We start from the raw sequence: 71713 nt of genomic DNA, 5'->3' as shown, positions 1-71713 counted from the left end.
TGTAGGTGTGGCACTGAAGGACATGAGTCTGTTCCCAGCACTGGTGATAGGTGGGTGGTTAGACTAGCTGATCGGAGAGGTCTTTTCCAACCTTAATGATTCTGTGTTGCTGTGATTAATTTGCTTGTTTTAGCGTGACAGAATCAACTTCATCAAGGAGATGAAACACAGCATCGCCGAAAACATCATAGAATCACAGAATTACTCAGGTTGGAAAAGACCTCAAAGATCATCAAGTCCAACCGCAGCCTAACCATAGTACCCTAACTCTAACAACCCTCTACTAAATCATATCTCTGAGCACCACATCCACATGGCTCTTAAACACATCCAGGGACGATGACTCAACCACCCCCCTGGGAAGCCTATTCCAGTGTCCTCCTATGACAAGATGGGTGTCTCTGGGTGCAAATCTTATGACACCAGTGTAGATGTGCCAGTACTGGTCACCACCCTTTGCTGAATGTGCCCATAGAGCCTGGCAGGGCAGAACATGAGCCATCTGCGTGACTATCAGGAGGTGGCCAATCCACCATCTAAGGCTGTTTGGCAGCCAGGCGGCAAGGGCTGGGGGGAAAGAGCAGCACTGGCTCTGGATCGATGTGAATTTTAACAGCTGGTTCTGCTGAATGTCTCTCTCTGTGTGGCCACATCTCTGCTGCTTCACCGTTACGTGCAGCAAGATGAAGCTCCCAGGTGAGCGGAATGTAATGACTGCTCAGCATGCAGTGCTGTACTGCCTGGGGGCAATCACACAGTATCACAGCACTGTCCCGCTGGATGCACCAGGGAAACACAGTCATGCATGGAGCACAGGCTGAGTGTAAGGGCAGGAAAAAATGGGCAGAAGATAGAGAGTATTTGGCAGCTCCTCTGCTCAAGGCTGAAGACACCCAGGGAACTCAACTGTCCCTCATATATTTTGTCCCCCAGATCCTTCATCATCCTCATAGCCCTTCTTTGGACGCACTCTAATAGTTTTATGTGCTTCTGTTGTGGTGCCCAAAGCCACACACAGCACCGAAGGTGAAGCTGCAGAGCAGGTGCAGGAGCATGTCCACCAGGTACTGGGGGCTGCTGAGGGGCTGAGCAGGCAGCACAGGGATGATTGCAAGGCTCCGGGCAGCCTGCCAGGCTGGATATGCAGAAAAACAAAAGGCTCATTGCTGAAAGCATCAGTTACAGAGATTGCAGCTCAAAGCATTGCCTCCTCCTCTGGAATTATTGCTTTCAGGTGCTGTGGTCAGCCTCAGGTGGGGCGACTCCTCCAGCCACCTCCCAGCAATCAGGATTGGTGGTGTGGGAGGCTAAGGGTGCTGCTGGTGTCATGCCACTGCTGGGCTTCAGGACAGATGCACTGGGTGAATAAGGAGGCCCTTCATCATGCAGGTCCTCACGTATCCTTAGATGAGGCTGTGTTACTTGATAGTGCTGAAAAACTCTACCATGCAAGGGCACCGTGTCCCCTCTTGCTCCAGGCTGAGTCCCTCACCCTGGCACTGCATCACCACCTAAAGCACACTCGTAAATGCAGCTCTTCCACACGCCTGCCAGAATGATGTGATGGGCCCATTTCTTCCTTGGTGCTGGAATTACCATAGTCCCTCTCCAGCTGGTTAAACCTCAGACATGCTGTGGAAGAGGCACAGGAACCCCAGGCCCCTCAGCAGGAATTCGAGTCAGCCTTGCTCTTCCATCCCAGCAGCCCCTTTGGAGCCCCACATCAATGCAGACAGTGTTGTTTTCAATACTGCATTCAAACCCCTGGCTTTCTGCTTTTTCTTCCCCAATTAAGATTCTCAGCACTTTGGCTCCTTAAGACAAAGGTCAGTGCCCCTGGGGAAGGCAGGAGATGGGGGTACAGCCCTGAGTCTGAGGCACAGTCCCAAGACAGCCTCACTGCCAGTGGCTGCCTGATGGAACCACATATGTTGGCAGCAGCTTAATGAGCTGCCCTTAAGATGTGAGTACAAAGCACCAACCTCTACACAGTCCTCATCTCTGTTTTGTGCAGGTTAATGAGCAGAAGAGTCCCTAGCCATGAAAAACCCTACATGGGCTTTCCAGTTTATCAATACTCTTCATTTTTACCCTTCAAGGAAGAAATACAGCAGATAAACTATACTTTGGTGACATTTCAATATGCTGAATATTTCCTGTAACAAAGAAAATAAGTGTGTGGTGGTACACACGTCTGGGTATGCGTGTAAAAGGCAGTTATTATGCCATGTATCACAATAACAACAGCAATAATATCGTTGTATATAATCCCGTATACCTTGGCTGAACTTGAATACATTTTTTGCCTTATGGGAAAGCAGAGCCCTGTTGCAACCCCACCTTACACCTCCCACGCACCCCTGCACAAGATAGACAGATCTAATTTCAGGCCCACAAGCGCTGCCAGTGTCCCTTCAGTGCTCTTGCAATTGCACCTCTTACACCACTGCTCCTTATTCCCACTCAGTGAGTTGTAGCACACTCGCTGCTGTTGCAACGGCGGCTGACAGCTCCCTTTGCAGATCTGCTTCTGTCGGTTGCAGGTACTGCTAATCAGATAACACTGTTGTGCTCACACTGTTGTTTCGGTTGTGCTCACGTTTGCCTCTGCAAAATGACAAGCAGTAGCTTGTACTCTGCTTTCTGGTGCTTTGTTTTTGAGCCTCTCAGCTGCACTTGCTGTCTCACCTCTGGAAAGTATCAAAGTTGTTCTCTTTGCTTTGCAGTACAGTGGCTCTCAGTCGCAGGGAGGTGCCTGGCAGCGGGTGAACCTCATTAGCCCATCACTGAGGCAGCTCTGAAACTGATTGCAAGCGAAGGGCAGTCCCCTGAATCTGGTCCCAGTCTGGTTTCTGTTGGTTGATCTGCCAGATGGAAAACAAGTCATGCTGCATGCTGTGTATTCGTGGGCTCCCTCCCTTCATCCTAGGAGCACATTTATGAAGGAGCTGGGAAGATAAGCACAGGAGCAGTGACTGTTTTTGTAAATCTCGTTCTCACTAATGAGCCTTGAGGAGAAGCCTGCCTAATCGAAAGAGGGCAAAATTAATATATCACCCTCATGTCTGAGATCAGAGCAACTAATCTTGCTAATAACACAATCTCCCACTATGGCAATGATAAAAGATGCCTCGTTCAGTGCCGGTTGGAGGAGCCTGTGCGGTGCAAAGTTCAATCATCTCTACACACAGAAGTAATCTCCAATGGAGTGTTAAGCCCAGCAGTGAACCTAAAGCTCCTGTGCTTCCTAATTGGTTCTTGTTCAGCACCAAGCTTCCAGCTGACTTTCACAGTGCCTTGAACAGGGAGAAGTGGTTCCCAAATGGCGCTGAGCTAGGCTACAGTGCCACTGGAGGGCTACTTGGCAAGTTTCCCTTCTCATACTTCGGAAATGCATCCTACAGATCAAGCACCAGGCTTAAAAGATTAAACATAGGGAAGGTGGAAGGATACTTTGGAAAAAATCCAAATTAAACCTTGCCTATTGGCCTGAGGTAGAGTAGGAAAATGGGAAACAGTCTAGTGAATGGCACTTATCCTCTGTGGTGGTTTCAGCCACAAGGCTGAGTGATGGTAAGAAAGGTAAAACGCGACTTCAGAGACAACACATTCAAGTAAGTGCCCTACTAAAGAGCAGTGTCCTGCAAAAGAACTTAGAAAAAAGAACACACAGATTTTAAAGAGAGTCAAAAGAAATAATTAGCTTTAATTACCCTTACTAATCATAGAATTGTGGAATGGCCTGGGTTGAAAAGGACCACAGTGCCCATCTAGTTTCAACCCCCTGCCATATGCAGGGTCACCAACTACCAGACCAGGCTGCCCAGAGCCACATCCAGCCTGGCCTGGAATCCCTCCAGGGATGGGGCATCCACAGCCTCCTTGGGCAACCTGTTCCAGTGCGTCACCACCCTCTGTGTGAAAATCTTCCTCATAATCTCCAAACTAAACCTCCCCTGTCTTAGTTTAAAACCATTCCCCCTTGCCCTGTCAATATCCACTCTTGTAAACAGCCGTTCCCCCCCCGTTTGAATGCTCCCTTCAAGTACTGGAAGATGGCAATGAGGTCTCCCCGGAGCCTTCTCTTCTCTAAGCTAAACAAGCCCAGTCCCCTGAGGTGCTGAGGGTGCACTTGATGCTATTGTCTGTGTCACTGATGAAGATGCTGAAGAGCACTGTGCGCCTGTAGAAGCCATTCTTGTTATTTTTCACATCCCTCGCCAAGTTCAGCTCCATCTGCACCTTGGCTTCTTAATCTGACATATAAAGGAAACTCCACAACTCAGAGGTGATCAGCTCATGAGATATTTGCACATAGCACCCCATAAATGTGCAGAATATGTAGAATGTGAGTGATTGCTATGAGAATGATATGAACAATCAGCAACAAGAAGACACTGTGCTACTGCTTAAGGATCTGTTTAATAATGTTTAAGCCTTGTAAAAGACAGCAGGCAATCACACAGGGACACGAAGGTATGTCATGGAAAAGGTGAGGCTCGCTCTTACTACCACTGTATACTACTGTATGGTTTCCTAAACCTGAAATTAAGGGATTAAAAACAGTATTGCAAAACAGGAGAGCAGATAGCATAGTTTGTAGCACAGGGAACTTGCCAAAGAAAGCTTCACGCCAGTGAAGGAGAGGACATGGGACAGGAGAGGGACCTGGTTGTGCTGTGACCATTTGACAAGTACACTGAAAGCAGGAGGGGACCAGACTATTGGGTGATCAGCTGCTTTGGCAGGGTTTTATCACCTGCCAGAGGATGCAGGAAGGCTCCAAAGCAGAGCTGCAGCTGGATGTGAGGGCGCTGGCAGCCCTGGCAAGCTGGATGGGGACTTGAAACCTGGTACATCACTGCAGTGTGCTGCAGGCTCCAGCATGCAGATGAAGCTGACTTGAAATACTCTTCTGAAGTGCTCTGAGAGCCAGAAATACTTCCCAGCCTCATTCCAAGCACTAAGGAGTCTGGCAGGAGTGAAAGCATCCATTGATTGTGTGCCATGCGGAGGCAGCATGGGGATCGGAATCCCAAATGAGAGAGGGCATAGAGGCAGCCAAAAAGATGCCACCCAAACCTCAGCTGAGCCAAACGCCAACCCCAGACAGTTTAATTAAGTCTGGAGAAAACAGCCACGAGGGGAGTAAAGCCACTGTTATTAGCAACAGTGAACAAGCAGAGAGTGAGAGGGGTAAACAAGGAAGTGTAGAAATTGCAAAAGAGGTTGAAATAGGTGGATGCGTTCACACCCAGCAGTGCAACACAAGCCACTTACTAAAGAAATTGATTTACTTGGATACAAAATAACTTTGGTAGCTAGGGCAGAGAGCAGGGAACAGTTAGAGCCAGGATTTGAAGCGTCTGAGAGCATCACCATTCAGCATCTCCTCCTCCTTCCCCTTCAAGCACCACCATCAGACTTATGCTACAGGCCAAAATGCAGCTGTAAATAAATAACAGAATTTTGCCAAGCTACGGAAATAACTGTAGAATATTTCATGGTTTCTGGTCCCCACCATCACAAGTGTCTATTTCATTAGGATGGCCATATTTTTTATTATTCAACTGTAATCTATCAAAGAGTGTGACACTGGTTGATGGGCATTATGGGCTTAACATGCTTGGTGAAGCTGAGATGATGATCAAGTGTCTATGCTAAAATGTGGGGAAAAAAGTCATCAGAAGAGACCCAGTTTTCCATAGGGGGAACTGAAGGAAGAAGAGATTGGTGTCACCCCAGAAATGGTGAGTTCCTTTGGACATAGTCCGAACATTAAGGACAGTGTAATCAGCCCTCCAATACAGCTCCCCAGCATAATCATGCAGCCATTCCAGGAGCAGACACAAAAAGAGAGGACACAGTGGCATTTCCCACGGTGCCAGGAAGGAAGGCAAACAAGGGGAGGGTGGGAAAGTACTGTGCAGCCACTTCAATCGCTGATGTGAAAAAGGAGAGAAAATAGCCTGATGTCTAGGGGAGGGCAGTGCGAAGGACCCCTGTTTCCATCCTGAGAGGGTCAAGCACGTGCTGTTGACCTCGAGGAAGCTCATATCAGCTGCGTTACACCCGTGCTGCTCCTTGTCATCCCAAGAGCTCCAGCTGTGCCCTCGGCCAGACTCTCCGGTAATGCACCCAGCCCCTCTGGGAAATAACTCATGTTTCCAGCACAGGAGGGCTGCGGAGTCAGCTAAAGTATTTATGGACTTTTAATGTCAGGCTGTAACTCCTGGATACCCACTGCTCTTCTAGGTCCAAATCTGCTCTGGATGATTGGAAGCTGGGATTTTATCATTGCCCAGCCATCACTGTCCTCTTAAACTAGCGAAATCTGACTTCTCAAAGGGCATCAGTCTGTCCCCCATCTTACTTTAATTTACTAGATTGTGCCGTATCCCCATCTGGCAATTGGCTGGAGCTTTGTTTTTTGTTTTCCCCTTGAGTTACTCAAGGAGACGCAGAGCTGGCTGAGTACAGTGGGTCATTATATGCCTTTTAAAGTACTTGCTAGATTTATTTGAACGGGGACTAAAAAGACTAAGAACATTTTCTTTAAATGAATATAGTAGCCTGCAACTTTAAAATGGTGGTTTTGGCTCATTATATTGATTTGCAGTTAGAGGACGTTGATGTTTTTACTGCAGTGTTCAGAAAGCTGTTAAGTATTGGTGCTGGGGAAACCCAGAAATGCTCAAATTTTGTTCAACGCTGTGAAACAACAGGTGCACAAATGCCACTGAAATTCAATGAAAATTGGTCTCTTCCCCCTCCAAGTTATTTTGTAAAGCTCCTTTGTAGCACTTCCAGAAGTAGATGTACACCCAATTAGTATTTCCTACCAAACATATTCACATATTGTTATCTTGGGAAAAAGCAATTGGAAGGGCGTTCCTGACAGCATTACATGGAAACGTGTTTCAGCCCTCTCTTTATCTGTTTTCATCTCTGAAGTCCTACAGCTCAGTTTAGCTCTGTGTGGTGCTGACATCAACACAGTGCAGGAAGAAACCTTTCCACATGGAGCCACGGAGAGCTGAAGATGTGCTGCTCCTTTCCCCCCGCTAATGCTTGTATGGAGCTTATCCAAGTGTTGACCCTTACACCAGCCCATGACACTTTGCTGTTTATGCTTATCCTTAAGGCTTTAGTTGCAGTTGGCTTCGACCCTCCGTCAAAGATCAATTCAGTGACGAGTGCCAACTGTGTACAGCTCCTTTCCACACTTACTGGCATACCAGTAAGCTAACACAGCCTCCTTTCTGCAGCAGTATTATCTGCATGTTTACAGACAAGGCCTAAGCTGGGCTGTAGGAGAGGAATGCTTAATTATTTGGTGCCCGTATCCCGAACAAGGTTCTGCATGAAAACCACGGGATTTTATTTTTGTTGCTGGAGGGAAAAGGATGGGGAAAAACAAGGAGCATAGAAACCCTTTTCTTTCCTAATCACGCTACGTCTATCCAAACCATTCAGTCATTCTCTGTGCACGCTCGGTGGGAGAACAATAATAACAATAATAACACCCAAAATAATAACAGTATCTTAATGAAACACTGCAAAGAGGAGCTAATTAGTAAGTGTCACACAACCCTCTAAGTGTGTTTGCTAAATTGCAGAGGGATCACATCTGTGTGCAGATGGCAGGTGAGTAATGAGAGCTCAGCCTCTTCTCAATATCCAACCACCATCAAATGCAGCATCTGAATATATTAAACAACAGACAAAACTCAATTATTTTTCTTTCTCTGACTTTCTATATATATCCTCACACGTGTGACTCGATAGCTAATATTTCTGTAAGAAATTACATTATTAAATTAAATTAAATTTAAAAAGCCACGCTGTCCCAAAAGCTAAGCTAAACTGTATTTCAGAAGCACTACCTCTGCAGGGTTTTTGATGGCCATTTCTGTCTCTTTGAAGACGCCCTTGGCATCCAAGTCCTTGGAACAGTAGCATTTACCGGGTTGGTTTTCAGGCTGCATCTTCTACAACCTGTGCATTCACACAACACTGCACACCTCATGGAACCAGCTGCCATGGCGAGGCACTCACAGCACAACTCTGACCCTAACTCAGCTCCTTGTATGACAAGCCATTGGCTTTGGGGTGTATTAGCTACAATAATGCTCACTTTTTGCCTACTGTAGCCAAGAAAATGAGTAAGATGTGTACAACTTAGGTCTTGGCTTTCTTGCTTTGGTATTTAAAAAGTCCTGACTCCATCTGAGTGTGTTTGTCTTAGATTTGCTCTCACTCCACTTCCTTCCACTACTGATGTGCAGCGCATTGCCAGCCATGTGATTGCCTCTGCCCTATCCAAAGAGGGACCAGCCTTCCGAAATGCTGCAAAAAGGCAGGTCACGCATTTGGAGAAAATTGCTCTGAAAGTGGAAAAAAGAAGCTTGAAAAGCACTTTGGGATGTAAGCTATTACGTAAAAGGTCGGCTGTTATTGTCATTACTTTATTAGTCATTATTGTTGATAATAATGAAAATACTCGCCTGGCTTCAAAAAGGTCATTCTTCCTGCTGCTGTTTGATTCCATTTTGAAGTCTGAAGTTTTCGTCCCTCTATCTTAGTGCTGATTAGTTTTGAGTTTGCTACGGAAGCAAGGCTAATTCCATCACTTCAGTTGATTTTCAGTCCAGGTAACCTCAACAGTTCTTAAAGTCACCAGTCAATTTAAGCAACTGTGGCAGAGGGCCAAAGATGTCAAAGATAAAACTTTCTCTGAGTTATAAGAAGGTGGAAATCTGGGTAGAAAAGACTCTATTACCGTTCCCAGCTAGGGGAAAATGTACAATGTGAGCATAACTGCTGTTAGGCAGTACAAAGTCCTCTTAGGTGCTGAGCCTCAAGCCATAAATCCATAGAAAACCAAGTCTCTCTGGATCTGGTCTTCAAACACTTCTTTGTTGTTCTCTCTTGATAATGAACTCAATAAACTCCTAAGTAAAGATCTGAATTGCAGATGACAGTGTATCCTGTGCTAGCATGTAAAGTTGAACCTCGGTGTTATTCATAGCTCACCAAGCCTATGGGGTGTGGTATTGCTTTTCTTGAAAGTTGCCAAGTTTTCTGCCTGGTGGTTTGGCTGCTGCCTTGTTTTCCCATGGAAACAGGTGGTGGAGGTGTTCTGAATACAGCTCGTCATCCCCGGCTCAAATAAGTTTGTTTTACTTTGCCCCATCACCGTCTACTTTTCAACAGAATTAGCATGTGATTTTTGCACTCATCCCCTACCTAAATAATGCTGATGCTCATCTACAACGAGTTCCCGTGACTATGATGCTGTATATGCGGTTCCAACTGCAGAAGGAGATTTTATATACAGAAATCAGAGATGATTTCTAAATTGGTTTCTGGCACTTGCTTGCCAACACTGATATTTATTTATTTATATTTTTCTGTAAAGGAGATGACATTCAAAATCCAACCTGTTACTTTCTCCCTCACTGCCAGCTTCCACTCATGAATCAGGAGACTTCAGTTCTGCACACCCGGAGCTGGCTGTGGGGTGGGCAAAGTCACTTCTCTGCCCTCTCCATCTTGGATGTGACTAGGATGAGCTGGAATCAAAACTAAAAGCAAGACATTCACCAACAATTAATCTGTATTTAATATAAAAACTAGGCTGGACAATTTTCATATCTAATCATAACCTTAAAGATGTCATGGCACTGAGTTTGCAGACACAGCATACGCTACATGAGCAGGGAGAATGGGTTTTGGAAGCGAATCATAGATTTGTACATGAGTAACCCTTGTGTTTCTTGACCTGAGGACTTAGCACAGCACTACTCTACTTCCAGCCCACCAGCTAAAAGCCCATTGATTCTAGGGCTCCCCAGAAAACTCCTCACTCACACCTTACAGGCATCTCTACATTCACTGGAATTATTCACCAAATACATTCAGAAAAATGAATACATTTGAGGAAATCATGACCTACTCACGGACAATTACCAAAGGAGGGGGAGGTCACACAAAAACTGCCCCGGGTCATTATTCACTGTCACTGAAAATTATTCACCTGGCTCTGCTCCCAAGCTTCCATATGTAAATCACGTCGGGCACGACTAAGCCGCATTTGCCAAACAAGTTGAGTGCTCGGCTAATGGCTTCGCTCCCTCCGCAGCTTCAGCACTAAATCAGGCGATCCAGTGGTTCTGAATGACACTGGATATCTACTTTTAGGAGGTATCTAATCAGCTAAAGAAGTTTCCAAACGAGCCACAAATAGCGCGTGCGGCCGCTGGTAATTTATCCCTTTCCCGTTGCTATCGACAATGTGAAATAGAGTCTCTGTGCGCCAGGGTTATCCAGCCATTACGGCACATAAAATATTGATGTAAATGAATGGGAAAGGGCGGGGGGGAGGGGGGGGGGGGAGAAAAAAAGTTGGAGATCCCGCAATTCCAGCTGGCGAAGAAGCCCGATTCCTCCCTGCGAGGCAGGAGCGCGATGCGGGCTGTTGGCACTAGATGGCGAAGCAGCGCCGGCTATCGCAGCTCGCCCAACCCGGGCTGATGCTGCTCCCAGGGCTGCGTTCCCTGTTCTCGGAGCCCCCCCTGCCCCTCACCTTCACACGGCAGGGGTAGCCCTGCAGCCCAGGCAGGGTTGGATGTAGCTCTTAAACGACCAAAATGGACATGTGGCTGACTCTTCTCCCGATTGCTGTTGTTGGCACCGGCTGTCTGCTTTGCAGCTGCCCTCGAGAGCTCCAGACCCCGCGTGAGATGAGCAGCCTTCTCTCCGAAGGAGATTACCCAGCAAACGTGTTTAAAAACTTGTCTCGTCTGCTCATTGATCTAAAAGAAATTCGCATTTAATAGTCCCACGGGGAGACACCTCTCCTATCAATTTTATGTCAGTCTGCGCGCTGCTGTTTTACTGTGTGAGAGGAGCTACCAGCTATGCAGTTAAGCTGCAAGGTATTTTTATTAGGAGTCTGTTCTGCTCTTTCTACATGCAGATAAGAGCTGTTTATGTGAAGAGGAGTAATGGAGGAAAAGGTGCAATCTCCGGGATCCCATTCTGGATCAAATAACCAGAATATAAGCAGAAGAAGGTGCTGATATTTGGGCAGGCCAATAACTTCCCATCAGGTTTATACAGCTCCGGGTGCTGATGGAAAAGATGGGACTCCCTTGGAGATGCGCAGTCCTCTTCCTTAGATGCAGTTGAGCCCAAATGGCCACTCACTGGTGAAGCACGGCTTGCAAAGCAGAGATTTCCCTCAGAAAGTTTTACAGAAGCTTTGAGCTGTGTCCATCCCTTTGGTTTTTCTCTCCAACCTTGTAATACTCCGTTCTTCCCACTCCTCGCCATCCCTGGATGTATTTAAGAGCCGTCTGGATGTGGTGCTCAGGGATATGATTTAGCAGAGGGTTGTTAGAGTTAGGGTACTATGGTTAGGCTGTGGTTGGACTTGATGATCTTTGAGGTCTTTTCCAACCTGGGTAATTCTATGATTCTGTGATTCTCCCCTGCCTTTTGGGAGCTGTTGGTCGGGCACTCCCAGGTCACCCTCTCCCACAGGAAGCTCAACACATGAGGAGGCTGTACCGACTTCCAGACTTCAGGGATAAAAGCTGAAGATAACAGTAGCCTAAGGATATCTTCTCCTCGTATTGGAGGTTTGGCAGTTGCCAGGCCCGGACAGTTTCTGTATTTAGGACAGGAAGAGGCTGACTTGAAAAAATCCTGCTTTCTTCTGGTGTGGACTTGTAGCAAGCGAGAAGTATTGCACTCATCCTTGGCCATTTAAATAACACGGTCTCACTCCGTATAAACCAACTTAGAATATGAATGAAAAAATAACTACGGATCATGAAACAAGTGGGAATGGATAATCAATTTTTATCACTAATATTGTGGGAAAGACCAATAACTCTGAATGAGTTATGAAAGGCTTTCTCTGCTCTGAGCAGATATGTCTCTTTTTCGAGCAGTCTCCTTTTATCTCCATCATAATAATAGAGATTTTGCATATTATAAGTTGAGTTACATACATTAAAACTAGCATCTTTTCTTTTTTTTTTTCCCCTTACCCATCACATTTCTTTTTAAAATAGAGGAATATGAAATTCACACAGGTGGGCCGGCTGCGGGAGGCACCACACTGATGGAATAGAAAAGCCTTTCAGCTTTACAAACATGGGTTCAAATCAAGCTTAAGTAAGTGACAAGTGAAATGGGGCTATTGATTTCAATCTAGTCCCATTTGGCTACAGCAAAAATGCAGCACAAGTGTATCAGCGCTTAAAGGGACACTGCCAGCTAAAAGATAGTGCTTCTGCTGGACAGCATCAGCGGCCTTATTTATGCTGGCTGAGATTAGCGGATTGGTTGAGATTACTCAAGATGAAAGACATCAGAGAGTAAATATATCTCCCCCTGTGTTAGGAGGTGTGGTTGTGCTTCCTGCCAGACCTGTACCCTAATTCTCCTTTCCATTTACACAGCAGAGCTCATACAGAGCATTCAGGTCAGGCTGGGAAAGCATTTTCTTGAGACTTGTCTGTCAAAGAAACCCATTTACACGAAGTCAAAACTCCTTGGCCATCAGATGAGGCAAGTGTTCAAATGTACTTGATTTTCCTAGCTACTCTGCACCCCTCTGCTCAGCATCCCACTTGGAAATGCACCGAGGAGCACTGGTGGTTTTGCCCATTGGTGGTACTGTTCTTTTGCCATATTTCATGGTGCAGCTTCATTTTCTGGGAGAGATATAATGCAAGTACTTACAAATTCGGACCTTGGTGGGGAAGTCTGTGTGGGAGAAGATGATCTGCCTTGCTCTGCACTGCTCCTGTGGTTGAAGTCTGGTACTTGAAGAAGTAAAAAACCTGGCGTCTCTTGGTGACAGTCAAAAACAGGTTGCACAATGTACTGGGAAGGAGAGAAAACAGGAGGAAATAGAGCTGTTAGATTGTGAAATGATAAAATTATTTATAACATCATTTGGAAACAAACAAACAAAAACCTTAGAAGAGTCCAGCACACACCATTAGGGCTTGATTCTTAAGCAATATGTATATAGCTCCTTCGGATCTGTAAGTCCCCAGAGCTCAGTACTGAGCTTATAGAGCCGCATCCAAAGCTTGGCTTTCCCTGTGTCTGTTTCTCCTCCGAATCCCTGATCTGAGGTGACCCATGGAAGCCCACAGAGGTAGTCAGACCTGGGGTTAAAACACAAGTGTTTCTCGTGCTCACGGGGCTCTTTTACCCACCTGATCCCGCTCTCCCAGAGCACCTTTCCCGCTGCTGTTCAAAGGCACAGCAGGGCTCAGCGGTTGGCTCTGTTGCTGCCCCTCTGCTTCCTCGCACTAGGGGACTTGTGTCAGAAGTTCAGCATTGCTAAATGTCATTTTGAGTGATTTTGTAGTTCTAGGTTAATAAACTGCCTGGCGTCATGGAGGAGCTGAACCATGCATTACTCCAGTTGCTACGGTGAACCCTTTTTCTTAACCATGCATACAAAATATGCAGTTCGGAATGATTCTCAATAGCCCTCCATTTCCAGGTTGAAATTTTTAATTAAACAGCATTTTCAGTCTTCTGTTTCTAAATGGGACTATCCCAAACAGCAGGACTTAAATGTCCCCGACATCCGTGACTGAAGCATCTCAAGCTCCACTCTGGCTACAGAGAAAAAAACAGCAGAGAATAGTGAACTATCATAACTTACAGAAAGCAAGCTCTCTGTAATTATCCTGTTATTAAATTATGTAGTTTAAAAAAAAAGTCTTAGCAATTCAAAGCATCTTTGTAGCGACCCAGCTTCAATGTTGTCTAAAGATTATACTCAGCTCTAATTTAGGGAGGCTGTTTCTCAGTTCAGGAGGGAAATAGAGACCTCCAACCCTGGTGAGAATGAGGATCATTAGAAAAAAATTACTGGTGTTACTGTCTCCAATATAGCATAAACACACACGTAAAAGGGTTGGATTGCTACTGCTGTTCTGAAAATGACTGTAAACCTCGTGCAATTAGGTGCTTTATACAGACATAGGCAGGTATTCTGGGAGTTTCCTTGATGCTGTGGGATGTCGAATGCCTAGATATTGCAGGCATCACTTTTTGTGCTGTAGACTGCTGAACTCTGTATGTGTGCCCTCCAAAACCACAATTTGGTCTAGATCCAAAACAAAAGGCAGCTTTTGTTCCCGACCCCATTCGGCACTGCACCCCGTGGTATCTATTGGTGGGGTGTCTGCCAGAGTGCTTCTGTCCGCTCCCAGTTCTTCCCGCAGGCACCGCGGTCTGTATCCCTCACAAGCCTGGCCGCAGCTTTCAGAAACATTCAATAAATCAACAGTTAAAAGGGAAGGGTAGACACGGGGAGCAGGTGCTTATTATCTGTGCATCTCTGGAGAAGAATAACCCACAGTGTATTTCCATGCCCATTTGAAATGGAATATGGCCGTGACCCTGCAAGTGGCTCTGCTTGAATTGTTCTTGGCATCGTGCTTTACTCCTAATATTTTCATTGTCTGCCTCCATCAGTTTTACCTCCCACTGTAGCATTAATTTTGTATGTGAATATGGAGGCTGTGCTTTAAATAATACAGCATATGCTTTTTATTTGCCACATAGAATAATATTTTTTTGGCTGATTTACGTTCCACCTGGACAAAATTATTTTTTATGATGGGTTTATTTCATTTGTTCCCACTTCCCCAAATGGAGGAGGGAGTGGGGGGGGAGGGTGGTAGGAGAAATCTTGTAAACCACCAATAATGATGAACATAGAAATCCGCTTTGAAATACAAATTCCCTGCAAAAACTGATCCTCTCCAACCATGCAAATGAAAAAATGCTGTTGTAATAACGTCAAGCTAGCAAACCCACGGTACTGCTGAAGAGGGTAATCTGGGGGCTCTCGTCTCTTCTCTTACACAATGTGAGCATGGAGAAATTATGCATATGGTCAGAGCGTGGATTTAATTTAACTCTTTTTCTGAACTTCATCAAGAAACAAATCCAGGACAAAACCTTATCACCTACAGAAATATTCATATCAACAGATCTATTAAGAAAAAAATATGCCTTACGTAATGCTGAGCACAGTTTCGTTCTGATTTTGACTTGCAGCTTTAGGTGCTTTTAACAACAAAGTGTTAATCACACAAATCCATAATGGTCATTGCAGTCAGAGAGCACTGCTTCTATTTCTGGTTGTAATAGCCATCTTTTACCATAAAACATCCGCCAGCCCAAACCACGTTTTAACAGGAGTGCATACAATGAGGACACACAGCATCTCCACGTCAGCTCTGAACTGCCAGGAAAAGTAAGATATCCTTCAAGAGCAGTTTTCCTTTCAATACTGAATGCAACAAGAGAATACTTGAAAAGGAGAATCTCACTGTTGCTAATCCTATGCCATAGCTCCTCAATAGGTGGTAGAAATCCAAGCTGATGTCAGGCCTTCCACATCCTCTGGCAGCAACTGGAAGATTTGTTCTTGTGCAGACCCTCTTCTCCCCAGACAAAGCTCTGTTCCCAACGTCCTGCTGCAGCCCAAGTTCTTGTTCTGTCAGCAAGCACAGAAAGCTTCAGTAAAATCTGGCACACAGCTTTTTTTCTGCTCCATCTCACCAAGTGCAAAATGTATCAAACAGCCAGACAGGCACTGAAAATTGCATCACTGGTTGAACACAAGGGGAGGTGAACTATGGGACAGGTGTGTATTGGATTTGTTCCACCACTGTTCCCAGCCCTGGGCCTTTCCAAGCCAAACTGAGCTCACATTCTTCCATCAGCTCCTCGTGATGAAGGCAGCTCCTGCAGGAATCGTAAGCCTGCAGACAATGTAATAAAGCTACAGTAGATGGTGCTAGAAAGGTGCAAAAGACACAGCTAGTCATTTGAGGATACCTGCAAGATTTACCCCTAAGCTAAGCGGTTTAGAAAATGTGCAATTTAGATTTATCAGTTCAGGAGGGAGATTCAGATAAAAACAGTTGAGCCGGTGAGATTATTAAATGCAGAACCCTGCGCTGAGACAATGCCCACGTTATCTCCCACACTGACTAAGGGGAAACGGGGAAACGGGCCCCCGCAGCACCCAGGCAAGCAGGCGAAAGGCAAGGTGCAGCAGGGTCTGGGAGGGAAGGGCAGCCAGAGGGTTTACCCTCTACCCAGGGACTTCTTCCACAGTGGGGACAGGCAGCACAAGCTGCACATGCGCTGCAGGCAGTGCAATTCCTGATGTCAGTCCCACATCCAAACTGCACACATTACAGAAGGACAGCATTGTGTATTTACTCTGATGGATGCCGCACTCGGTGCATCACTTCTGTGCCGATATACTCGGTGTTTCAGTGTGTGTGCTGCCTCATCACAGAGATTAAAGGCTCTCTTCAGAGCCTGGCGTATTACACACAGATGTATAAATCAGGGCTTAATATATAATATTTGTCCATAAAAGTACATCATTGTGGCATTTGTTTGGATCTGTGCATATTAAATACTGTTACAGAAAGTCACGGGTTTACTGAGGATTATTTTGTCAGGCCAACGAAGTCCTCTCCCATTTTAAACAGGTATCATATGTTTCAAAGTATGGACGCAATTGCAAAGGGGAAGGGGCAGGGTATGTTCCCAACCCTGTGTGTGCTTTCATCCTGCGGCCGCCACACAAAGACCTGCTATCCCTCACTTTGGCAGTAAGGGTATTGAAAGGACCTCATGGGAAATGCTGGCGAGGAGGCGTAATAGGCAGTGTTGAAAGGGGGATGCCCACCCCGCTGGCAGGTCTGTGAGCTCAGGCACATCTGTGCCACATCTGTGTCGTGGCGTGCCTGCGCCCAAGCCAGACCCAGCCAGGCAGGGCAGCGAGATGACACTGTGTGCCTCTAAAGGAGAAAATTGCATGATGTATTGCCACTCAGGAGCACCCGCTGGAGAGCTGTTCAGAGTGAGATTGCAGTCTCAGAGGAGGCTCTCATGCCTCTCGGTCACAGGGTTACTATGATGATGCAGTTGCAGCTTGTATGCAGGAGGTAGGAGGGATTTAAATGATGGCCGGAAAGAAAAGCTGGATCAAACCTCCACAGACCCTGCTCAGATTAACCCAGATTCTTAAGTCCCCAGCTTTGAGGGTCTTGAAACCAGCCAAATTGATTCTTTTCCCTTAAATAGAAGAAGAAAAATGCAAGGGAGAGGATGAAGTTTATCCTGCAGACAAGAGTTTACAAGCAGCATTTAAGACTGAAGGGAAACAAAGCTCCTTAAAATCAGAGTTCGTGCGGTCCAAAAGTCTCAATTCTACTCACACCACTTTGATATCAACACCGCCAGGTGGATTTCTCCGTGTTTGTTTCCTGAGAAGCAAAGGAGAGAAAATCAGACTCGGTATTGCAGTCTGACCCCTTTCATCCTCTTCATATTCAAGGTTGTTTTGGTTTTTTTTTTCCTTGTAACTTCCTATTACTAACACAGGAGGAAAAAATCCCTCGGATCCCTGGTGCATCCTTGGCGCGGCTGCAGCTGCATCGCAGATGACTAGGCACAACTGCTACCGTGCCACCTAATGAGGAGCACGCATGCTGCACCGGGAGAGACTAATGAGGGAGCTACAGCCCACTTAGCCCTCTCCAGTAAATCCGTGTCTGCAAGCCATGTTTTATTTATCAGCCTTATTATGGCAGTGCTAAGGAGCCATATGAAAGGGATCACCATTGTCCCGGGCACCGCACATCACTGTGCCTACTCTGACGGGCTTACGGTGGGAACAGATGAGACTGGCAGAAGGTGGGGGAGAGGGAGGTAGCACGTGAGTGGCGTAAAGCACTCAGCAGGAACATTTATTGCGTCAGCTCCTTTCTGGGGGATTTCAGGCTGTTTTGACCTGCTGGTGGTAGCTGAGGGAGGGACCCTGGCCCCCAGCTAACAGCATGAAGCTGAACTTGTGATGATTTCCAGGCATGCAGCTGAGGAAGGCTTGGCAGGTTGCCGAGTGCCGGGTGCAAATTGCAGAACCGGATGGATCCAGGGGTCTTTCCAGCAGCCCAGCACTATGCTCCTGCTTGCAAGGCTCCAGCTGCAGCCTGCTGCTGCTCTGCACCTTGCAGGCAAGATGCTGCTCTGAGCTGTGGGGATGCAGCACCTCAGAACTCTTGCTCTGCCTCATGCAGAGCTGAGTGTCTGCCCAAGGGAAAAGGGATTTACGAGCTGTGTTCCCTTCTCCAAGCGTCCTCTTCCTGACCCCTCTTCGCTCCTTGCACAGGCTTCTGTCAGTGCGGGATGATCGTTCCTCTCACGGAGGGCCAAAAGAAACGAGGGCAAAATCAGACGGAAGTAAACCTTTGCAAAAGTCATGCCACAGATCTCAGCAGGACTCAGACAAATTGGTCTGCATTCCTTTAACGTATTAGATTTTTACTCACCCTGTTCATTAGCATGTTAAGCTACGAGTGCTGATTATACGAAGCTTGTGGAGAGACATCAATTAAAATGATGAATTTACATACATTCCTTCCGGATGAGAGATGACGGGTTTCCCTGGTTCGGAGTTTGGGAGGCACTTTGCGGTCCGGTTGTAACAGTACTACAGGAGCTGCTCGCCTCTCCTGGAGAACTGCTGGGAGCCAGTGGCACTGGTCAGTAACAGCAGCAGCTCCACGGTGCCTGTGATTGCCAGGGAAGCAGTGACTTGCGGAATCAAACTCTATAATCCAGAGATGGGTTATAAAGCAGGTATGTTTATTCCAGCGTTGCGCAGCACCGGGTGCAAGGGAGATAGCTCCTCCAAACTTGCACACCGTAAGGAGAAAAGTGTGTTACAGATATAGGTCATACTAATACATAATCAATAGTCTCCTCCTCAGTTTGATTTCATATTCATTACATTCCCTATGGCCCCATTCCTCACAACCCCATTCCCTCATTCCCCGGGACCCTTGCCGTTGTTTTGGGGTGAAATTCTTGTTCTGTTTTCTTGGTGTTATCTGCTGCTATCATTCTCCCATGTCAGCGTCATCTTGTCCGGGGGTATCTAATCCTTCTTCTTGTCAGAGGTCTCCGGACAGTTTCTTCTTATCTTTATTGCCCTATTCTCTGGTTTTCTTTTGACTGTCTGTAATTCTCCCATTTTCCCCTGCCCTTTTAAATGTAAACTACCTACAGTTACCCTTTGTCTTGGTTTCTGTGAAGTTCTCCTTTCCCTTTCAATAGCAAAGTGTTAGCTTATCACCATTTTGAGGCTTTGCTCACTCTTCAGCAGCCCTGCTCTGTATCAGGAATGGTGTGCTGAGCAGGACTAGGGAAATCAATCTGCCCCTGTATTTGGCATTGGTGAGGCCTCATCTTGAGCACTGTGTTCACTTTTGGGCACCTCAGTACAGAAAGGACATGGAGGTGCTGGAGCAGGTCCAGAGAAGGGCAACAAGGCTTGTGAATAGAGGTACTGGAGCAAGACCAGAGAAGGGCAATGAGGTTTGTGAAGGGCCTGGAGAATCAGCCCTGTGAGGAGACGCTGAGGTAACTGGCATCGCGCTCCTCCCTTCCCGCGCCGCTCCGCCCCACGTGACCCGCGGCGCTGTTACCAAGGACGCGCCACCCGGCGCTCGGGCTGCACGAAGAGCGTGTGTGGGGGGGAGGTTGTGGAAAGGCTCTTTTATTTCCTCTTCTTGTTTTCCATTGGCCGCTGCCCCTCCGTTCGCTGATTGGGCGGGGGGCGGCTGAGCGGGGTCGCCGATTGGTTGGGCGCGGAGGTGAGGCAGTGGGGTGATGGCGGCCGGGCCCCGTGGCTGCAGACAAAGGCAGCGAGTGGAGCGGGGCGCACCGCCCGCTTTGCTCTGGGCCCGGAGGGAGGCACGAGGAGCGGGCGGGGCGGGCAGGCGGGCGTCACGCTGAGCGCGCGGCCGGCAGCCAATGAGCGGGCGAGGAGAACGCAGGCTGCACGCGGGGCCCGCGTGTCCCCGCCGCCCGCCCGTCAGTCAGTCAGTCACACAGCCGGCCGGGCGGACACTCAGCGAGCTGCGCTATAAATACGGCGCCGGGGATGGCGGTGGCTGCGGGCGGCTCCGGAGCGCGGTGGGTGCCGGCCGGCCTTCCCCAAGGGTTTTTTTTTCTTGCTGGAAGGAGGCGGGGCGGGGAGGGGCGGCCCGAAGGGAAGAGGCCGCCGATAAAGCGGAGGGGAGGGAGCGGGGTAGGAAGGCGGGACGGCCGCAGCGCCTCAACGCGCCTCCCCACAGAGCATCCCCGGGGCGTTGGAGGAGCGGAGCGGTGTGTTGCGGAGGGCCGGGCGGCCGGCAGCCAGCCCAGGCGGCAGGATGCAGATCTGCGAGTCGTACAGCCAGAAGTACTCCCTGTTCAACGCCATGAACCGCTTCATCGGCGCCGTCAACAACATGGACCAGACGGTGATGGTGCCCAGCCTGCTGCGCGACGTGCCGCTGCTGCTGGGTGAGCTGGACGCGGCCGGCGCCGTGTGTCCCGAGCGGGAGGCCGCTCCCGGCGGCGGTTACTTCTCGCGGCGGGACATGTACAGCCACTACGTGCTGCTCAAGTCCATCCGCAACGACATCGAGTGGGGAGTGGTGCAGCAAGCGGCCGGCGAGGAGGCGGCCCGCAAGAAGGACAAGCTGGGCGGCGGGCCCGCCGAGGAGGCCGAGGCGGAGGAGGACCTGGAGCAGCAGTTCCACTACCACCTGAGCGGCCTGCACAGCGTGCTTTCCAAGCTGACCCGCAAGGCCAACGTGCTCACCAACCGGTACAAGCAGGAGATCGGCTTCGGCAGCTGGGGACAGTGAGCGAGGCCGTCGGGAGCGGGGGTTCCCTCCGCGGGGCGGCTCCTGGTCGGCGCTCCTCCTGTCCTGGAGGGCGTGGAGGCGAAGCGTCGAGGCTCCTCGGCACGCCGGTGGGACTGCGGTCTTTTCTTTTTTTACCAACGCACAAACGAGAGAGAGAAAGAGAGAGATGTAAATTAATCGCTACTAGTTCATTAATTTTATTATTATTATTATTTTTTCTTTCCCCCCCCTTTATTTTGTACGGGCTGGTCGCTGGCCTCGCTGAGCCGGCAGCCGGTTCCCGCTGGCCGATCCGAGGCTCCAAACAAGCCGATGAAAGCGAATGGGGTGGCACGGAGCTGCCCGCTCACCGGGACGGTGCCCGACCCCGCGGTGTTGGCTGGCAGGGTGAAGGGCTCCAAGTTGTACGTGCGCTGAAGTCTATTTAAAACTTTCTTTTTTTTTTTTTACTCAGATGTGTAGAGTATATTCTAAAAAAAAAAAAATAATAATAAACGCGAATGTATTGACTAAAAGTGACTTTAACTTTTTTGGTATGATTTATGTTTCGTTAATTAAATGATATTTTTAACATCAGAAATTCATCTGTCGTTCTTCTTTCCGCCGCTGCCTTAACAGAAATGGCTTCTGGACGTGTGAGATGTGGTGTTCGTGTTGTTTGTTTTCCCCTTCCTCCAAAGGGAGCGACGGTAACAGCGGCGCTGGGAAGCGCTAGAACTGACAGATGACTGTATGTGCACTGCACGTGGCCCGATGCAGGCAAGCTGTCCCCAGCCCCTCTGTGCTGCAGGTGTGGATGAGCAGCAGCGTGAAGGTCAGTGCCTCTAGCAAAATCTGAGAAGACAAGAGCCTTGGCTGCTTGTACGCAGCAAGTCATTCAAGGGGCTGGAGCAGAGCCGAAGAGTGAGTTGTTTTTCAGGAGGTAACTCAGTGTACTGTGAGTGGGGAGCTCTTTTCTCTCCCTCATAATAGCACTGGGATACTTGCCTCTCCTGTCCCCACTGCTCCTCCCTAATCCGCTTGGGTAACTAGAAGTTAATTGGGTTTATGCTAGGCAGATCATATTGCTTTCATTCGATTTTATTTTTTCCATTTGCTGAAGGAAATGTGCCTTAGAATTGGGTCTTTGTATTGTTTGCTGTGTAGGACCAAGTAAAGGCTTGACGTGGTGCGAGCTTGAATGAGGAAAGCTTACTTACATAAGCTTACTTATTTATTTGATAATCACAATAAAATGCATGTGTTTCCCAGAGCATAACTTCATTAAATGGTTTTAAGTTAAAAGAGGGAAGATTTAGGTTGGGTGTTAGGGGGAAGTTGTTCACTAGGAGAGTGGTGAGGCCCTGGAACAGGCTGCCCAGGGAGGTTGTGGATACCCCGTCCTTGGAGGTGTTCAAGGCCAGGTTGGACGGGGCCCTGGGCAACCTGATCTAGTAAAGGTGTATGTTTGGTGGCCCTGCCAGGCAGGGGGGTTGGAACTACATGATCCTTGAGGTCCCTTCCAACCCGGGTCGTTCTGTGATTCTGTAAATAGGTACCTCATTCTGTAAAGTATGTTGTTTTCAGGCCCTGAAATAGCCAAGTTTCTAAATGCACTGGAATCTCCCTCTGTCTTATTGCTCTCAGATGTAAGACTTGTTTGTCGTCTTTTTTTTCTTTTGGCTTTAAGGATTGATTTGTTTCCATTGCATTCTTAGCAAATGAGTTGTTTTCAACTCAAATCTTGGCACTCGGTGGCAAAGCCTAGGTACTCCATACATTGTACTAGCTGATGTGTTGGCATAGTCAAAAGAATGAGCCCGTGGGTATGCTTAAAGCAGTTTTAGAAGGCTTTCCCTTCTAAGGTAAAGAAGAAAACTTAAGGCTGGATGATTTAGCTTAGTGATGATTGCTCTTACTGGTAACGTTTTTAAACACCCCTCGCTTTTTGGGAAGATGCCAGGGGAAAATCAGGAACAGAGGGATTATCCTGGCTTCCTCCTGCTTGCCAGCGCTGTTGTGCGGCCCATCAGATGCAATGCCTTGCACGGGATGATGTTTTGCTCTCCCGAATGCTAATGGTGAGAGGAAGGAAGAACTTGTTGAGCTCTGTTGCTCTCTCCTGCCTTGCACTTGGCCAGCCAAAAAAACATGTTACTGCCTGGTTCAGAAGTGCTTTTTAAAGCCCTAAACTAAACCAGTTAACACTATGTCAACACTGATCCTTTTGAACTCCTGGTAACTTCTCCCAGATCCAGACAATGCTGTTGAAGTGTTGCACAAGAAGCAATGGGGTGCTGAATTAAATGATGAGTAACATTAGGAAAAGAGCTTGCATTGCATTAGTGCAGGATCAATGTGAGTATGACATTTGTTCTGCTCGCATCCTAAAAAGGGAACGTTTCCAGTGAAAATGAAACTAAACGCTAGTGGTGCCTGGTAGTAAAGGAGGAACTCTTAGAGATGCAGCTGTGGCTGGCAGAGAGCATGGTTCTAGCTGGGCGATGCTGCACTTTAAGGGTTTGTCCCATGTGGGTTACGCGCTGCTGCTCTTGGGTTGCTCTTGCCTGTAACCTGGGCAATCTGGATTTAGACTGGACAAGAAATGGCTGAGACACAGGCCAACAAGCTGGCAGAGGGGGTGCTTTGGAGTTCCCCTTTTTGAAGTCATCTGAGAGGATCAAGAAAATGATCTCATGATGCAGAGGAAGGGAAGTAACATATAAACAGGGGGTGTATCTCATGCAAAGGACAAGGAGGGGAGCTGCTGTTGGCTAGCGCTGCTGAGGAAAACAACTTGCATAAAACATGGTCGGGCAATTACATCAACACTGCACCTGACTGCAGTAAGCAAAGATGAAATGGCAAAGTTTTCACACTCAGGTCTCGTAGATGCTGAGCTGGGAACAATTTTCATCAGTGGAGCTGGATAACAAATTCATTATTAGGAGCTGTGTTTTCTTCTGAAGGGCTGCTTATCTTCAAGTGCACCTGATTGGATACGAAGTCCCACAAACCTTTAGTCTGTTCCAGTAAAGAGATTCTGATACCTGCAAGTGATAATGAAACATGACGCAAATCTAACTTAAAAATATCTTAATGATGTCAAATATTTAGATCTGTGTCTTTACTTCCAAGCAAGGCTTGAACAGAAAGTCTACTTGCAGAAGTACAGCAGCTGTGCACAAACCAGTGCAATAAACAGAGGCGCTGTGAGAAGCAGCTGTAATTCTTTAGCTTGCTGAAATTAAACAGGCTCAGTATATACAGTAAGGTAGACATTAGCAGAGTAATAAATAATGAGATTCAGGACAGTTTGCACTTACAAATGGATTATGGTTGAAGGTATTTTGTCACCAAGGAGCCTCAAGGACATTCTTCATTGGATGCATTAGTTAATATATGAAAGTGTCATTATGTATGTGTCATTACAGTTTATGGGTTAACACTTGGTTTTGTGTACACAAAAGAATAGGACAAATGGGGATAAAGTCAAGGTTTGATCTCCCAGCACTGTATGCATATCAGTATAAAACAAGGGTGCTGGGGACTTAGGCTATAGAAAGAACCCGTGGCTGCTGGCCTGAATGGACAGCAAGTCTGTGCTGAGTCACCTCTCTTTGCACCATCAGGTTTTTTCCATTCCCTGCCAGAGATGTGCCGCTGTACCCATTGCTACTTGGAAGCGTCTAAGAAGCTTGAGACCAGACTTCTGAGCTCTGCGTTGGCAGACCCTCCTGCTGGGTGGGTTGCATCTCTCCCCTGACTCCTCTCCAGAACACGGAGTCCTTCTGCTGCTGCAAAGGGCTCGCTGTGGTCAACATTAGTGGAAAGGAGGTGAGTGAGGCTGGGTCAGGCTAGGCTGTCATCTTTCTCCTGTTTGTCTAAAAGCTTTTTTTTTTTTTTTCTTTTGCAGAGGGTATTTAACAGATCAAGATCTCTCTGTTTTGTGGTTTGTTCTCTCTCCTTCCCCAGGAACTTACACTGAAAAAAGACATCAGTGTAACTTCACTGAGTGATGCAGTACTATCAGTGGCCAGATAGAAGGCTACATTAGAACCTCGTTATTACGGAGTTAAGATTTGCACCCTGTTCTCTTGTGCCATTTTGTCTTATCTCTCTGTGAAAAAGTCAGCAGTGGTTTCTCCTGCAGACTTACTTCTCTGAAACACTGAGTAGGGGAAGGAGTTGTCTGGTAGCGCTGCTTTTTGTTCTTTGTATCTCACTAACAGCGTGCTAGGTGCTATATTCCAAAGGGCTCAAAGATCTTAGACGATATTACGCATAGGGGAAGAAGCAAGACCACACTGGATTATAACCTGCCATAAAATCTGAGCAGACTGCCAGGAAGGTGAGCACTGTAAATGCAGTTCCAGCTTTGCATGCATTTTTTTTGTTATTTGTCTCTGTCACCTTCAGGCACACAGAAGTACCCAAATGTGCTGAAGCTCCAAATGGTTCTTGTTCCAGATCACAGACTTGCATGACCAGTCTGGGTCAAAATTAGTTTTAAGGAATTAAATTATATACTCCTTTCCAAAAGCTAACTTGCAAATAGGAATGCGGTAATTGTATACCTTCTTGTTAGCGGCCAACTGCCAGAATCAACGTCCTTTATAGGAAGCAGTTTTCCTTCTGCTGTCAAGCAGACTTATACTTACTTGATCCACAGGGAAGGAATGAGGAAAGCACCTTCTAGTTCTTGTGCTTGTGAATTTTCTTCTGTAAGAGATGGCACAGAAGAAGCTTGGAGAGATAACAGGGCAGCAAATGAGCCTGCCTAATGATGTTTGTAAGGTTTGTCATAGTACCAATTAGGGTGTTGTACCTTTTTATCATGTTTATCTACATACATATGAATCTAATGTAATTTTTTTCTCTTTGTTCTGCTCTGTTCTACCTTAGAAACTGCAAGCTGCAAACATTGGTTGACATCCCACAGGCGTAGATACGGTACTTAGGATTGAGCCTTTTCAAACACATCTCCCATTTCATCTGTATTTGAACTGGAAAGGCAGGCAGAGTGTCTGCAACAACAATTCAGAGCACCGCACAGCAGCGTGGCAATCCCCTTGCTGCTGGATTATTGCTTTGTCATTGACATATGTCAAAGGAAGCAGAATAGTGGAGCACCCTCTCTGTGCTCCTTAACAGCAGGGCTGCTGCCCATGTACAAAGGCTTTCCACCAAATATGGAGCAGAAGAGATTGATCAGAGGCCTGTGCTGACGGCATTTGTGGTTTATCACAACACCTGGAGGCTGGCAGATTAGAGACCCGCCAAGTCAGCACTTGCCTGCCAACAAGCAGATGTGGCATGGATGGAGGCTGCGTGAATGCGGAGATTAGATACGCTGGATAGACTACACCCCTTCAGTGTTTTCTATAGGTCTATAGGAAGCCTGGATGGCCAGCTGTTTTCACTTACACTGCTCTCAACTGAGATTTTACTGACATCTGAGAGTGATTTTATTATATTTTTTTTTTTCAGGTGTGAAGAAAGAGGGTTGTTTGTTGTTGTTTTTTTTTTAGCTTTCCTGTATTTCAGTGTAACATTCTGCTCCCCTTGTCTTTTTTTTTGCAGGTAGATGATCTAAATGCAGACCCAAGGAGGCAGAAGGTTCTGATTAGACATCAGCAAATCATTTGTTTTAATCTTAATATCTATACATCCGAGATACTGTGTTTCATCTTAGACAAATTTCCTGTCAGCATAAAAAGAGGAATGATTGTACTCCCCTAGAAGTCTGGAACTGCAGCTTGGTTTTCTTCAGTTTTCAAGTAGGATAAGTAACCTGCAGGACATTGTGCATTTTGTTCATTTGGTTCACATTTCATTCTTATTATCAGATTGTTTTAAAATAGGAATGCATGCATTTTCTCATAGTGTGTACCTCTTGAGCCTGGCCATATGCAACTAACTGAGGAGCTATGCAAATATGCACAAGTTAGTGTATATTGACAAGTACAGGGCTGACTGGCATTTTTGCAGGGCTAGTTACAAAACTTCCCATCTACGGTGCTGAAGCAGACAAAGCTACCGACTCAATAGAGAGATCAAACTCTCCACAAAAGAGCTTGTCCCTGCAGCCGTGAGCAGCCTACAAGAGCAAACTGCCACAGCCATTCTTACAGCCAAACCCTCACTGACCTCACACATTTGTTTTATTCAGGTATCTGTCAGCAAGTGACTCTCAGGATGGCCCAAACTATCTTCCTTTGCTGCTGCTTGCTTGCTCTGGCTGCCCGTTCCCTTTTCTTCACGTGCTCCCTGAAGATCACTTCCCCTAGGGGTTTGGCCATGCCCCGTTCCCTTTCCCCACTCTCTGAGGTTTTTCCTCACTGAAATTCCTGGTAAACCAATCTCATTTCACTACTCAGAAAGGTCTCAGTTGTGTGAACCCGACTGCAAGAGGTAATAACAGCATATTAGGTGATCTCATGATGTTTCCTCGTTTGAGTCATGTAATTAAACCTGGCCTCTTTTATTAACTCAGCGTTTCTCATGTGGAGGCCCTGCATTTTTGAAAACATCTGAAGAATGATGGCTGATCACCAGTCCATAACTTGAACTATATCAGAGTGCTGTTTAGAAGGCATAGCCTTCGTAGAATCATGGGATATCCCAAGTTGGAAGGGACTCACATGGACCACTGAGTCTGACTCCTGGCTTCACACAGGACCACCCAAAAATCAGACCATAAATCATCATCACACCGTATGCATTCCTGCTGCTGACAGTGTATTGCAAAAATGGCCTTGTGTAAACAAGCAGATAAATCTGGTTTTAATGAAGCAGAAGATGGATTACTTTCAGCTTTCACTTTTCTTACAGTATTTAGCAAAAACTAAAATAATTCTGCATCTAGATGAATGTAGGCCTGTGAGTCTTATAAATAAGACCAAACTAAGAACATGTGGTATTTCAGACGGATATGAATGTTAAGACTCAGAGGTGGCTGTACCTTTAGCAGCTGTACAGTACCAGGAAGCGTGATCTTGTCCTGTCCCCTGTCCTGCACCATCTTGCTTCTGCAGCCACACAGCTACCAGACTAGTGAAGGGATCCAGCTGAAAATCAGCATGCACAAAAAAAAGTTTCCAGCTGTATTAATTCCCTCATTCAGCAGAACATTGTGGCTGCATTAGCAGTTGTGCCAGTGCAGAGGAAGGATTGGGAACGCGCTGCCGGGAGGCAGAGTAGGACTTCCCATGCTGCCAGCTGCTTTCATGTTGATAGTATTAAGTTGTGGAAGTGTAGTCGGAGTCTGTTTTCAAAAGACATTTATATGCTGATGAGTCTGAGTCTCACTGAAACTGGCAACTGCTCAGGTGAGACATGGAGCAGGACTTGGATACCTTCATCCACTCACAATGGCCTTCACAAAGAGCAGATGCTTCTATGTGGTCTTTAAGACCAAGATGCTTTGGTCCTTTGGAGTACAGCCACCAGCCATGTTGTCACTCTGCCACCACTGTCCCAGCATCTGCCTGAGGGGTGGCTGTGATGTGCAATGTCGCAGCTCCCTGGAGAGTACCTCAACCACGGGAGCTTCAGGGTGTTATGGGGCAGCAATGCCAAGTATGCTGTGGTAGCAATTATGCTAAGTGTGGAAAGCTTTAATATTTATACAGTGCACTGGAGGGAAAGAGAAAAGAGCAACAAGAATGCTGGATTCATCTCTTGTGAAGGCACTAACACTTGCCAAGTCCCAGGTCTAGGCAGAGGCACTGGAGCCCAGAAGTTGCCCTCCCTGCCAGCACTCTGACCACAAGGTCTGCCTTGCCCTCTAATTAAAGGATGCCATGCAAAATAAAGCCCTAACTGGAGGGCTAGGAGCCAGGTGAGCAGGTTGGTCCTGAAGGGACTGGAATCATTTGTCAAAGAACTTGGGGAGGTGAACTTGGAGGACTGGTCTCCACCAACACTCAAGAATTACTAGTGGGTAAAAAGACAAAGTATTTTGTGGGAAGCCCCTCTCAGCAGAAGTGCCCCAAAGACCACTGACAAAGGCAAAACCTTTTTTCTTTGAGGCTGATGATTCAGAGGAGTGCAGATCTTGGCACAGCTCTTTTCTATTCTGGCCTGGCTTGTTTCCCATGAGAGATGGCATGTGGCTGTGCTGCAGGAACAACTAAACTTCTCTTGCTTCCACGCTTTGCCCAATTATCTCTGCTGGGTTGATACATGGCACTGGCTTTCCCATCCACTCTCTGCCTCCCCTCTTCCCCGTGGCACTGGAGGCTTGCCATGCCCAGCTCCACCTCTCCTCCTCCTCCAGCTACTGGAAAACACAGCAGGGTACAGGCAGGATCTTGTACCATCAGGACAGAGGAGAAAGAATTGTCTGTTGATTTTGCCAGGAAATGTGGCCTTCTTAGGAGGGAGGTGCTAACCAATCCACGGGGCTCTTCCAAACTCATTTATCTTCCCCAGGTCCTGAAGTTAGCCTTCCCCTCTGTGGCAGGGGCTGGGCTTCTGGAGCGCTCATTCTTCTCCCCAGGCTGTGCAGGCAGGGGCTTACTCCATGAAAGCTAGACTCAGGGCAGACCAGCCATCAGGCTCTGAAACACTGTTTTTTGCTGTTTATTTTTAAGCAGGATCCCTTTCTATTAGCGTTGATGCAGTCATTGTTTGTATACCCATCTGGGAGAGGAACTTCCCTGCTTCCTGCTCCTTTACATATTATGCTGCAGCTTGAAGCAGGGAAAGGAGGCCAGCACCATCCAATGGACCCGCTGTCTGCGGGCTGTCAGCACGTATCACGAGGAACACGGCGTGGCTGCCATCGACGACTGGTAATTCAGTGTCTGTTGGCTGAGTTACAGTCCGTCTCATTTGCATTGAGTTACCCCAGAGGACATGGGCTGGGCCAGTGCGTGGTTTATGTGACAGCATTCTGGTTATAAAAAAAACGTGGTCCATCCCCAGCACACAGTAAGAGTCCCTTCCTAGAAAAGCAGCATGACTCATGCAATCTAAGCATTCACTCCCTATTCTTATTTTCAGTTCTAGAGAAATGTCTTCGCTTTTCTTCGCTTCCCTTTCTTTAACTGTGGTTGAAGGAACAAGAATGAGACACCTTTGCTCCAGCCTCAAGGCAGCAGGTGTGAGTAGTAAGGAGACATAATACAAAGATATGTGGAACAAAGTTTAGTGTCGATGCCACAAATTTAATGTCAGAGAGACGGTGAGCTTTCTTTGACCTCAGTCCTCTCCATTTTCTTTGTGGAGGAAACACAGAATGCATTTCTGGAGTCTTTTCCATTACTTGTGAGAGGCGAGCATGTATGAAGATATATGTTTCCCTCAGTTTCCACTTGGAAATTGAGGTGCTCTTATGGAGGGAAAGAAAAGCACACCAAGACATACTGAGAACATGGTGCATGATCTGCCACTTTGGCTGGCATCCCTTCAGTTCACAGCAGTGTGCAGAAGCAGATTAGGAGCCCTGCAGAAAAGCTATACTCTGCCTCTTCGAGCATAGGGGCTTTTCTGAGGATGCTTCCTCAACTGCACTCTGTGATGCAGCTCATCTCCAGAGCTACGTTAGGTGCAAACTCTTCAGGTTGAAGTTTGATGCGTGGAGATTGCCAAGAAGTCAATCCAAAAAGGGAGGACATTGTTTCAGGAAAGAGAAAATATCTTTTCGCTTCTCATCAGATAGAAGTACTAATTTCTAGGAAACCACAATTTCTCTGAATTGGCAAATCTGAGTTCCTTGGCTTAAAGAAGATAGAATTATATACTGCTACTTTGCCAACAGACATGCTGCCTTAGTTACTGCTTTATTTGACAAGTGGTAAAAATCTGCTATATTTCTCCTTAATATTCTGATTCTTGGTGACCAAGGTCATGTATGTGTAGCAAACCCCCACTGTGCAGCCTGTAGTAGATAGTATTAGCAATCAAGAGAGAGGAAATAGCATGAGTTGAATTTTCCATTGTTTCCGTATTAGCTCCTGCTGCAGGAAAAGATGAGAAATGCAACTTACAGGGGCCTGATTCTGATGGCAAGAACATTATGGAGAATACACATCATTTACTAGTAATATACTTCACAACCTGTGGTGACTAGATGGGACAAGTCGAGGCAGTTTTCGCTTACTAGCACAACTGATTTAACAGAACATTGCTAATTTGAATTTGGGTTAATTAATAGATTTTGGATGATTTTCTGCAACCCTGTTTCTTTTTCCTTCCCTCTCCTTCCACATGCTTCTTTTCTCCTCTCTCTTTGCTTTTTAAAAAAGCTGCCTGGCAGCTCAGGGTGCTTCCGCTGCCTGCATTGTCTGCATTTATCCCCTGTGCTCTGGAGCAGCACTTGCCTGCAGCTGAGCCAGCCCAGGCTGGAAGCATGCCTTCTGAGAGATGTGTGCAGTCTGCAGTCTGACCCTCTCCATTACAGCTGAAAAGTCAGCTGTCCGGTGAAGTCCCTGGTGACTGGAAAAATGGAAACGTTGCTCCCATTTTTAAGAAAGGGAGGAAGGAGGACCTGGGAAACTACAGGCCAGGAAGCCTCATGTCTGTGCCTGCAGAGGTCACAGAGAAGATCCTTCTGGTTGAGAAGCTAAGGCACGTGTGAGGTGACAAGGTGATCTCACACAACCAGTCTTCACCAAGGCTTCACCAAGGGCAGATCATGACTTACCAATCTGGTAGCTTTCTATGATGGAGTGATGGCACTAGTGGACAAAGAAAGTGCAACTGATGTCATCTACCTGGACTTGTGCAAGGCTTTTGATGTGGTCCCACATCACATCCTTGTCTCTAAATTGAAAAGATATGGATTTGAAGGAAGGATAAAGACAAGGATTTGAAGTTCAGTGGATAAAGAATTGGCTGGATAGCTGTAGCCAGAGGGTTGTTGTCAGTGGTTCTTAAGCCAGGGTGGAGGCCAGTCACAAGTGGTGTCCCCTATGGGTCTGTCTTGTGGCTGGTGCTCTTCAACATCTTTATCAACAAACTAGACAGCAGGGTCAAGTGCACCCTCAGCAAGTTTGCTGCTGACACCAGGCTGAGTGGTGCTGTCAGTACCACAGAAGAAAGGGCAGCAATCCAGAAGGACTCTGGACAGACTTGAAAAGCTGTCCCATGAGAACCTAATGAGGTTCAATAAACCCAAGAGCAAGGTGTTGTACTTGGGTCGGAGCAATCCTAGATATGAGTACAGACTGGGAGATGAACTCCTAGAGAGCAGCCCTGCCAAGAAGGACTTGGAGATCCTGATGAATGAAACGGTGAATATGAGCCAGCAGTGTGCACTTGCAGCCTGGAAGGCCAATGGTATCCAGGGCTGCATCAAAAGTGGAGCGGCCAGCAGGGACAGGGAAGTGATTGTCTACTCTGCCCTTGTTATGCCACATCTGGAGTACTGTGTCCAGACCTGGGGCCTGCAGTACAAGAAGGATGGTGGAACAGGTCTAGAGGAGGGCCATGAAGATGATCAGAAGCCTGGAGTACCTCTTGTATGATGAAAGGTTGAGGGAGTTGAGATTGTTTAGCTTGGTGAAGAGAAAGCTCAGAGGAGACCTGATTGTGATCTTCCAGTACTTAAAAGAAGCTTAAAAGCAGGAGGGAGACCAACTATTTTATGCAGGTAGATAGTGTTAAAACAAGAGGAAGTGGATTTAAGCTGAAAGAGGGGAGGTTTCATTTAGATGTTAGGAGGAAATTCTTCACTCAGAGGGTGGAAAGGCACTGAAACAAGCTACCCATAGAAATTGTGAATGCCTCATTCCTGGAGGTGTTCAAGGCCAGTTTTGATTGATTCCTGGGCAGTCTGATCTAGTGGCTGGCAACCCTGCCCACTGCAGGAACAGATGATCTTAGGAGTCTTTTCCAAGTCAAGCCATCCTATGATTCTATTACCTCATTTGTCCCTCTTCCACTGTGAGACTGAAGACACCCCCAAGCCCTCAGCCTTGTGGAAAGACCAAGGATTCCAGTAGAAGCGTCTCTCTGTCTTCTGGTTTTATGGAAGTTTTGGGGATGGAGAGAAGCAGGATCCACTCCTCTTTACTACTGTCAGAGATATCAAATTCCTTCCAGACCTGCATGAACCTCTGCTGTGTGTGTGCAGTTTGTATGAAGCAGAAGTCCTACATTTCTGTGTTATTTCCCAGAATAGCACAGATGTTTGGGGAAAGCAGAGACTGTGGGAAAGTGGCTTTCTTATGAACTGTGGCAAATAAATAGCTGAAGTCATAAAGAATGGATCCTCCTTTACCCTGTTCTCCCCGTCAGCCCCTGAAGAACCACCCTAGGGAGTGCTGATTTACTTTAGGGGAATACAGATTTCAAGGGAGATCCTGATTACAAGGGAGAAGACCACACTATGTATGGGCTTCTTCTAACGACCCTTTAATTCCTCTATCTTCTACAAATCTCTCCCACGTCCATTTCTTTTTCCACACTTCCTTTTGCAGCCCCTCTTGTCCCATGTCCCGTTCGTGCTGAATTTAATCTCAGTCTTCCCACTGGCATAGAAATCATCATGTTGGGCCTCATCTCCTCTTCTGGGAGACAGAGACAGTAAAACTCTCCTGTATTTAAAAGAGTGAGTGCTAACTACAGTTTTCTGTAATCCATGTCCCTGGCACTCTGTTTCTCCAAGACATCTAAGGGCATGGAAGGAGGAGGCAGAACTGCTGGAAAAAAACATGCATCAATCTCTTCAGCATAGTTTGGAAAGGCAGAAGGAGAGAATGAGAGAGATTCCAATCTTAATATGTATTAGGTGCTCACAACAGCAGTGGGTGTGGACTGGAAAGCTCAATAGCAGCTAGATGGTAGATTAGGCAGCTTGTTTGTCTTGTGATGGGCAAAAAAGTGGAGGAGAAACACAAGGAGGGGCTGGAGTAGAATGGTTTGTGGTGAGCAATGGGAAGAGAAGTTCAAGCAAAGTGCAGAGAAGAAAGAGACTGAAACAGGAACTGGGATTTGGAGGACAGAAAGAGAACGCAGCCCCTCCCTCCTCCTCCCCCCCAGAAAAAAAGATGTGAAGATGAAAGCCATGGGAGCTAGGCCATGTCCTATTAAAGCTGACAGCATTATGCTTTAAAGATAGCAGGTCTGGCTGTCAGAGAGATTTTGAAATACAACAGAAGGGAAGGAGGACTGATAAACAGAAGACAGACAAAAAGAAAGAATGAGGAGAAAGAGTAGGCTAAAGCAGAATTACAGAAGAAAGAGTGTTGAAAATGAATATTGAGAAGCATGCTTCATGTGTAGGAAATACACCGGAAAAGGGCAGGGACACTGGAATGAGAGCAAAGAAAAATGCATTAGATCATTTTATGATTTCAGTGTCCTGGCTGTGGAGTGAAGGCCTTGAGAAAACCCTGTGGCACATGTGAAGATGCAGATGGGAAAAAATTGTTATGAACTATAAAATGTATGGTTTTATGTCCATTAGATGAGACCCCACTTTCTCTTAAGTGTTACACTTCTGAAGCAAAGCAGGCTGATTGAGCACCCTGAAAAGTTGGGTAGAAAAGCTGAAGAGTAGCAGAAGGAAGGGCTATGATGCATGGTTTTCTATGATCAGAGTCTTGGCCTTGATTAACTATAGAAACGAAAGCTTCAACTGAAGTTTTTCCAGAGTCTGGGACATCATGAGGTCTGTCTGCATTGTGTTTCTTCTGGCATGTGAGCTCCTTCGTCGCAAAGAGTGACTGTGTGCTTCTTCGTCTCAAGCAGAGCAGTGACACTACATCAGTCCCTGTTCCCCCTGGCCCCAGGCCCTGTTTTTGGAAGGTAAGCATGAAGCAGGGCATGCAGCATGCTGCTCCGTGTCTCCCAGCACACCCACCCCCAAGGTGTGCACAGCCCAAGGAGGTAGCGCGAGATCTGTCCTGCAAATACCAACTTCTTTCTCAAAACTGGTTAACCTGGGCTGATGGCTTCAAAAATCTTCCAGGGAGATCCAGACATTCATGGAAACCCAAAACAAAATCACGTTGTTGGGTTGATTTTTTTTGTGTGTGTGTACATAAGAAGTGTAAGCAAGACCCATGCCTGGGGGCAATGCTCCGGCTTTACTCCTGCTGCTCATCTGCTCCTCCAGGGCCAGATCAATAATGCTGAGTGGGAAAGCATCAGCTCTAACTCTCCACATACACAACAGCCCAGGGGGAAACACTAGGCTGGGATGTTTAGAGCTGCTGAAACAACTATAGCCAGGCTCCTGACACTAGGAATATCACCCCAACACCACACTGATTGGCATAGCATCTGCAGAAGAAAACCTGCAGTGACACAGGGGTGCTTATGCTGAGTCAAAGTGCTTTTCCAAGCACTTTGTCTTCCCCTCTGCATTTTTGTGACATGAGCAGGTGCTGATGAGACTATCTTATTTTTTTGCTCAGTGTTGTAGCAGGCAGAAATGGGACTGGTTCAGGAAAAGAGGATCTTACAAAAACAGGGCCCAAAGCTCTAATAAACCCAGTAGGTTTATGGCAACACGCTTTGAAGAAACAAATCAAAGAAGATAAACATATTACATTACATATGCTTCTTGAAACTCGGTGTAATGCTGGAAGCATTCAGTGCATACACATCATGGTTACAAAAAGCACATTCCCAAGCCTCGTTTCCTTGTAACATCCCCCAAACCATGGCCCCTTTGGGTGCAGCCAGTCTGCATGGCACAGGATGCCTGTCCTGGCTCCTCGGGGCTTCATCCCACGTGCCAAGAGCTTGCAGGAGATTTAAAACCCTCAGGTCTTCTGTAAAATTGCAAAATAAAGATACACTGGGTTTTTGGCCATTGACAGTTTTAAATCCCTTAATTATTTTTTCCTATCTCACTGCAGACTAGGAATTGCATTGTGCACATACAGCACAGATTCCTCAAGGTTGGAGGCTTTTTTGCTTTGTTTCAAGCTGTAGTGCATTTTGTTCACCCTTCTTCAGTTTGTTTACAGATTCTCAGCTTTTTCGCGACTTCAAGTGCCTCTTATTTTGTACTCCTCCCTTTCCGTTCTCCCCATCCTCCCAAAAAACATACCAGCCTGCATTCTTTTAGGCTGAATCTCAGTTTATTACTGCCTTTTTAGGAGCATGTTTTTCCTAAGGCTTGCTGAAAGAGAGCAGTCCGCTAGGTCTAGTGGATGGGGATGTTTTCCTCCTGTGGAGAAGGACTTGCTCTTTTTCCTTGCGGCAGATGTCTGACCGCTGAAAACATAATGCACTGTTTTTTCATTAGTCTGGTTTCAAATTGTTCGGGCTGAAGAAAAGAGAGCCCTAACAATGCAAGGACTGGAGGAAGGGTTGTGATGAATGGTCCCAGCTGGGTACATTTCAACTCTGGGACACAGAATGCTGGTGCTGCAATAGCTGCTAGTGCCTGCTTCTGCACGAGGCAGTTCTCGAGCCCCAGATAACCGCCTCAGAGTGCCAGAACTGGCTGTGCTGTTTGCTTGGTGATCCAGCCTTGCATAGCTGTTCAAAAACTGATACAGTGCAGCTCTCCCAGAAACAACATTGCTGTGAGGTGAGTGAATTTAAATAAGCCTTCTCTGTTATTGCTGAAAACATACAGGACTAACGCCTGAGATTTGCTCTGTTTGGTTTTGGTGATAGGCAATCAGATAAACCTTTGCCAATGTTTTGCTCTCTTATTTAAAAAAAAAAAAAAAATCAATAGAAGCGTGCCCTGGCAAATAGCATGTTTGATATGTGGCCCATCTGCTGGGGTGTTTGGAAGGCTGACAGACACTTGGTATCCACAATGCTGTGCCTCCATGCAAGATGAAGGGCTTGGGAAATGGAGAGGCTATGTCACCCTGTCACACTCCACATGTCTGTCCTTGCCTTAGAACCACAGAACTGTTTGAATTGGATAGGACCTTTAAAGATCACATGGTCCGATTCCCCTGCAATGAACAGGGACACCTACAGCTACATCAGGTTGCTCAGACCCCCATCCAGCCTGACCTTGAATGCCTCCAGGAGTGGGGCACCCGCTGGCATCCCTTGGCAACCTGCACTTTGCTAGCTCATGTCCAGCTTCCCATCCACCAGTGCCCCCCAAGTCCTTTTCATCAGGACTATATCCTTACAGCCCCCATCTTGTTTAGGTAGCAGGGGTTGGCATGACCCAGGTGCAAGATCTTACACTTGGATTTGTTGAACCTCATGAGGTTCACCTGGGCCTACTGCTTGTGCCTTCCTAGGCTTCCTTGGATGGCATCCTATCCTTCAGGTGTGCTGACCACACCACATAGCTTGGAGTTATCCACCCAAGGTTCTGCAAAGTCTTGGCACATAATCCTGCTCCTCCCCTGCACACCCCATGTTTCCACTTGTAGGTTGATAAAGGAAGCACTGCACATCTTCTCCTGAGCCACCAAGGATGTGTCTGGAGCCCAGCGATGACTTCTAGTGTGGGGTGCTAATGATTTATCCACGATCCTACGTGCACTTTCAAATCAGGCAGCACTTTCTAGCAGACCTGATGGCATGGCTGTTTCTTGTGTGCTTCTCTCCAGGGGAGGAATCTCTTCTGCTCTTATGCTATGCAGTCCAGGTATGCTCCATAATATTTCACTCCTTTCAAGTAGTGCTCTGCAGTGTGTCATCATTGTTGGTTTTGGTCGGGGTATGCCACAATAAGAAGTGATTGGATTTGCCCCCCCACTTGTTTATATTCCTGATAGCATAATTAATTATTGTTTAGAATATGATTTGTTGCTAGAGACATAGTTAACTTGGATTAAAACACCACTAAATAAACAAGGGTAGGGGAAAGAAAAATGGCTGTTGAAAAGACACCATCTTTGTACATTGGTTCATATCTTTTAATTAGCCATCAAAGAAAAAGAAATACTGAAAAGTTTCTTAAGGGCTGAGAGAAGTCCCGAAGCAATATATTGAATGTTTTAGAAGCAATATATAGAATGTTTTAGTTTGAGTCTAACCAGTGGTGTTAAGTATGGCAAGCGTATAGTTATTGACTGGAAAGTACCCGTACACTTCCCATACTATCTTTCGTATGGTCTCGTCATCCTCATAACCCACGTGATTACTGGTATAGTGCTGCCTGGATATGATCAGCCAAAGATCTAGCTGAAGCCATGGTTCTTGAGATCTGTACTACATGTTCCATAAAACTGGAAAGAATGGAGAAATTAAAATCTTGTCCTTTTTGCCCACCTGTTCCAGAGTGTACATGGGTGTTGGGGTGAAAGTTCACTGATGTTCTGCTGTAGCTATAAAGTCAAGAAAGCTATTGTTTTTATTGCTGATTTGAAGGATGAGTTCTTATTCAGGAGCTTTTGGCATTCATGTTTCTATTATGCTCGAGTGGAATATTAAAATGTCCACTTCTCTAATGGCTGCAGAAATATCTTAGAACAGGTAGAACAGATAGCCATCATGTCTATGAACAGATAACTAAGCGTAAGAACAAACTTTCACATTACACATCAAATGAGAGTTTAAAATATTTTGTGCTCTTAGTAAGAATGAGAGAAAGAATACATCACCGTAAAACTACCTGTTTAGCTCTTAACAGTCCTCACCCCGAATCTTTCTGCTTTCCTGACAACAAGGAAGGTAATTTGGTTTGGAATAGTTCACAAGGGTTGCTTTCAGGGAAAGTTATCTGGGTAACAGAAGTAAGTAATGGAAGTAGCCTCCCAACCCTGTATGTATTTATTTTAAGCTACTTGACCTGACATCTTTTGCTTTGTTTTTGGCTGATAAATATCATCAACAACTTCTCTGAGAACAGTACTCTTGGAAGAAACAATTCCACCTGAAACTCAGAAGCTGCATCAGGAAGTTGCATAAGATTTAAAAGCCGCAGCGTTTGACAGCGGGCCATTTGACAGAACTGGCTGATGTACTTTGTTACCAATTTGGTCAAGTTAGCAATTTGGCTTAGTCTTTATGCTTTTTAGAGGAAAACATAACAGAGAAAGTTTGGTGCTATAATTTGGCTGAGCCAGAATGAAATTTGCTTTGCGTATACTTTCCCAGTTTGAACAATTTTACTCTTAAAGTCTGAATGAAATCAGCAGTATCATTTGTTGACCCACGTGGAGTAGGTGACCTGCCGGCGTCTGTTGACTTTCCTGGAATAGCTGGGGTAGGCTGGAAGGGGGACGGTGACCTGCAGACCAAGACTTTCTGTGGAATATAATCTTTTGTGTTGACTTTAGCTTGATATTAGAGGTGGTAGTGACATCCATTTACATACTTCTGTTAAGCAAGCAGTTTGTGTGTTATCCTAGCCCCATGTAGCATAACCATGGATACTGTGGATATGTGCAAGAATATGAAAGGAATGACTACCATACCTTGGAGGGACAAGAGCTGGAATGTTTATTACGCAATATAGAAAAACCAGCTATGCCTGGATCCTTCAAACTAGATTTGAACAGGTGAAATTCCTTCCATCGCTGTAACTCTGTATGCTTCCAACAACAGCCTAGGGAATTAAATCTTAAAGGAAAAAAAAAAAAAAATCAGAATGTAATACAATGAAAGCTGTGAGAGGAAACTGGATATGTGCAGCATATGGTAGGCATTTGGTGTGACCCTTCACTTGCTAATACTGCACAGAAGTTTTGTGAAGGAACTCTAAAAACCCAGAACTGTTGCATTTTTACAATACAAATTTACCCTGAAATGTGCCTGGTTAACTTCAGCCTCAATTGGTTTGCTTCCTGAACATACCCAAACTGAGCTGGCTGAATTTAGTGATAGAAAGAATTGTTATTACTTCATTGCTCTCACTTAGCCAGATCCAGCTATGCTTTGGGAATGTGAGCTTTGCTGACTCTTTCGTTACAACCAGGAATGCTCAATGAATTCAAGCTGTAGCAACTTGACTTTTGGGGTAGGTCATTCATCCTGACAAAAAGATCAGCCCACAGGGATGTTGCAGGATTTCCACTATCTGAGCTTCAAGAATACACAAGTCCATAGCAAACTCTCCAGTGGGCTCAGTCATACCACAAAGAAACACAGAAGCTGGGGGCTACAGTGCATTCAAATCTGCTCCAAGGGCTGAGACTTCAGTTTAGACACCACAGAGTGAAGCAGGATGTGGCTCTGCCTGCTAGAGTGCTCCAGTCTGCCAAAGATCTCAGCCAGCTAGGTTTCATATTGGTTGCAGAGGTGTGCCAGAGTGGGTCGTGTCCTCCCTGCCTCGGGCAGCTCACTCAGAGCCAGCTCTGCTGGTGCAGGGCCATGCTGCTCTCTGCACTGCAAACAGGCACTCTGAACCCTCTCCCAGAATTGCTGAGGTCATTTCAAAGTATGCAGAGATGCAGCAAGGAAGGATAAGGCCCGTTTGGAATTAAATCTGGCCAAGGATATCAAGGACAAGACAAGGAGTAGACAATTACTGAATGCCTCAGGAGTCCCAGATCCTGGAGACCAGGGAGCAATTCTAGAGAAAGGAAGATTTTCCATTGGTCAAGGAAAACTGCATGTAGGCAAATCTGACACCGACAAATGATGGGATGGACCCACAATTGAGGGAGTTGGCACATATGGCTCTCCATCACCTTTCACAGGTCACGGACAACAGGAGAGGTGTCTGAGGACTACAGAAAAGCCAGTGCCACTCCAGTCTTCAAAAATGGCAAGCAGGGCAACCCAAGGAACTACAGAACAGTCAGCTTCACCTCTGCCCTTGGAAAGGTAATGGAACAGCTCATCCTGGACGTGACCTCCAAACTTTTGGAGGAAAAGAAGGTGATCATGACTAGTCAGCATGGATTCACAAAAGGGGAACTGTGCTCAACCAAAGTGATGTCCTTCTCTGATGTCATGACTGGCTGGGTAGATGAAGGAAGAGCAGTGGATGTTGTCTACCTTGACTTCAGCAAGGCTTTTAATACTGTCTCCCATAACATTCTCATAGGTAAGCTCAGGAAGTGTGGGTTAGATGAGTGAATGGTGAGGTGGATTGAGAACTGGCTAAATGGTGCATCTCGGGGTATTGTGATGACTGGTGAGTCTAGTTGGAGGCCTAAAGCTAGCAGTGTCTCCTGGGGGTAGGTACTGTGTCCACTCTTGTTCAGCTTACTCTTCAGTGATCAGGATGAAGGTACTGATGATACGAAACTGGGATGGGTGGCCAACAGACCAGAAGACTCTGCTGCCATTCAGTGAGACTGGACAGACTGGAGAGTTGAGTGAAGAGGTACATGATGGAGTTCAAGAAAGGCAAGTGCAAGGGGTACAGTGTCCAGCTCTGGGTTTCCCAGTACAAGACTCCTTGAGTCCAGCGAGGGAGTATCTTAAGGGAGGGTGTCATGAGAATGGGACCAGACTCTTCCATGATGTTCAGTGGCAGGATAAGAGTCAATGGGCACAAACTGAAACACAGGTAGCATTGTCTGAACATGAGGAAAAAACTGTTCTTCTGTGAGGATGACAAAGTACTGGAACAAGCTGTCCAGAGAGACTGTGGAGTCTCCTTCCCTGGAGTATTCAAAACCCACCTGGGCATGATGCTGTGCAACCTGCTCAGGTTGTAGTGTCACTACATGACATGGTTGGACCAGACAATTTCCAAAGGCCCCTTCCCACCTCAACTGTTCTATGTGGCGGGGAGCGGGTTGTGTGTGAGTTTGTGTTTCTTGCAGAATAAAACTGGGCTGTAAAAATCACTCATAGCTTAACTGAAGTTGTCCTTGGTTTGTGAAATGGGTCTCTGCAGCAGCAACTACAGTGCATCAGGGAGCATGACCTTAAAGGGAAGCAGGCTTGCTGCTTGGCCTGTCTCATACCCACTGATGCGTTCCAGCAACAGCAGCAACAAAAGCCCTGTAGATCACAGAAGTCCTTATATATTCCAGAACATGTTGACAGGAGCATGTGCTTTCTCATTATAAAGTTTGTTGTAAATGTTGTTAATTGCCCTAATTTTCCTTCAGGTTTGTTCCTGGAAAGAGCAGAAATTGTGCCTCTAGAAAAGAAAACCAGAAGGCTTGGCAGGACTTCACTCTCCAAGACTCTGTTCTTGCTCTGATTCCCACGTGGGGAAGTCACAGGTTTGTGCTGAAATGCTTTTCAGTAACTTTCACCCCAGCCCAGAAATGAAACCTCTGCTTATTCCCCTGGTGAGGAATCAGCAACTCCCAATGGCCCGGACATTTAAGGAGCATGACATCCAGATCTGAAAGTAAACAGCACAGTCTTGGCTCTTGTCAAACTCCAAAACTTTGCCTGACTCTAAATTATAATACCTGTCACAGGAGAGAGCCACTATCCAGGAAGATGTTAAATGATGCACTTAAGATAACTGAGCAACTAACTGGCTGCTGAGAGGTGATGAGTATCCTTCTGAAACACTGCTCTGCTGTAGGTTACCAGCATGCAGTGCTGTTTGCAACGCACTTCATAGAAACCAGCTAATTAACACCTCCATCAGCAGCACAGCAGATCCATCTCCTTGACATCTCCATGAAACCAGCTGGGATCCATTGGACAGCCCCTGACTTGTTCCCTGCTGAAATGGAGCAAACTCCTGAGATCGCTTATAGCCAGATCCAATGCAAAGTCACACAGTCTGACTGAACAGCCCAGGGAAGGGTTCATCTGCAGAGCTGCATGGTCCAGACCTGGCCTTGGTATGCTACGTATAACCAACTGGGTAGCTTGTTTTAATGTCAACATACAGACAATGCTATCTATCTTCAACATCTTTGCTCACAGAATTAAATTCTACGCACATGGCAGCTTGTGCTACGTGCTCTTGTGGTAAATAAATACAAGTTGTTTCTGTAACTTCTGAATTAAATCAGCCTCCTGTGCTGCATTGCTGCGAAACCCTCGTCTGTGTGACTGGGTGGCACGGCACATCTTTTGGAGCATGTTGGCTCTCTGGAAGCCAGATTCCTTTTTTCAATGGAAAATTTTAAGCTATTCCCACTAGTGACATCACGATGCTCTCCACTCCCACAGCCACAAAGGCGTATATTGATAGGCATGACATTTTCCTTTAATGCTTTCATTGTTTCCAGCATTTCATTTGGGCTGTTGCTTGAAGCCAAAAAAACAAGACAAAAGGCAAAGTATGTTAAAAGGAGACCTAGGCTGCGTGCAAATATGTCGTGTGAGAGAATCTCTGACTCCAGGCAATTTTCAGGGAATTTGCTTTCCATGGGGCTTCTCCCAAGTGAGTTAGGATGATGCCGTCATCTGAGGCTCCTGAAACTGCCACCTCCCTTCTGTAACTTGCTTCAGGCTGATGCTTCAGTACTGCTGAGCTGTGCAGGGATCTGGCATTGGCTTTTAGAGCTTATTTTAAAAGATTTGTGTCAAGTGCATAAAAGAGCACATTGACGGGAGCTCCTGAAACCCTGCCACACTTGCTTTGTGAACTTCTCAGGACTGGAATGCTCAAGGAACATTTGTACGTTTCATGCAGGGCAGAGAGGAGAAGGGCAGCAAAAGGTGCTGCCCTTTGCACCTTGTTCCTTTCTAAGGTGATAGCAGAGCTCAGAGCACTTCTTACAATACTGATTCAAAGTTCCATATGGTTGGTCTTCCCAAAAAATTTGGCATAGGTCAGGGCTGGGCACTGAGTTTCCCAACCATGTTAGTTATCAGAAAGGAAAGAGCTGAAGAAGTGAACTGATGGAGGTGAGCTTTTGGGCTGTGTGTCGGGATCTCTGCAAAACATGTAGTGCTTGGAAACTGCAGCTCCTTCCACAGTGGGGCAAATCTTTGACATACAGGGATCAGCTATTCTACAAATGAACCATCTCCAGTTTTCTGACAATCTTACTTTCCACTCTGCTTGCCTCTATAGATTATTCTTTTTTAAAAAATAATTAATACTGTTCCCGAGAATTACCCACAACACTTCCATTGAACTGCTGTCCAGATGACTCTTGTATTTGTTTGTTTGTTTGTTTCATGAGAACTACCCAGGGCTCTTCTGAGGAACTGTCATACAGAATGATACGTTAGTTTATAGATAACTTCACTGCTACGTATTTTATTAAATATGCCTTAAGAGTTGCTTTGTGACTCAGGGAGTGAGACACAAATCAAGGCCCTGTCATCACGACACAACCTGCGAGTGCCACAAGTGCTTGTCAGTGCTGTCCTGGCCGGGCAAGGGGGCTGCAGAGTGAGACTGGGCTCCCCTGGGCTGGACAGAGGTGAAAAATGGTTGGAGGTGCTGAATTGACCACCAGAAGTCCTCTGGGGCTCTGCTCTGCGATTTTAATGTGGTGTGGGCATTTCCACTCTCTCTTCTTTATCTTTCTTCTCCTTTTGGCAAAATGCATATTGAAACTCTGTTGTTTTTTCCCACTGAGGTCAGAAATATGTGTCTTCTCACATGCCTGCTGCTTAAAACAGAGGGGAAGAAAGAACCCTTTCTACCAGCAGCCAAAACCTCATTTCTTTCTGTCCGATATGGCAGAAGGTGGAAAGTCAAAGGCAGAAGGTCCATGCTGGTCCTTCTCGTGCCTCATGGCTTTCAGACAGGGGAGCAAGATGGCCACCTGAGAGTGCCAGGGTCACAGAGAGCAGTCAGGGGCTTTTATCTCTTATTGCAGGCATGGGTTAGAGTTGGCCTGCTGATGTGGAAGGTCCACAAACCTCTTCTGAGATGGGAAAACACGCTCAGCCTTTTTTGCTCACATGGGTTGTATATGGTAGACAGGACATAGCAAACATCTGACTGCTGCCCATGCTCCTGCAGAAGCAAAGGTGGTGACAGTTGTGCTCCAGTGAAATGGTAGCATACGTCTATGAAAAAAGAACTGTATTTATATTTGCGAAAGCATTTCTCTTTCCTCAGGACTGACACGGAAGTTAAATCGAACCTCTGGTTGCATAGAGTCCTCTGTACTCTGTGTAACACAGCGCACTTACTCAGCCTGAGAAACTGCTGTAGAGGGTGGCCTGTTTTGTTTTCCCTGCTACTTGTCTGGCAGCAGATTGTCTGGGGACGAAGGCTGGGTAAAAATGTGAAAGCAGGCTGGGATCAGGGCTCATGTGAAATGCAGGCGGAATATCTGGCACAAGGTGAGCTGAGACCAAGCAAAGCCACAGCCCTGCTGAAAGTGGCCTTTGTTACCTGGCATCAGCAACCGTGAGTGCCCTTTTTTATTTCCCTTCTTCCATGGAGTTACCTCAAACAAACAGAAATGAACCGAAGCAGCCAGGCCTTTTGCCATGCGAGTTCTCACGTCTCCTATAAGCAGGGAGAGGCAGCTTGTGTCCGGGCCTACAGGCAGGTTCTGGTAGGTCATGCTCCTTACTAAGACCTGGAGTAAAGGTTGCAGGCATTTTAGCCTTAAATCCCAGCCCCAGAAAACTCAGTTGCTGTTTGCACTGTTAGCTGTGTCCCTGCAAGAAGCAGTTCCTATGGAGCAAGGCTTCATGGGCATGCTGCAGAGCTGTCTGTGCCAGTGGCTAAGCTTCTCAGGCTGCCCTGTGGATGTGAGCAGCCTCCAAAAACATCTTCACCATACAAAAAACAGCCTCTTGGCAGGGAGCTGCATGGTGGCATGGGACACCTATCACTGATCCCGGAGCATCTGGCCCCAGGAAGGGGCTTCAGGGCTCCCAGCCCAGGCCCTGAGGGCTGAGCCTTGGCTGAGTTCACAGATTACAGAATCTTGGCCAAGAGGAACGAGATAACAGCACTAGAAAACCTGGCACAGCGGTTACTGCTCAGATTGCAGGTCCTGTGCATCAGGCTGCCTGACAGCTCAGGACACAGCCCTGCTGCTGCTGTGCAGGGCCTGCGCCGTGCCCTCTCCTTGTTCCCCCAGTGCTTGTGGAGGAGACACCTCCCCCATTCTGAATTGACAGCCCTCCTCCTGGCTCTTTCCGTCTCCAGGAAAGGAAACCAATTTCCTTTGCAAAGTAATCTGAGCTCCAGTAGTCAACAGTGCTATTTAAAGAGCGAGGCGATGCTGCTCTACAAGGAGCTTATGGTTTGGAGAAAGCTCTCCGCCTCCATGTGTAAAAACTAGGCTAATAATGGTTTTCTGCCTCACACAAGCTGCTGGGAATTAATTAATTTTCAAAGCAGTTTGAAACACAGCCACAACAAAGGTGCTAATTTTTATTTATTAATATTTCATGTTTGCAATGCAAGACTAATTATGTGCATGGCAAAGAGTGCATTTTACATGTTATTAACTCAACGGTTTAGATAGTACTTCTATTTATCAGTTCCTCCAAAAAAAAAAAAAAAGAAAAAAGATGTTTCATGAGATAAAAAGTGGGGAGGGGGACTCTCCTAAGTGTGATCTTTATTATGCTGTTTCAATCTCATCTCATGCTGAGCCTGTCAAGACCAAACATCTGGCTGTTGCTGCAGCATGCAATGCCTCTTGAATTGCCGACTTCCAACCAGAAAGAAGAGGCTCAGAAGAAGCAAGTGGAGGTGGAGGGGTAGGGAAGGAGCCAGGTTTGTTTCCCATCGTTTGGCAGTGACAAGAAGGCAGAAGAATCTGTGTTGCTGCAGAGCAAGCATGAGCACAAAGCACAGAGGACTTGCACAGACACTGGTGGGGATGTATTACCCAGTCCCAATCCCTGCCGTGGGCAGGGCTGCCCCCCACCAGATCAGGCTGCCCAGGACCCCATCCAACCTGGCCTTGAGCGCCTCCAGGGATGGGGCATCACAGCTTCTATGGGCAGCCTGTGCCCCTCTGAGTGAAAAATTTCCCCCAACAACTAAATTATGCCTATATGTGTGTCAGTGGTACGTAGGGAAGTTGTGCCCATTGTACACACTATAGCATAGTAATTGTGTCTTTCTGCATGTTTGTTTATTAGCTAACTTACAGTAGCTCGCCTGTGAAAGGAGCTGCTGGATGTCCTGGCTGTGAATATGTTCCTTGTCCAGCTTTAAAGAAGAGCACCTTTAAAGAAGATCAGAAATGAGACTGGAAAATGAAAACTTTGTTTGGAGTACTTTCTCATGCCAAGTCTGATAAAGTCAAAGGGGAACTGGAAATCCTGGGAAGTCTAGCTGCAAAGAATTTGTAGCTATGAGGAGGTGTAGATATATGTCCTCACATACGTGGGAGATGTGAAAGAAGCTCTCTGCTCTCTTCTCTTCTCTAGTTTCCTCTAGGAAACTAATGTAGGAATATAGGAAACCCTGGTGTTTCCTAGTCCTTCAATCATATGCACAGCAAGGACAATAAAAATGAATACAAAACATCCCCTTTCCATCCTCTGGGCTTTGAAGGGGCCCAAATCAGAACTTGTGGAGGCAGTAATCAGTCTAAAACTTAAATGCATCGAAAGTAAAATGGTCTCAGTCTGGGTGATTAAGAAAAATAGGTCCCTGTGAAGAGACTTTGATAAGGCACAAAGTTCGATGCTGAGCAAAAGAGACGTCTGAAAGGTGACTCAAAATTATAACCAGAAGTTGGAGAGGTGCCCACACAGAGCTCACCTTAGTTCTCCTTAGATAAAGGAGGTGAGTTAAAAATTAACTCTAACTAAGATATTTGCAAGTTGAAAGGTGTGTTGTAATTCCCTGTGATAAAGAATGGTGAGAAACAGAAGCATATTTAATGATTTCACATGTTGGTCTCAAAATGCGTGAATCTGAGTTTTGTGTCAATTGACTGTCACTGGATTTAGCTCTGTCTCATCCACACTTGCTGATGATTCACTGATGAGTGCTGTTTGGCTCCAAATAATTTCTCATTCATAGCAGCCCTCCTTTAACTGTGTAGCCATGGAAGTGGGCATGATTCGATTCTCTGTCCCAGCCACCGATGCTGCCGTTTCACCCCGGCTTCTCACTGTCAGGGTTGTGGGAGAGGATTTAATTCCCAGCAATTTAGTAGATTTTTCTGTCTTTTGGGGTGATGTGCGCTTACCTCCTTGAAGTCACATATTTTCCTTTCTATCTCTAGGATTTTTGTGGACTTATGTTGCCGCCTAGATTGTGTGTTGTGAGCTGGGAAAGAAATCTGCACGTCGCTTGAAGCTGCCACTGCCTGTAAGGTAACTAGAGCTGACAGTGGGCTTGTACGAGCACAGAGCTGTAAATCACTGAAATGTATTGCACATAATTTCCTGGTGCCTGCTCTCCTTGGGAGCGGAGCCCTGCTGGGATGAATGTCATTACAGCGTGGAGGCTCCTGGCTCTGATGCTCCTTTTGTTTGTTGTGGAAATGGGGTTCTGCTCAGTAGAGAAGGGAATGACCCAGGCTGCTCCAGGGACACCAGCCTCCTGACTTTACAGTCACCTCATGCTTCTGCCATCCCATGAAATGCTCAGTGTTTTATTGCAGGTAGGTAGGCAAGGTGGGAACTCCTTCCTGAAGTGCTATTTCTTTAATGGGCGAATTCATCAGTACAAGGTCTCTGAGCAACTGAGGGCACTTTGTTTCTGTGTCCCCTGGCAACTTGAGCCAGAGCCTCCCAGGAAGGAGAGAAAAGCTCTTTATTTCGCTTATTTCACCCTAGAACAGTCTGTAAGAGATGGTTACTGTGTTAGTTATTAAGTACAGTTTCCATGCTTTCTGCCAATATATGCAGGTCAGCGTTTGGTACTTTAAAACAAAAAGGGAGCAGAACCCACATAGTGAAAAAAAAACAACCACCAGAATAGTTTGTGAAAATACCTAAGCCATCATTTTTTTGTGGTTATCTGCCTGCTCAATCACTGCAATGTCTGCAGCACCCGCGGGGCTCAGTAGCATGGTGGTACTGCTCCTGCTGTCACTGGCATTACCCTGCCTGCTTCCAGTCCCATCTGGCTCCCAGCACTGCCAGCAGACCCAGATACCTTTGTGACTGTGGCTTTTTGTTTTGTTTTCCTTTTTAACCTGTGCACTTTATACTATTTCAGTGTGTATTTATTTTCACCCTCACTGCTTCCTTTTGAAATTATGCAAGCTGTTTAATCCTCTCGGCATTTTCATGGAACCGTGGACTCAGCGGTGCATGGAGCGGTGATGTAATTTCCTACCAGGGAAAGGGGACAAGCACCATCACCTCCTGCACATCTTGGGATTCTTAAGGTGTTGGCATTTCAGAATTTGACTCAGTAAGATCCAGTACCCCAAAGGCTGGGCCAAGGGTCTCAAAACTGAGCTAACGCCTCAGTGCTTTTGAACTTAAGAAACAGGACTGCTTGACTGTGATTGCGACAGATTTCTGTCCTGTCCTTCAAGAGCTGGGCATCGGACCAGATGGGGCACACGAGCCAGCAGATAAAAGAAACACCTCTCCTGGGTCAGTGCTGGCTCTTTGTATCTGTACCAGAAACGTGATTCTTCTGCAAACAGACATTTCACAAACCATCACAAACATTTCATTGGGAAATTGTCAGCCTTTGTGTGATCCCCAGCCCAGCCCCATCGAGCCCTACGGGTGCCCATCAGCCCCAGTTGGGCTGCTGGGGACTGTGCTCAGCTGGAAACCAAGGTTTTGGCTGAGGAGAATGGAGAAGGGGTGGTTTGCAGTACTTCCCTTTGATCCCTACAACCTCAGGTGCTCTGGCTGCAGCCCCCTTGCACCCACCTCACTTCTGTCTCTTTTCACGGTCGGGTAGATGAACCTAAGACTGATGATGAATGAGAAGGAGAACTGCACCTGCTTGTTCTCTTTTAGCACTGTACCCACAGTGCACCATTAGCTGCCTCCAGTCCTTCTAACAGGATCCTCTAGCTTTTGACTGTGCATCACAATTGCCTATGAAGTATTTTAATATTCTGATCTGGGCTGCATTTGAAAAGCGAATCCCATTCACCCTGGAACACACCACACTTACGGATGCATTGCACATGTTTTGGTACAAGCAATTTCAATTTGGTCTTCCCTCTCACAGCGCAGTTTCAAAACACTTCTGTAAAATGGAAGAGCAGGTACTTTAGACTAAGCATGTGCAGTCACACTGTGAAATGAAGGCAGCTCTTGGTACCACATGATTCATTTCCAGCGTTCACTCAGAGGACATCCCCAGGTGCTGGCTTCTCCACCCTGTCCCTCTTGAGAACCAGGGAGCACTTTCATCCACCAGTGCAGAGGGGTAGAGTAAGTGGCTACTGTCAGACCTAGGATATTTCTGAGGGCCAGGTTTATATGTAGCAATAGAACTGGGGAGGATGCTGAGTTACCAGCTCTCAGATTCTCAGAGGAGGATGGAGCTGAGCCATTGCCAGCAGATGGGCTGCTGGAATGCTGCTTGAGAGCCTTTAAAGAGATGTGCTCAGCTCCAAGAGGTGTCTGAGTTAGCAGGCAAAGGGGAAAACAATGTCTTGAGCACAGAACAGTTTTACAATGTAGAAAACAGCTGTGGGTTTGATCGTGGGAGGAGAGAAGACATGCTTGTGGGGATCACAGGAGAAATCAGTGTCTGGTAATTGATAATACAGCATGAAATAGTCCCATGAATTCCCAAACGGTGACTGAGCTCCTCAGTGTTGAGCCTGGTTTAATAATAAGCACAGCTTAATTGAAATGTAAAAGGAGGGCTTTTTCTTTACACTGTGGGTTCTTACAAATTGGTTATGTTCTGTCTTCAACTTTGTCCATAAGAAGCAAAGATCATTCTGGAAGGCCATGATGGAGTTGTTATGTATTTTGAAAATACTGGTGTCAGAAAACTCATTCTGCATAGAAATGTGTATTTTCCTTATAAAAATTATTAGCTGTTCTGTAAAGGTAGTACAAAAAGAGTTAAAGCAAACCTATTAAAAAAGGAAGATAAAAAATCATTAAGGGAGGCTGAGGCGTGTATATCTTCACCTGTCTCCAGGGTTGGGGGTCAGCTTCTTCTCCAGGTAGCATCTATAGGGTGAGAAGGAATGGCCTCAAGGTGTGGCAGGGAATGTTCAGGTTGGATATTGGGAGCAATTTCTCCTCAGTAAGAGCAGTGCTGCAGTGGCACAGGCTGCCCAGGGAAGTGGTGCAGTCACCGTCCCTGGAGGAGTTCCAGCACAGTGTGGATGTGGCACTGAGGGACGTGGGCAGTGGGCATGGTGTGATGGGCTGCTGGTTGGACAAGATCGTCTTACAGGTCTTTTCCAACCTTAATGATTCTCTAATTCTCCTGGACCATGTCAATAAACTTCACTTCTTAATCTGCAGAGTGTTTTGATACTCAGAGTAGTTTGACAAGGAAATTGAAATATGTTATCTAGTGGTTAGGGAAACTGGATGTCTGGAGTTCTGAGAAATACTGACAAAATTAATGAAGACCATAAGATTAGGTGCAAAAGCCACTGTGTTGGCTTGCCATTGAGAGTGCAAGGTATGATATTTCCGGGAAGGGGCTAGAAGTGTTACCGGGGATTTCCACTGTAAGTAAATGCTTTTATAGTGACAGAAAAATTCCTGACAAAAGCAAAACCATACCTTTGCTGAATGTTAAGATAGCATCCTCATACAGCCAGAATGAGGCGTGCTCCTGTATGGGAGGTGAACAGACACCCAGGTACTATTTAGGTCAGGATGTAAATCCACTGAAGCCAGGGAGCTATTCACATGAATTACATGGCTAACAGCAAAGATGCTGTTGTAAAATTGGACTTCAGCTTTTATTCAGTTCCCAGTAAATGTTCTGTTCAGTTCTCAGTAACTGTTCCTGATATTGACCAATCCTTAACATCCCCTTAGGTATTTACCTTGTAATGTACATCTGGAGAAAATTTTCATGTAACTGAATATTTATCCTGAGACTTGTCAGTGATTAATGTGCATTTAATCCCCTACATATGTGATGAAACTTGAAGATGCAACTGCCTGAATGCTGAACGATGTCCTTGGAATTTGGCTTTCTTTCTCCCACTTCTTTTCCTCTGGGTTTTAAGGATATTTTCCCCAAAGAGAAACTCTGCTGAGCTGTCTGCTTGGGTCATGCAGTGCCCAAGCCTTTGTGTGGGCACTGACCAGGAACCAGCCCCCACTGCGATATCTCTCCTGTGCGTGAGACATTAGGCAACAAACTTGGCAGTGTTTATTCTCCCTTCCCTGTGTGATGAGGGGGATGACGTGTGCTGCAGATCTCAAAGCCTCTAATGTAATTTAAACCTGCTTCTAACAAAGAACAGAGAGTAATATCAAACTTCATTTCAGCGCACTAAAGGGAAGAGGTGCTGTCTGTGTGCTATATGGCAGATAATGAATGTGCATTGGGGAATCTTCAGCTCTCCAGCCCATGGCACCCACACCATCTCATACTGAGCAAAAAGACAAGGGACAAAGCTGCAAACTCTTAGCACATTTAGGCTGGGTATTGAGAAAAATTATTTCACCAAAGGAGAGGTGATGCAGTGGCACAGGCTGCCCAGGGAGGTGGTGCAGTCACAGTCCCTGTAGGTGTTCAAGAGCCGTGTGGATGTGGCACTGAGGGACGTGGGCAGTGGGCATGGTGGGGGTGGATTGCGGTTGGACTGGGTGGTATTAGCAGTCTTTTCCAGTCTTAAATGTTCTGTGATTGTGTGAGCCGGGCAAATGTGAAGGAGGCTTAACTGTAGCCCAGCAATGACAATTGGTGCCAGAAAAAGAGCTCCTCTGCTCCTGGACGCAAGCAGCTCATTCCTAATTGTTCTCTGTTAGCTCAGATTAGCTGTGAAACTGCACAGCAGAAACCCAGGCGTGATGCATGCTATGTCAACAGGAAATAAAGGAGATGTACATACATCTCTCTGCATGTGCAGGCAAAGTGGAAGGGGCTGGCGAGTGATCTCAAGCTGCAGAAATGCCTGTATGGTTGTAGGAGCACGGTCTGTGATAAGATCTCACTATGAGTAGGGTTTGGGTTGAGACCTTCTGGGAGAGATAAAAGGAAGGTTTACAGTTAATGCCTGACAAAGAATGAAAGCTTGTCAGGAACAGGAGGTAAATCATGGAAGGAGGAGGACAGCCTCTTGACAGAAGGGACAAAGTAAAAAATCAGGATGCTGCAGGTAAAGGCTTGACGCCAGAGGTCATGCAAAGTTAAAAGTCAGATTCCAGCAAAAAAATGGCCTGGAAAGAAGCACATCCTCTGACAGTCAGCATAAAGTAGCCCCTCTTTGGGTCAGGGTGGTGTGAAAGGATGTGTTACATCTGCAAAAGTCAGTGGACAGAGAGGAAGAATGCAAGGAGAGTTCATGCAGTGGTGCTTTTTTTGGGATATCAGTGTGCATTCTTATTTCCTCTTATGTTTCTCTCATTTATTTGCTCAAATGTGTGGTCTACAACTACATGCCTCCTTAATGTATTGCTCCACTAGAGAAAACTGCCTCATGTCTGAAACGCTTTAGTAAGGACCTGCAGAGGGGGACGATCAAATAAATGCTAGTTAGTGTGTCAGGGTGACGTTCTCAGCTCCCCACCCTCCCCAAGTACCAGTGCTGCAATCACCAGCAGAGACAGGATGCGGGTGTTGAGAACCCGTGCTGTGCATCCGGTCACCTGCAATAGCTGCTCCCTGTCCTCATGGGGCTGGTGCTTCCAACTTTGCTGGTGACTCTTTTACAAGTGCTCCTGTTGTCGACCCATGTGGGAGCCCAGAGCACCAGGGGTGTCCAGATCCCTGTCAGTCCCTCCCTGTTGGTGGTCCATCCTGAGGTACCACCTATTTTCCAGCTGCAGAGGCAGATGTGGGCTCTGCTCCCCATTCCTCGGGCACCCCAGACCTTTACAGCATGATTAGGATGCTCAGAGCTGCAGGGTGGGAGCTAAATGCTAAGGTTGTTGATGGAGCTGCTAATGAGGACCCAAAGATGACATGGTGAATGATAGCAGATTGGTAATTGCTTTTTCCCTGTAGTGACTTAGCAATTAGAAATGGAAGAGGAAAATCAGGATGAAATCTGAGAGCTGCGCTGTTCAGAGTCCCTGCTTCTGTTCATCTTTAACCCTCTCTTTCACTCCATGTGACCCAGCGAGTCCCTTCCCGACGTTTTTGCTGACTTGCTCTGCGCAGCACCGTGTTATATTTGCAATGCCCTGCCGCTTGCACTGTGTCTGCAAGCTGTCTTCTTCAGGCAGGAGCCTATTTAGACAAGTTGTCAGGCTGCATGGGAAAAATCTTAAATCAATGTACTTCGGCATACAATCATATATAGGCTAATTTATCTGCTGCCCCGTTCAGCCTGCCAGTTTAAAATGAGGTCTTTCAGGCATGGTGCCGTGGAAAGACGCCTGATTAACAGAGCAGTTTTTATTGGTGGGGCGACAGCGCGACTGTTTTATGGTAATTGTTATCATTTGGACGCATGTATATGCAAATGGGGGAGATTAAAGTAAAGAAAACCTAAGGATGATGAATACACAGCCATGCGCCCAGATGGGAGAGGGACAGAAATGCCAGCAGTGTCAATGCTGGCACTGAGGCGGGCATGGTGGGAGCTGGTGGCCAAGCCAAGCTGGATGGTCTTGTATTCCTTGTAGTGCTGGGACACCCTGGCCTTGCCACCCCACAACCACTGGCTCCCCACCTGCCCTCCATGGTGAAGGGCTTTGGGATGAAAAACAAAAAATAAGGCCTAAAGGACACAACAGTAGCATAGCACTGTGCTTTGGCAGCAGAACTTCTCAAGATGCCCACTGCTCCTAAGAGAACCACGTGTTTCAGGGTGGCTTTAAATGTATTTTCAGCTGTTCTTGTGCTGATGTTCCTGATAATCGCTTCCCTGTTAATTTTATTTGTCTGTCTCTCTTTTTTGTTATTTTTAAGTGAAATTTGAACACATTGCCTCCGTGGTCATGGAGCTATCTTTCCCTTGGTAGCATGTAGCCATGCAGCCAGACTAAATCATAGATTCACTGAATTGTTTGAGTTGGAAAGGACACTTAAAGGTCACATAGTCCAATGCCCTGCAATGAACAGAGACACCTACAGCTACATTAGGCTGCTCAGAGACCTGTCCAGCTTGATCTTGAGTGTCAGTCCCCTCCAGGGACAGGGCATCCACTGCCTCTCTGGGCAATCTGTTCCAGTGCCTCACCACCCTTATTGTAAAAAGCTTCTTCCTTATATCCAGTCTAAATCTCCCCTAATCTCCTCTTGCAATGGAGAAGAACTACCCTACCAATGAGAAATATCCCAGTCCCTGCCCCTCCATCTCTGCTGCGCATAAAATCAGATGCAAATCCCCAGTGGCTTCCTGTGGTCGGCCTGGGCCCTTGGTGCATGGCTTCTTCTAAAAGGAATATGCAGATGCTCACTGAGCCCAGATCTCCCCCCACAGAGCTGGATTGAGATCAGCACCTCACTTTAGACAAAGTACCAAGCATGAGATCATACCCCTTCTTTTTCCTTTTTACATTACATTACTGAGACTTACAGGAAGGGGAGTAGGACGGCAAATTTTATCTCCATTAAAAACATGTCAGCCTTTTTCTGCTTTGCAGTATGTTTTGGTATCTGTATGTGACTATTCCCTGCGATGCTACAGCTGCACAGCCCAATAGTTCCCTGTGCTCTGTTGTAAATTAGGAGACAAATGTACCCCCTCTATTCTTCTTTATGTGCCACAATCCTCAGCTCCCTGTTCAGGCCTTACAGTTCTCATCTGCTTGCTCTTGGTGCATCTCCAAGCTGCCAGAAGCTGCTGTTTGCTCTCTCCATCTCTTTCAGGAGAGCCACTGAGGCAAGATGAACTGAAGGAGGTGTGGTGGTGGGCAGAGAACTGGGCATGGTGCCCTGGCTTGTCACACATCCTTGGATGGGTCTGTCCAGTGCTTTTGCAAAGGTGTTTCACAAGTTTGCTGTCATTTGTGTCTAGAAGGTTTGATATGCAGTGCTCCTGTGCCAGAGATGCTGTCTTTCACCACGCACTGAAGGACTACGCCAAAGCCTGTTCCCATCCTCCAGGTCAGAAGAATGCACGTATTCTCCAGAAGTTGGTTACTTCAGCTGCCCACACTGAGAGCCAGCACTTCCACAGCAGGGATTTGTTGAGGGAAAAGCTGAACTGGTTGAAGATGCCCTTATTGATCTGTGTTAATGCAATTTCCTTCTCATCACGTGTTCAGTTTTGCATTTTGCTTTTAGTGCTGTGTGGATCATGGACGCAGCCATGGGTGTTCTCTTATGGATCCCTTCCCTTGCACTCTTGCTGGCACTATGGAGATAAAACGTCTCACAACACCTCCACTGGGTGCAACAGGTGATTAAATTGCTTTGTCCTTGAGATTACCTCCGATTCTCATGCATTTACCACAACACAGGGCTTTCCTTGCAGGCTCTCACCGTGAATCAGCAAAAGTGTGGCAACCTGCTGTGGCAGAACAGTGACTCCCACACTTGCTGCACCATGCACTGCAGCATCCCTTCTCTCACAATTCATTCATTTGAGATCTTTCCTGTAAACTAACCTGCCAAAACACATCTTTGCTCACCAATTTCATCACTTCTCCAGTTTCCAGTCAATGTGTTGATCAGAGAAGCTGTCACGATAAAGGCACAGGCCCGTTCCTACATGCTCTGCTCTTTGAGGAGCATTAGCCAAGCATCTTGCATAAGGTCCTTTCATTCATGAAGCATGCACACCTGAGGACATGTGTGGAGTTATACCTACCCCATGCCACGGGCAGTCTGGCTCAGGTCCACCCCAGCTCATAGCCCAGGAGGACTGGCACTGGAAAAGCTGACAAACTGAAAGTCAAATTGCTGGAACAAAATCCTACCATTTCGACTGGAAAATCTATTCAGCTGGAGCCAGGCTGCAGTAGAGGATGGCGATCTCATTTTGCATAAGACAGCAGAGAGTAATCTGATGATTTTCTGTGACTAATACAATAGGTTGTATATGAATGGTCGATGGAGAGATGAAAGGTTTCATATTCTGTTACCAAATCCCTAAGCCATCTGGTTCCTAATGACTTCTTTCAAAACAAAGGGAATAAAACTTCTGAGTTGTGCAACACGTTTTGACATCCTCTTTTAGACAGAAGATGGCCATTGCTTCACATCAGCAAACAAGATCAGCGCCATCAGTTAAAGCTTCCATGCATCCCTGCTTCAGTGAGAGCTTGTGCTCAACAAATCCCACACCATGCTCACCAAACTGGTAAAGTGGCCCAAGCTGGCTTGTTGAAATGACAGCTCAGCTAATAAAATATGTGGTTACAGTGCAACCTGCCTGAAGGAGCCCCAGGCCAGAAGCTTATCCAGTGGTGCTTTCCCTGTTGGGATGTTTTCAGTGCTGTGGGGTTTGCTTGGTTCCCTAGCACAGCCCTGAGCCCCTCCGGTTGGGCAGTGCTGGGTCACAGCAAGACAGCACAGAGGTGCTCACATCTGCCCAGGCTCCCTGGAATTTGAGTTAAAACCATGCAGGCATGAAGAGGTATAAAATGGACATATTTATTATGCCCTAGTTATATAGTTTAGTCAAGCATATCATAACACAACACTGTTTGTGCTATCTGGGATTACATATCCAATAAGTACGGTATATTATAAGCATAGTTTAGCACTATTATGTATAATTATATATGTTTATAGATTCCCCCATTACACACCAGCTTAGCTCTTGTTACACTTGTGATATGCTGCTTGTTGCATCACGTCACAAATGATATGCTACCTGTAATTATGTACATTTATAGCTGTGTGCCATATTTATTGCACACCGTGGGATTTGCATCCTGCATCAGAGTCATCCTGTTGTTAGGTCAGCTCTTGTTTATTTGCTTTATTTCTTTTGATTCTTTAAACATCTGTCCTTTAAGTGCTGGGTGCACTGAATTCATCCAGTGGTTGGACCTGATTTACCCAAGTGCTTAACCCAATGGGTGAAATCCTGGCTCCCTAAAGACTCATCTCATTACGCCTCTCGCTTCATAGTGCCCTGACTTTCAGCACGTGCTGCTGCTGCTGCACATCTGCCCAATTCAGCTTTTTCAGGAATAGCTCTGTTCTTTGATGTGTTCAGGGTTGCTGTCTGTGTGTAACCAACCCTCAAGTGCAAGGTCAGTCAGGGGGCTGCAACACCACCTAAAATTCGGTCTGCCAGCTGTAGCGCCTCTGCATTGCTTGCTCAAGGGTAAGGATTCTTGGGTCTGCAAATAGCATTGATCTGCCACGCTCCTTTGGTCCTTTCTCTAATGCTTATTGAATTGCTTTTCTCCCAGTAGTGCATAATTTAGGTCTGGTTGAGTACAGAGTATTTTATTTATTTATGTATTCAAATTTGTAAAATGCATCTCTAGGCATCTTAGCAGTACGCTGGGCGCCTACCACATAAATTAAAAATAACAGCATAAAGTTAGACAAAGGACCATCCATAAATAACTCCTCCTCGACTCACACCCTCAGCAGTAGCCTCAGCTTGGGACAGGGAAATAGATGGGCTTTACAGCTCATTGGGAAGGCTAATAAATCTGGAGGCTGATGGACCAAAGGGGAAAATGAGTTTTGAAACCGAGATGTCCCTCTCCATCCTTTTCCTGGAGACACCTTGCCTTGAACTTTTCCCATACCAAGGGGATACCTAGTCATGCTGGCCAGCACAGGGCTGGGGACAGGGACTGGCAGGGATGTAGAATCATAGATTCATAGAATCACAGAATGATTAAGGTTGGAGAAGACCTCTAAGACCACCTAGTCCAAGCACAAGCTCCTCACAGCACGCCCGCTGCCCACATCCCTCAGTGCCACATCCACACAGCTCATTAACACCTGCAGGGATGGTGACTGCACCACCTTTATGGGCAGCCTGTGCCACTGCATCACCAGTCTTTGTGAGAAGAAGTTTTTCTTAATATCCAACCTGAACGTCTCACATTCCTGCCATGCTGCAGAAGATCTGACCACATTCTGATCACACAAATCACACAAATAGCATATTTATCAATAACTTCTGTCCATATCTCCAGAAAGTATTCAATTTAGCACAATACTTAGTTAGTCTGTCTAAGACACATAAGAGAACTGGGAAGTCATCTGCGAGGATAAGGCAGTGTTAATAGATGTCAGATTGAGCACCAAAATCAGTTCTATGTTCTGAGGAGATATCTCTGTGTGTGAGGATACAGGGAAAAACATCATCTTTAGAAGTAATTTGCAGGAAACAGTTTTGGTATTTTGTTCCTGCCCTTAGCAATTTATGAAACACAAATGAGATATTGTACCAGAAGAGATGCTGAAATAAATCACTCCAAAAACAGAACTCAAATTTTATTTCATTACTAAAGTAAATATAAAAGTACTTTAGCACAGTTGCAAATTAGATTGAGGTTTGGTCAAGCTTGTTATAAATCCACTGATTGCAAAGCAAATGGCTTGAGATGAACTCACAGCAGAGCACCATTGCAAGCAGGGCTAATAGGACATATGTAGTGCAGAGCAGACAATGACAGAACCAAAGGGGTGGGTTTTGTGTCTTGGTACAAGAGGCAAAGGCAGTGACATGGCATGCTGCTTCTGCAGCTGTTGTCCAGTTTTCAAAGGGATACTGAAAAAACAGGGAGTGGGACAGAATGTGCCTACAAAATACATTCACAGCTTGGAGAAAATTACTTCTTCTGAATAAAAAAGGTAGCAGAGGTTGTGCTCCTAGCTTCTGTGCCACCAGCACTCAGCACAGAGCTGGGTCCTACAGACTGGCTGCAAGTTAAGCATGGAGGAGGGCACACTGCAGGGGAGAAATGCCTGCAGAAGGAGAAGGCCTCTGTGCTTGCCAAGACCAGAGTTCCACACCTAGATCCATGTGTTCGTTACAGGAGACCATGGGAAAGGCTTGATCAACAACACCGTAAGTGATGCGAGCCTGGGTGATCCTGCCTTGGTGCAGCAACAGATTCAGGGAGCTGGGCTGCTCCCTCCAGCTTGCACCTCTTGCTGTTCTGAGTTTATAGAAGAGCCAGTGATCTGAGTGCTGCCTGCTCAACTTGGCTGCTTCGGCAAAACAGAGAATAACTTGCTCTTGTGAGACCCTACCTGGTACAGGCTGGAGCACCTCTCCTATAAAGAAAGACTGAGGTAGCTGATCTTGTTCAGCCTGGAGGATGCTCCAGGGAGACTTCATTGCAGCCTTCCAGTACCCAGGAAGTCTGGGGAGGGACGTCTAAAAGGAGCATGTAGTCATAGGACAAGAAAGAGAGGTTTTAAGCTAAAATTAGGGAGATTCAGATTAGACGTTAGACAGAAATCCTTTACCCAGAGGGCAGTGAGGCGCTGGCCCAGCTGCCCATAGAAGCTGTGGTGCCCCATCCCTGGAGGAACTCAAGGCCAGGTTGGATGAGGCCCTGGGCAGCCTGAGCTGGTGGGGGGCAGCCCTGCCCATGGCTGGGGTTGGGGCTGGGTAATCTTTAAGATCCCTTCCAGCCAAAGCCATCCTGTGTTTCTATGATACTGTGATTCTACTGGCCAGGTATCCTATAGCCATTCTCCCTGTACTTGGATAACTGCAAGGATGGCAAAAAGGTGGTGAATGTCCTGTTCCTGGACACACTCAAGGTTAGGCTGGATGGGGCTCTGAGCACCCTGATCTAACTGTAGATATTCCTGTTCATTGTAGAGAGTTTGACTAGATGGCCTTTAAGGATCTGTTTCAAATCAAACAATTATATGGTTCCATGATATCACCACACAGCCTGGCTAGCTGGTGGCACCTTGAAGGTGCAGCCCCTACTCTTGTGCATGGAGCAAACTAGCTTTAAGAGTAAGGAGGTTCTTTCAAGGGGCTAGGACCTGACTGTGGATGAGATGGGCCCCAGTCTTCAGCCACTGTTGACCATTCACACCTGAGATGTCTCACAGTAAAGCCAGGACTTTCTTGCTAGCTGCTTCCTGAGAAACAACCCTTTCAAGGTTTAATCCAATGTTTTGGTGGGATTCCTGATGGCAAAGCCCATGAGGCAGCACATTGTCTTCCCTAAAGCCTTATAAACCAAATGCTGAACTCCTTCTTGGCTTACGAGAAGGCAGGACATGACCTGCTGGAGATGCACGAGCTTCTGTTAAGCAATGTGGTTTTCCTTCTCAAGAGGAATATGTTCAGGCTGATAGACAGGGAGCTCTCTTGGTGTCATCAATGCAATGTGGGCACAATCAGGGGTTGGTTCAGAGCTGTAAAAGCTATTGGAATGATGCTTGTTGGTATGGAAAACTCTGGATCATAATGACCAATAAAGAAGATCTGCTGCTGAAAGGGAAGGATGAAACTACAGTTGCAAGTAATTTCATAGTGGGGTAGATGCTGCAATCTGTTCAGCATTCCAAAACTGACATGTTTTCTATGAGTTGTGATATATCCTCATCTCACAGCACCTGCACTGATGTAAATGCACCTTACACATGTTCATCAGCTGAACAAAAGCCCCGTGGAATGAATGATCCATTATAAAATTGTTTCTTTTGGAGGAGAAAGAGGTTTTTGTGTAGTTTTTAGAAGTACCACAGGAAAACTCCATCTATTTGTGCTTGCTTTGTTTGACAGTAGCTTCTTTGTACCTCCCTGCTCTTGCTTTCCTGGTGCCAGTTAGCAGCAATGTTTGGCAATGAAAGATAGGGAAAAGAAAGGAGAGGCAGAACCATTGTCAGTAAGGGAGAAGAAATGTGTGCTTGAGAAAGAAGAAATTAAGAAACATGTTAAAAGCAAACAAATCAAAGGCATAGACATATGAGCTTTTTCTTGAAGTATATTTACATTTTTCAGTCATTCAAGCCTATCGTTTTCCACTGCTTTTCTGATGTCAGCCAAGGAAAGCATTTGCCTGTGCCACACAAGCCTGTCCATCTGTGCCACATGTATTCGAGCCTTGGGTGTGCTTGCTCTTGTTGGGTTTTGGATTAAGTTTCCTGAGATCTAACACAATTTGGGCCTTGACAGTGCCTCCAAAAAGGAAGGAAGAAAGGAAGAAAGGAAGAGAGAAAGAAAGGAAGAAAGGAAGAGAGAAAGGAAGGAAGAGAGAAAGGAAGAGAGAAAGGAAGGAAGAGAGAAAAGAAGGAAGAGAAAGGAAGAGAGGAAGGAAGGAAGAGAGGAAGGAAGAGAGGAAGAGAGGAAGAGAGGGAGGGAGGGAGGGAGGGAGGGAGGGAGGGGAGGGAGGGAGGAAAGTGAAGGAAGGAAGGAGGAAGGAAGGAAGGAAGGAAGAAGGAAGGAAGGAAGGAAGGAAGGAAGGAAGGAAGGAAGGAAGGAAGGAAGGAAAGGAAGGAAGGAAGGAAGGACGAAGGAAGAAAGGAAGAAGGAAGGAAGGAAGGAAGAAGGAAGGAAGGAAGGAAGGAAGGAAGGAAGGAAGGAAGGAAGGAAGAGGTAAGGAAGGAAGGAAAGGAAGGGAAGGAAGGAAGAAGGAAGGAAGGAAGGAAGGAAGGAAGGAAGGAGGGAAGGAAGGAAGGAAGGAAAAGGAAGGAAGGAGGAAGGAAAGGAAGGAGGAGGAAGACAGAAGGAAAAGGAAGGAAGGAAGGAAGGAAGGAAGGAAGGAAGGAAGGAAGGAAGGAAGGAAGGAAGGAAGGAAGGAAGGAAGGGAAAAAATTGGGCTATTTTATAAGCTATAAAAAAATCACAGTTGCTGGCTGAAAGTATTTATGTGAGCTCCAGGAGTTATCTGGGAAGCTTGTGGGGTGCCTTTGGCTCCTGTGGTTCACCTGTACTTCTTAGATGCTGCCCCATCAGGTGATTTTCTTTGTAAAGTTTGTCCATTAATTGAATTTCAGATGCTTTCCTTACTCATTTCCAACACTGAGCATATATTCTCTGTAGGATCTCTGCAAAGTACTCTAATGACATCAGAACTACTTGTGTCAAAAATGCTATCCAACAATCTTTAGAAAGCCCATAAGCCTTTATAAGTACTCAGAGCACTTGACTTTACTGTGGAATTATTTCAGTATTTAAATGCAGTTATTGTACTGTCCAAAAATGGCATTGTCAGACCTGAAGATTTTAAATACAGGGTAAGAAGGAATTTTCCATGTCCTGGGGTTGGTGTTCTTTTCATTTGTTTATTAATGGTGTTTTTTTCTAACCAAACCCATGGAAAAGGAGAGGAGAACCCAAGGAAGTACAAGAGGACACGTATCACATTTCCACTTCAAGGCTTCCCTGTGGAAGTTTATAAAGTAACCTTACTGAAGGAAGAGTAATCTGTAGTATAAAGAAGAGGCAGAAAAGAAAACAGACACACAGAGGGAAGCAGGAGCATGTTAGAGTCTTAAAATTTGCCATTCACTTTATAATTCAAGGCACAATAGGCATAAATGAAAGGGTACACAAAAATCAATGTGGGTAAATAGTAAAGGATACTTCAAGGGAGATTGGAGAGGAAAGGTGTAATTGCTGCGGAGGAATGCCTAGAAATAAGCAAGATAAGGGACATTAGAACAATGGTATATGGGACTGGATGGCAGTGATTCAAGTTGCAGGCAGCCTGCCTGTCTGCAGAGCACAGAGATGAGCAGCCACATCATCTCATCCCACCTCCCTTAGATGGGGCGGCCCAACCATGATGTCTCCCACATTCAAATGACACAAAACAAAGGAGAGTGAGGACATGAGGTGTGCTGGTAGGAGATGAAAAGCAGTGGCACATAAATCACAGCCCATGTGCATGTTTCATATGCCAGGAAGTAATAATTAGTGAAGGAGTTAACACAATGCACCATGGGTGGGTGTGCAGGTGCAGAATGTGATGAGACCTATGCAAAGTATAACACATGAGAGAAGGGAGGGAGATGCTGTAGGGTAGCGGGGATGGAGTGCAAGAATGATATGCACGTGTGCACACAAACACACAAAAGCCAAAGCAAGGCGTGAAAGAAATATTGCAAAGAGGTTAAGGTAAATAAGGAAATTTTCAGATATGCACAGAAAGAGATCTTTGGAGGAGTGTTCAAATTTACATACAAGACATGGCAAGGATAACTTGTGAGTATGTTGGTCATTGGCAGATGGAGAAAAGACATAATTAAGTGTTTTCCTTAACAGTCCCAAAGGAAGGTAGCAGGAAAGAGGCCAGGACACATCTGACACAAATTTACATCATGGGAAGGCGCACATCATGGGGAGAAAACATGGAAAGATTGAGCCGGCTATCACAGTGCTGAGGAAGTGATGAATCTTTGGGGGTCCAGGAAGAGCAGGTGAGCCCTTCTCTTAAACATGCATCTTCTATCTGGAGGATGATCTCCCCAGCAGTCTCTCATGGTTCCTAAACTTCATCCAAATACCAACTGTGTCCACATGGAAGTAATCCCTATTCCTGGGCTTGGGCATCTGGCACTGCTTCCCTGTGCAGGTGTTCTTCAGGGCAGCCAGTTGTTTGGAATAGGGCTTGAGCCCATTTGGAGAGATCCAGACAAATTTTATCATCCTCCTAGTTCTCAGGAAAACTAAAATAAACCACAAATGGAGAGATCCCAAATGTGAATCAGCCAGAGGGACGCTTGCACCACCCTTCCCATGTGTTACTGTAGTCTTTCCCCAAAGCTTCCTATTACATCTCACTTTTCACTTTAGCAAGATCTCACTGTGAAAATGCCACTTCATGCTGTCAGCATCTTGCTGCCCAAAAGCAGCAGCCGGGAAGTGGCTGGGTAGCACAGGGTACTTTGGGTGGCATGGGACACCCATATTTATGCACCACATCCCACCCGCTGAGTCAGCACAGCCCTTTCCCATCAGATCAGGACCCAGTGCTGGTGTGGGGAAAGAGGGATGAGTCTTGCCAGCATTTCCCCATGTGGTGCTGCTGAGCATACCCTGGATGTAGCAGACACGGGAAATTCCTGCAGAGAATGTGAGATGAGGATAGTCTTTCAACAGGTTTATTTTTAACTGGAGTTGTAGCATTGCCTGGGAATACTACAGGCTGGTTTGGGGGTGTTGATGTTCCCAAATGTGTTGTCCAAAGGAAAAAGAATATTCCATTTTAAACCTTTACTTGCAACTTGCCGAGCTATGTTGGATGTCGTTTGTGAGAATAGTTCATTTTTAGTTCTGCATGGAGTTATGGAGGCCAAACCACATTGGCGCATGTCCCCTCCCGGGTGAGCACAGCTCTTATTCCACACAAGCAAAAAAAAGGAGGCACCAGCAACCTCCTTGTGATGGGAATTACCAGTCTTCAATAGACGTGTTAGAGCTGGTGGGATCTGCCTTTCTCTGCTGGTGCTGCTCAGAGGGAGCAGGAGAGGAAAAGGATTTTAATGTTCCTCCCAGGCGTGAAGTTAGGATCTAATTCCTCCATCCCTAAATCAAAAGCAGGATGAGAAGGCGAGCATCCAGTTTTGTCTCATCTCAGATTTCTGTCTCTGGAGGATACAGGGCTTTAAGATCATTGCGCCTCGGTAGCTTCCAGCTACAAAAATGACATTCAGAACAAACACCAAAATTGGTTAAAAAGGATCACTTAGAGAATAAAAGCAGGTTGGGGATGCCTTGCCATCCCAGATGAAATTAGTATTATTGTGTCAGCCCTTCCCTCCCAGGACTGAGCTGCCATGGGGCAGTTTGCTTTGCTTTTCCCACACACCCAGCACTGCATGGCGTTTTGCAGGGGTCTTGTAAAGCAGCGCATCTCTTCTCACGTGCCATCTGTACAATCGCTAAATGCCCAATGGCCAATAACGGTCACATTACTCCACCTCTGCTAAACAAGCCCAGACTGTGTGTAAACATCAATCCAGGGATCTGCCAAGCCATGAGCTTTTGTTCATTTTGCTGCTTAGGAGGCATCTTTAATTTTGTTTTCCTTTTTGCTGTATTACATAGTGAGAAATACTTGGCATTTATTTAATTAGCTTGGCTACAATGCAGACGATCATGATTACAAACCAAAGGAAGGAGAAGCCTAACGTGAATGGCACTTTTTTGTACCATTGGAAATTAAAAATCAGTTGCTCTATGATTAAATTGATTCTGGATTGTTTCTTTGGAATAATTATGTTCAAAAACTGTCTGCCAGCCCAATTTGCTATCAACCCTCACTTTGGTATTCCAGATGCAGGTGCATAGACAATATAAACCCAACATCCTACGAAATTATCCTTCTTTTGTGGGAATGAAATGCTGATTGTTTATTATCTGATTTAATTTCTGGTGGCTAACTCTGAGCAGTTTGATTTAGCAACATTTTCAATCAACCTTACAAATATTTGAATGCATTTCTGTAACAATCAATGTGCAAAACAGCACAGAGCAAAGTCAGCTCTTCCACTTCTTACAAGAGAGGGGGGCAATAACTCTCTCTCCTAGGGAAAGGAACATCCCCTTGGCACCTGAGGTGGCATCTCATGTGCCCAAGGATGAGGAAAGGAGCCCATGAGAGTCACGCAGCCTGGGATGCTGCTCTGTGGCTTTCAGCACTGCTGTTCTTTGGAGAAGGGCAGCAGGAATATAAGGCACGCCTTGCTTGGTGAATTCAGCCAGGATATCGAGCAGCATCCTAGGGAACTAGCTGTGATATAGCACTGGATGAAGTCAACATCCATCATGAGAGCGAGACAAAAACAGGCCTGAGGCTGGATCTGTTCATAGCTGACAATGCTTTGTAGGAATTGTAGTGGTTTCTGGGGTTTGTTTGTGGCACTTCTTGTTGTTAAGGAACAACTGAGTGCTACTGTGACAGCCATGGCACCCAATATTTTGTATAGTCACTGCTGTCCTGAATGCTTTGCTTCTATGCAGCACTCGGAGCTGGTAGTTGTGCTGTTGACAGAGATGTGACTCATTTCCACCCCTGAATCTTCCTCGCACAATGCGTCTATATCCTGTTTAACTTCATACCTATCCTGTTTGCTTAGTTACATGGCATTGCTGATATATTTCGTGAATTTTAGATTATATTATAAGGGATGCATGCTAATTGCTCATTTAATTTTAACTTGGTATTATGTTTCTAAAGCAAACAGTTAGGAAAGTGACTTATAAGATGGTTTTAACTAGATGGGCAATTTGAGGATACAAATGTAATACGCTTCGCAAAGTCTTCTGCGGCACAATTGCTGTGCCCTTACTCAGTCAGGCAAATGGGAGTTCACTTGAGTGAAGAAGCATTCGCAACCCAGGGAGTATTTTGGGACCACTATTTAATTACAGTATTTGCTACTCACAGGTCACAAATTCGGATGTTGTATATCACTAGATCTATTCCTGGCTTTGCCGTGGATGGGCAGCGTGATATTGAGCAAGGAGCACAGCCACATCTGCCAGCCTCTTAGTCACCCCTGTGAAGAGTCACTCCTGACACTGATTTTGCTACAGGAGTAATGAAAAGATGAACACCCTAATTTCCTTTCAGTACTCAGGAGTTCCTCAGGCAGAGGTACACTATTGGAACAGAAGCCACATGACTTCATTACACTGTTTAATCTATTTTTGCTTTGATTAGTGCTTTGCACCCAGTGGATGCTTGATCATAGAATCATAGAATCACAATATGATTTGGGTTGGAAGGGACCTTAAAGATCATCTAGTCCCAACCCCTGCCATGGGCAGGGCTGCCCCCTACCAGCTCAGGCTGCCCAGGGCCCCATCCAACCTGGCTTTGAGTGTCTCCAGGGATGGGGCACCACAGCTTCTATGGGCAGCTGTGCCAGCACCTCACCACCCTCTGGGGAAAGCATTTCTGCTCAACTCCTAATCTAAATCTCCCCATTTCAGTTTAGAGCCATTCCCCCTTGCCCTGTTGCTGTCACTCCATGTAAAAAGTCAGCCTCCTTCCTGCTCATAAACTCCCTCCAAGCACTGTAAGGCTGCAACGAGGTCTCCCCAGAGCCTTCTCCTACCTCCCTCAGCCTCTCTTCACAGGAGAGGTGCTCCAGTTCTTTGATCATCTTTGTGGCCCTCCTCTGAACCTGCTCCAACAGCTCCACAGCTTTCTTGTGCTGGGGGCCCCAGGTCTGGATGCAGTATTGCAGATAGAGCCTTGAATGGGCAGAGTAAAGGGGAATACTCTGACAACAAAGCACTCAGAGCTCTATGCTCTTCTTGTCTTGATCCCACTGAACTAGCATCTTTATATGTCTCTTAATTGAGTGGAGGAGCTGAGGGAATTCACAGGGATGGAGGGATGATCAGAGGTGGTGCTTCGTACTGCAAAGCTTGTGAGCCCATAAGAGGCCCTACCATGGTCTGGGTGGACAGTTTCCAGCTTGTTCCTGTTTCTGCCCTCTACATTGAAAAATCTTCTTTCTCTCTTTCTAGGGTAGATTTTAGTATTGCAAATACCAGCCAGGTGAATGACAATGAAATCATTCAGAGCACTCAGAGGTTGGGTAGGTAGTATAATTTGTCTCGATGTGAACACTTGTACTTAAAATTTCCGATTTCACAGTGGAATTAAATTTTGACCTCATCAGCATAACTGACCTAGCATTACTGGCAGGTTTGCTAACCCTTTATTTAATGTTCTGATCTACTGTTTGTTCCAGCTTTAGTAAAACCTCCCTTTTCTTCAGCAAAGTGTAGCAGCCAAGCTAAACAAATATCAGAAAATCCTTTAAACTGTGCCCACTTCTCCCTTTGTTTGAGTGCCCAGAGCTCCTCACCCTGCAGTGGCCTCTGCATCTTGTTGGTGCTGATTGTATCACTCATAGCAGCTCTCCTGGTGGCTGAGAGTCTGTGCCCTTGGGGATCAGAAGAGGACAAGAGTGTCTCTGTGCAGGCAGGGTCATTGTAAGAGCAGCAGCAAATTTCAGCAGTGTAAGCAAACTATCAGTGGGATATCAGTGACTTCGCGACAGCTTGGGATTAGCCATGGCGTTTGGACTGGAAGGGAAACCTCTGTTGGGCTGCTCATCTCCTTCCCCAGAGGCATCTGCTCCCTGTACAGGCTGAAGTGTGCTCTGGGAAGCCAGAGCAAACCAAAGGGAGGTTAGGAGGAGGGTATTTAAGCCGTGGTATCCCAAGCTGCTGTAAAAGGGTCACCAGGAGACATGGAAACCATACTAACTGTATGGTTCAGTTGTGATCACCTTTGAGGGCAGCCAAAATCTGCCTCAAGAGAAGCCTGAAAAGAATAGAATGGAAAGGAAAAGAAAGGAGAGGAATAGTTCAGTTGGAAAGGACCCTCAAAACCTATCTAGTCCAACTGTCGGATCTCTTCAGGGCACCTCTAACAAGACACCCAGCCCTCAGCAGCATTACCTGCAAGCAAATGCCATGCCTTGGCCCCATGCTTACTTGCTAGTTTCCCTCCGTATTGCTGCTCCACTGACCTGCTGGAAGAGCCATTAGCCTTTGGCTCACGTCCTCAGAGTCTGGGACTGCTTCTGAAGCCATTCTGGAGCACTGGATTGCATCTTCCTAAATCAAGTGCAAAGTCAGGGGCTAAACCGAGATTAAGGATCAGATATTTTAGTCTGCGGACATCCTAAGAGCTTCATCTGAATAGCTTGGCTTAAAATAAATAATCCATTTTGAATGCAGTTTTGCTTGTGACATACAGACCTCAATGAACACAAGAGAGGAGGAGGAGAGAGAAGGGACATGGCTCTGGAGTAAATCCTCCTCAGCTCTGCCCTGCAGTAACACCATGTTGAGCAGCATAGGCTCACGGGTACTTATGTTTCTCACTTTAAGTGACATGTTCCATTTTTCCTGCTACGTGGCTTATAAGTGGCTGTGCTTTGCTGACAGTTTGGATTCCTGCGAGACTGTTCCCATAGGCCAGTCCAGGAGGAAAAAAATGCAAAGCAGTAAATGGATTTTTTCCCAATGTATTCATTGCCTTTTGTCTCAGACCTAAAACGTTGCTGATGCTAAAAGTTTATGCACTTTTGGCTGCACACAGTTGGCTGTACCTTTTAATAACTCAGTCCAATCCATTTGCAGAAACAACAGTAATACCAGAATTGGGATGATGCCAGGTGATGATAAGCCATTCTGATTGCACTTTAATGGTTCAAGACAGCAAATGTCCACTGCTCCTGCCTTGGACAGAATGGTTCCTTTTAACTCCAGCAGTCTAATCCTGCTTCCCATTAGCTGCCCAGTACTTTCTCCCATGGAATCTCACCTTTCACGGTCTGTATGCTGTGGGATACCAAGTGTGCCTGTGTCACCTGCACTCACAGCTCAGCTGCAAATTTTGTTCCTTCTTTTGTTGCTCCTGGCTATGCTGCACCACCCAAAATCAGACCTTAGTGTTGTCCAGATGCTCCTTGAACTCCAGCACTTGGGGCCATGCCCACTGCCCTGGGCAGCCTGTTCCATGCCTACTGCCCTTTGTGAAGAGCCTTTTCCTAACGCCAAACCAGACGCCCCCCTGCTGCAACTCCATACCACTTCCCTTTATACCAGAGCAGCCCAACCCTGCTAACCCACTAATTCCTGTGCAGGGGATTAACAGCACATAGCAGTGGGACAGAGGGCAGACTGGGGTGGCTGAGCAACGACTGAGACTTTGTGGCATAGTTGACCAGGTCTGCAGAGATGCAGTTACAGACTGATCCTTTTCTCTCTGAGAACAGTGTCTGTGTCTTGTCACAGCCTCCATGGAGAGTCTCGAGGCATTGCTTCCTCTCAGGGGATTTCTTTCTTCTTCACTGATTTATTGCAAAGAGTAGGGTCTCCTGGCATCCCACAGGATTTCTAAGAAAGGTATTCAAAAGAAAAACCCTCGGTTCTGTAGGTTTCCATCAAAATAATGGTGCTTATGATGACAGGCAAAGTATAAACGCTTAGGCAGACAAAGATGAGCACTGGTTTTGTAGCTGCCTATTTAAATCAGATCCCCACAAACGCCAGTCTGGACAGGAGAGACCCAAAGCCTTTCTTTCTTGTTACGTGAGCCTTAGCAGAAGACCTTTATTTGAAGTCTTTTTTTTCTGCTTTCATATGTCAGCAGCAGTGTTCTCCAGCAGTGGAGGGCAGCTTTTCTCTAATTTTAGATCTTTCTCTGGGAAGATGGCAGCTGACAACTGAGACAGTCCTCTGAAAATGCTGGGTTTGAAGGCATGCCTTCTTACTAAAGGCGTACATGCTGTGCGGCACGGCAGTTCCTGCCAGATCAAACTGGGCGGGTTTCACATTCAAATCCCACCCCACTTGGAGGTCACACTCCAGGCAACGTGTCCCAAGCTGCTCGCTGATGGGAAGGCTGGCGCTGGTGTTTTTATAGTGAGCAAACAAACAGGGAGAGCTGCAGAGAGGGAGCAGGAGCAATGATTAACACGCAGCTGCTCCACTGAGGAAGTCAAACAGATGCATTATTGTCTCTGAGGACTCCTGGCTGAAGGTACCTGTTTTTAAACAAAGCTTGCTACATCCCAGTGCATCATTTCAAGCAGCACATTGGCCTGTGAGTTCCAAGGCATAGCTCCCCTGGCTCCTTCCTGACATTGCACCAGAGGAGCAGCAGGGCCACCTCACCCCACTGCATGCAATGTGCAGGAGAAAGCCTCTCTAGAATATATGTGAGTTGTGTTTTGTGCTCATAGTGTACCTGATGGGCTTCCCACAGCAAGCCTAACGATAACCTCAGAAAGATGCTGTGCGACATCTGTTCAAAGTTATTGAGGTGCTGTGGTGAAACCATTGGGGTTTAAATAGAGCACTTTGAGTGAGTAGCCTTGTGGCTTGTGACATTTTGCAATTTGGAGCAAAGTTTCCACAAGTGCAATGCTGAAGTGGGCACGCAGAAGCTACCAGTTGAGTTACTCACAATGGGTGTGTTCATCTTTTTCTTCTACTCCCATATCACAGATGTGTCACCCTTTGTGTCCTTCCTTGTGGCAAGGGACACGTTCGCTCCAGGGCCCGTTTTTGTCACCAGAAGGCAATGTGAAGCATCCCTCACGTATCTGCCCAATCTTGCTCTGGCCTGATGAGGTAAGGCCTGGGTAACAGACTGAAAATTAGGGGTAGTCCAGCAGCGCCTGGCTTTCCTTCTGAGCTCCTTCCCATAGGGTGTGATCAATCTTTACAGCACGGAGGGCAAACAGACGGCAGCCCACAGGCTGAACTTCGAACTGCCACCTATTTGCATTCACCCCCTATGCAATTTTTAAAACAAACTCTCTATCAGTCTTTGCTCAGGCGTGGATTCACCGCAGATCGATGTGTTGTGCAGGACTTTAAAGGGATGCTGTCAGGCTAAAAATAATCCTGGCCAGCCTTCCTCTC

At 46.3% G+C, this 71713-nt stretch overlaps 1 protein-coding gene across 1 annotated transcript; it reads left to right on the top strand.

Moving 5' to 3' along the window:
* The first annotated feature begins 19853 nt into the window (after positions 1 to 19853).
* On the top strand, positions 19854 to 21351 carry MID1IP1 (MID1 interacting protein 1). Its single transcript, XM_015884628.2, has 2 exons — positions 19854 to 20052; positions 20214 to 21351. The coding sequence occupies exons 1-2, from the start codon at positions 19891 to 19893 to the stop codon at positions 20769 to 20771; spliced, it is 720 nt and encodes a 239-aa protein (XP_015740114.1). The 5' UTR covers positions 19854 to 19890; the 3' UTR covers positions 20772 to 21351.
* The last annotated feature ends 50362 nt before the right edge of the window (positions 21352 to 71713 follow it).

The sequence above is a fragment of the Coturnix japonica genome, chromosome 1, assembly GCF_001577835.2.
Source record: "Coturnix japonica isolate 7356 chromosome 1, Coturnix japonica 2.1, whole genome shotgun sequence".
In the NCBI taxonomy this organism is placed as follows: domain Eukaryota; kingdom Metazoa; phylum Chordata; class Aves; order Galliformes; family Phasianidae; genus Coturnix; species Coturnix japonica.
The sequence above is the reverse complement of the archived record's forward strand: the minus strand, read 5'-3'. Positions and strand labels throughout refer to the sequence as shown.

Bases quoted from the DNA above. Each gene is read 5' to 3' on its own strand.
- MID1IP1 (XM_015884628.2), top strand. From the start codon at position 19,891: ATGAGCGGGCGAGGAGAACGCAGGCTGCACGCGGGGCCCGCGTGTCCC. The intron at 20,053-20,213 runs GTGGGTGCCGGC...GCCTCCCCACAG, and splicing joins GCGGGCGGCTCCGGAGCGCG to AGCATCCCCGGGGCGTTGGA.